The sequence below is a fragment of the Microcebus murinus genome, chromosome 12 (assembly GCF_040939455.1).
Source record: "Microcebus murinus isolate Inina chromosome 12, M.murinus_Inina_mat1.0, whole genome shotgun sequence".
In the NCBI taxonomy this organism is placed as follows: domain Eukaryota; kingdom Metazoa; phylum Chordata; class Mammalia; order Primates; family Cheirogaleidae; genus Microcebus; species Microcebus murinus.
The window spans coordinates 6,686,610-6,758,698 of record NC_134115.1 but is presented as its reverse complement, the minus strand read 5'-3'; the positions used below and the strand labels follow the sequence as shown (position 1 = coordinate 6,758,698).

Sequence of the window (72,089 nt, the reverse complement as noted above, 5' to 3'; positions counted from 1 at the left end):
CTTACTATTTGCAACCACATGGATGAACCTGAGGTTAACAGAAATAAATGAAATAAGCCAGACACCGAAAGACAAATAGTATATTACCTTACTTATATATGGAATCTAAAAAAGTAAAACTCATAAAACCAGAGTATAGAAGAGTCAGGGATTAGGGTGAGGGAAATGGGGAGATATGAGTTAAAGGGTATAAATTTTCAGTTAAGATGAATAAATTCTGGAGATCTAATTACATTAGATAGCATGATGTCTACAGTTAACAATAATATATATTTGATATTTTCTGAGAGTAGATATTAAGTATTCTCACTATAAAAATTAGGTAACTATGGAGGTAATGGACATTGATTAGCTTGATTTTGGCAATCATTTAATAATGTACATGTATATCAAAACATGGCATATACCTTAAATATATACAACTTTTGTTTGTCAATTATAGCTCAATAAAATGGAAAAAATGATTCTGAGATTTACATTAAAAATCAATTGCATTTCTATCAACTGGTAACAAACATGCTGTAACTGAAATTTAAAACACAATACAATTTAAACTATATAGTTACAATGCAACAAAACATGTAAAGGACCAGTGTGCTGATAATTATAAAATGATGATGAAATAAATTTTTAAAGAATTTTCATTTTCTAGTTACTAAACGTAGTAAAAGACCATCAATTCTCCCCAAATTGATCTACACAATTCATATCATATAAAAATCTCAGCTATGTTTTTTTGTACACATATAAGAGCTTATTTTAGAATATATGTGGAAAGGCAAAGGAAATAATTTTGAAAAACAAATAGAGATAGGAATGAATCAATGTTAAGACTTAGTATATAGTGACAGTAATTAAAGACAGTATGGTATTGGCAGAGAGAGATTAACACAGATCAATAGAAGAGAACAGAAAGCCCAGAAGTGACCCTAATATACATAAGTTTAATTAAGGTGTAAAAGTAATCCCATGGAGAAATAACGATCTTTTCAACAAATAGTGCTGTAGCAATTGGATGTTCATAGGTTAAAAAATAAACAAATCCTGACCTAAACCTTATATATTTCAAAAAAATGAACTCAAATGAATCATGGATACAAATGTAAAATGCAAAACTATAAAATATTGTAAAAAATAGGAGAAAATATTCAGGTCTAGGGCTAGGCAAAGATTTCTGAGATGTAACAGTAAAATATAATAAATAAAAGAAAAATACTAAATGGAACTTTATGAAAATTTAAAAGTTTGCTTTATGAAATACCCTGGTAAAGGAAGAAAAGACAAGCTACAGACTTGGAGAATATATATGCAAAGCATACACTCAACAAAGGATTCGTATCTACTATGTATTTAAAAGCCAACAAAACTCAACAGTAAAAAACAATACAACTATGAAATAAGCCAAAGACAAACAGATATTTCATCAAACAGGAGATAATGATGGCATAAAAGCACATGAAAAGATGTTCAATATTATTAACCTACAGAAATACAAGTTAAAACCCCAAGGAGATGGAACTACTAACCTATTAGAATGGCTAAAATAAAGAAGAGTTAGCAAGACGGCAGACTAGAAAGCTATAGGCTTTTATTCCCCCAGGGAAGATAAAAAGTAAAAACTGACTAAAGTCACTTTATAGAAGTTATAGAAACCAGTCAAAGCTCTATAGCAACTAAGTAAATACCCACTCAAGAAAAACCTGTGGGTTCAACATGGTAGAAAATTTTCTACCATTCAACATGGTAGAAAATTTCATGATATTTTTACTTAACCTTGCCACACCTCCTCCTAGAAATGGCATAGTTGGGAGAAAGTGACCCAATACCCAATTTTTTCCCTTCAGGCCAAAAGGGGCAAAGTAGAACATATTTATAATGTTCTAACTAGTCTGTGGACTACCCAAGCGACTAGTTTTTGTCTCAGCTGACATGAAGCTCAGACAGGGAACAACAGCATAGCTCAATTCACTGGGCTCTCTGGCTAGTGGAAATTATTGAAGGCAGTAGAAGACACAGCAGCACAAAAAAACCACATGGGGGATTTTATACCTTGAAATGCCTGAGGCAAGAATTATGGGTGGAAGAACACAATAGAATATGTAAGGCTCTAAGAAGCAGCTGTGGTAGGAATCTTTGGAAAGTTAAGATATTTAACAGCAGCTATATATATATATCAGGGAAATTAGAAAGGTTTAAAAGAAGAAAAAAAGGACACATATGGCCCAAGCAAGATGCATTCCCAGAGGAGAACTGAAAAGATGTTAGTATTCAGCCTAGGTGGATCTCTAGGCCCAGGACATGCCCTGCTAATTACTGAAGATCTTCCAAATTAGTCTGCAAAGACGGGAAGAGGTGGCTGTTTTCTCACATGCCCAATTTCCAACAAAAGATCACAAGGTATACAAAGAATCAAGACAACATGGAACATTCAAAGGAGTGAAATAAATCTCCAGAAACCATCCCTGAAGAACACAGGCAATCAGACTTACCATATATTTTAAAACCACTGTTTTAACTATGTTTAAATGAATAAAGGGGAAAAAAAACCCAGGCAAATAACTAAAAGAAATCAGGAAATTGATATATGAACAAATTAAGAATATCAACAAAGATATAAAAATTATTACACAGGAACCAAAGAAAAATTCTGGAGCTGAAAAATATAATAACTGAATTGAAAAATTCGCTAGAAGGATTTAATATCAGACTCCAACAGGCAGTAGAAAGAATCAGCAAAGCTGAAGACAGGTCACTTGAAATTATTGAACCTGAGGAGCAAAAAAAAAAAAAAGAATGAAGGTAAGTTAGCAGAAATTAAGGGACTTGTGGGACATCATTAAGTGAACCAAGATACACATTACAGGAGCCTCAAAGAGGAGAGAAAAGAATAGCAAAATTACTTAAATGAAAATGACTGGCCAAGTGTGGTAGCTCACACCCGTAATTCTAGGACTCTGGGAGGCCAAGGAGGGAGGATTACTTGAGTTCAGGAGTTCAAGACCAGCCTGAGCAAGAGTAAGACCTCATCTCTACTAAAACTAGAAAAGTTAGCCAGGCATGATGGCACACACCTGCAGGTACTTGGGAAGCTGAGGCAGCAGGGTCACTTGAGCCCAGGAATTTGAGGTTGCTGTAAGATAGGGTGACACCACGGCACTCTAGCCTAGGCAACAGAGCAAGACTCTGTCTCAAAAAAAAAAAAAAAAAAAAAAAAAAAAAGACTGAAAATCCCTTAAATTTGAGGAAAGACAAAGATCTAAAAATTCAAGAAGTTCAGTAAACTCCAAGTAGGATAAACCCAAAGAAACTCAGCTGAAGACACACTGTAATACAGCCACAAAAAACAATGGTGTTCTAGCACCTCTTGTATTATCCTGGATAGAGCTGGAGCTCAATCTACTAAGTGAAGTATCACAAGAATGGAAAAACAAGCACTGCGTGCACTCATCATCAAATTGGTATTAACTGATCAACACTTATGTGCACACACAGTAGTAACATTCATTGGGTATCAGGCAGGTGGGAGGGAGAAATGGGCATGGGTATATTCATACCTAATAGGTGCAATACGCACCATCTGGAGGATGGATATGCTTAAAACTCTGACTCAGATGGGGCAAAGGCAATATATGTAACCTAAACATTTGTACCCCTGTAACACGCTGAAATTTTTTTTAAAAAGCCAAAGAGAAAGAGAAAATCTGGAAAGCAGCAAGATAAAAGTGACTCATTAGATAATAGGGACCTCAAATAAGAGTATCAGTAGATTTCTCAACAGAAACCTTATAGGTCAGAAGGCAGTGAGATGATTTTTTTAACATGTTAAAAAACAACAACACTGTCAACCAAAAATTCTATAACTAATAAAATTGTCTTTCAAAAAACAAAAACAAAAACACATGATCATCTCAATTGATGCATAAAAAGCATCTGACAATAATCAACACCTTTTTATGATTAAAACACACACACCCAAGCTGGGAATAGAAGAAAATGACCACAATGTAATAAAGGCCATTTATGAAAAGTACATAGCTAACATCATACTCAAGGGAGAAAGATTCAAAATTTTTTCTTTAAAATCAGAAAGGCAAGGATATCTACTTTTGCCATTTCTATTTTACATAGTGCTGGAAATCCTAGCCAGAGCAATTAGGTAAGAAAAACAATAAAAGAATCTAAATTGGAAAGGAAGAAATAAAACTATTTGTGTTCACAGACTACATGTTTTTAAATGTAGAAAATACAAAATATTCCACCATACCCCACCAAATTTAAAACCAATAAATGAATTCAGCAAACTGGAGGAAACAAAATCAACACACTAGAATCAGTTGTGTTTCTGTACAATAACAATAAACAATCAAAAAAGGAAATTAAGAAAACAATTCTAATTACAATAGCATAAAAAAAATTTACAAGTAAAATTAACCAAGTAGGCAAAAAACTTGTACACTGAAGACTACAAAAGGCTGCTGAAAGAATTAAAAAAAACAGTAAATGGAATGACACCCTGTGTTCATGGATAGGAGAACTTAATATTCTTAAGATGTCATTACTTAGCAGGGATGGAATGCTATGGTCCGAATATATTCCCCAAAATTCAACTCTTGGAAATGTAATCCTCAATGCAACAGTGGGGCTCTTTGGGAGGTGTCTGGGGGGTCTTTTGGGAGGTATTTCTGTCATTAGCACTCTACTCTCATGAATGGACTGATGACCCTATTAAAGAAGTTGTGAGAGTGAGTTTGTTCTCTCTTGCCCTTTCCCCTTCCAGTAAGTAAGAAAGCAGAAAGAAGGTCCACATAAGATGCTGCCCAGACACCAGTACTATGAGAAATGAACTTCGATTCTTTATAAATTATCTAGCCTGTGGTATTTTATTATTTCAGCAGCACAAAACAGACTGAGACATCTGTTCTTACCACTATTCAACAATGCAATGAAGGTTCTAGCTAATGCAATAAGGCAAATTTTTAAAAGGAGGAGAAATTATGGGCAACTAGATTGAAAAGAAGAGGTAAAACTGTTATTATTCAAGATGACATGATCCAGTATGTAGTAAATTTTAAGGAATTCCCCCTAAATACTACCAGAACTAATAAATAAGTTCAACAAGGATATAGGATTCAAGATTAAAATACAAATATCAATTGTATTTGGCAACAATCTGAAAATCAAATTAAGAAAATAATTCTATTCATAATAGTATCAAAAAGAATAGAGAGCTGGGCACCTATAGTCCCAGCTACTTGGGAGACAGAGATAGGATGATCACTTGAGCCCAGGAGTTTGAGGCTATAGTGTGCTATGTGCACACCTGTGAACGGCCACTGCACTCCAGCCTCAGCAACATAGCAAGACCCCATCTCTTAAAAAAAAGAAAAAAAAAAGAATAGAACAGGAATAAATTTGACAAAAAAAGTTGTAAGACTTATACACTGAAAACTACAAAACATTGCTGAAACAAATATTTAAATAAATGGAGAGATCATTCCAGGTTCATGGATAGGAAGATTCAACATTACTAAGACGGGAATCTGGAATCTCTGTCAAAAACACCAGTAGATTTTTTACAGAAACATAAAGGCTGATTGTAAAATTTATACAGAAATGCATATAACACAAAATAGCAAAAACCACTTTGAAAAAGGACAAAGTTGGAGGACTTATATTACTCAATTACAAAACTTGATAAAGTCATAGTAATCAAGACAATGTGGTACTGACATAAAGATAGGTAAACAGATACATGAAACAGAACAGAGAGTCAAGAAATAAAGCCTCTCATTTAGTGAATTAATTTTCAGTTAAGGTACCAGGCCAATTCAATTGGAAATGAATAGTCTTCTCAACAAATAGTCCTGAAACAAATGAATATCCAGAAGCAAAAGATAAATTTAGACCTTTTCCTCATGTCATACACAAAAATTAACTCAAACTTGATTACAAATCCAAATGTAAGAGCTACAATAACACTTGTAGAAGAAAACACAGAAGGAAATCTTTATGACATTGCATAGGCAAAAAGTTCTTTTATATAACATTATAAGGCATGATCCATAATAGAAAAAATTATAAACTGGACTTCATCAAAATTAAGAACTTCTATAGTTCAAAAGGCATCATTAATAAAATTAAAAGCCACAAACTTGGAAAAGCTATTAATATTTGCAAAGCATATCTCTGATAAAGGACCTGTATACAGAACATATAAAGAATCCTAACAACTCAATTATAAAAAGACAAGCCAATGGGCCGGGCGTGGTGGCTCACGCCTGTAATCCTAGCACTTTGGGAGGCCGAGGCGGGCGGATTGCTCAAGGTCAGGAGTTCGAAACCAGCCTGAGCGAGACCCCGTCTCTACCAAAAATAGAAATAAATTAATTGACCAACTAAAAATATATATACAAAAAATTAGCCGGGCATGGTGGTGCATGCCTGTAGTCCCAGCTACTCGGGAGGCTGAGGCAGTAGGATCGCTGAGCCCCGGAGATTGAGGTTGCTGTGAGCCAGGCTGACGCCACGGCACTCACTCTAGCCTGGGCAACAAAGTGAGACTCTGTCTCAAAAAAAAAAAAAAAAAAAGACAAGCCAATGAAAAAATGGTCAAAAAGATGTGTGTAAACATTTCACTAAACAAGGTACAAGAATAGGTAACAATTCCATTAAAAAATGCTTAACATCATTAATCATTATGGGAATGCAAATTAAGCAAGATACCACTAGGCATCCACTAGAATGGCTATAATCAAGAAAACAGACAGGGCGGGCGCGGTGGCTCACGCCTGTAATCCTAGCTCTCTGGGAGGCTGAGGCGGGCGGATTGCTCGAGGTCAGGAGTTCGAAACCAACCTGAGCAAGAGCGAGACCCCGTCTCTACTATAAATAGAAAGAAATTAATTGGCCAACTAATATATATAGAAAAAATTAGCCGGGCATGGTGGCGCATGCCTGTAGTCCCAGCTACTTGGGAGGCTGAGGCAGAAGGATTGCTTGAGCCAGGAGTTTGAGGTTGCTGTGAGCTAGGCTGACGCCACGGCACTCACTCGAGACTCTGTCTCAAAAAAAAAAAAAAAGAAGAAGAAGACAGACAATATCTAGTGTTGGTGAGGATATAAAGAAACTAGGACCTTCATATACCTATGTTTGGAATGTAAAATGTTTTAACGACTTTGGAAAAGAGTTCTGACAGTTTCTTAAAAGGTTAAACTTAAATTTACCATGCAATAAGCAATTCTACTTTTAGGTATTTCTCCTAGAGAAATGAAAATTGATGTCCACAAAAAGAACTATATGCAAATGTTTATAGCAGCATTAATCATCAGAGCCAAATGTAGAAAATAATCCAAATGGCCATCAACTGGTTAAAGGACAAACAAAATTTGGTATCTACAAAACAGAATACTATTTATACACAAGCAATCTATATGTCACACTATGAATGAACCCTAAAAACATGCTAAGTGGTAGAGTGAAAAAAATAGTGGATTAGGGGTGTCCTCCTGGCTCTCTGCTCCCAGAGTGGGAAGTGTAGAAATTGGACAACATGCGAGTGAACTGCACTTCTACAGGACCAGCTTCACAAGCCTGCAGAGAATCACTGGGAAATGGAAAAACAGAAAAATCGCTGGTGAAAATCAAAGATAAATAGGATAATGTTCTGCAAAACCCAGGGAGTCAGAAATATTCAATAGAGAGGGAGCCAGGTGCAGATCAATTGCCCTTCCCCCACCCCCCACCCCAACCCCTGCCTTGAGCAGGGAGACGCTCCCTCCCCCACTAAACTCCACAGCCACGCAGGCAGGGAAGTACCTGCAGTTGGTGGGAAGTGATAGCGCTGGCAGGGCTGTGTGGAGACTGAAGAAGGCAGCATTTTGAATTCTCCTAAGTGCACTGCTGAGTCCGTTTCAGGTGGCGGAGGGTCTGAACCAAGCATCACTCCCATACTCGGTAAGAAAGAGTGCCGAGTGATCATCTCGCTGCAGGTTTCAGGACCAGGTAGGGGGGTATACCCTAAAGCAGTTGTCCTCAAACTATGGCCTGCGAGCCACATGCGGCCACTGACACCGCTGTCTGTCCTGCTTGGCAGCCAACTCACCCCGGGCCCACAGTGCGCATGTGTGGAATGTGCACCACACTCTCCAACTGCCCTCCAACGGTCTGAGGGACAGTGAACTAGCCCCCTGTTTAAAAAGTTTGAGGACCCCTGCCCTAAAGGAGGTTTTGCCCTTGGATATCGCTGAGATTTTGGCTGGTTCTGGGTAAACAGAGAGAGCACAGATCTCTGTTTCCTAAACTGTTGTGTCTCTGCGAGTTGGGGATGTAGTGAGCTCAGTGGCGGCTTGGAGACAGCCGCCAAACCCAGCCCTGCCTTTTGCCTTTCAGGTGCCTTCCTCGCTGGCACTGGGAGGGCAAGCAGCCGCCACTCCACAGCCTGAAACGCTGCAGAGGGTTGCTCTGGAAGCAGTCTCATCCTCCCCCCTCCTCTAGCCTGGCTGAACTGGTCGGGCTTCTGGAAGAGGTAAACAGGAGAAAAATCCATCCACTCCTCCAACACCACCGGGGTCTTCCCATTCCTGTGGCTTGACTAGGACTCTGAGTTTAAAGGAGCGGAAAGGGGAGAGTAGCAGTTTGCGCAGCTGCCTCGCCAGATTGAATTTGGGTAGTCTCCCGCTGCACACAACCGTCTGCACTCTGTGCCCAGGATGCAGAGCCCATCTTGGCAAGGCAGAGTTGCAAAGGAGGCTGCGTTTCCAGATATGACCTGGGGAGACATTATCACCCACAACCTCCTATGACTTGGGTCCGGGTGCTTCCTGCCAAAGGGTCTGACTTGGCCCCTGGGCGGAGTTGAGAAAAAGGCTGTTCAACCTGAAATCCTGTTACCCCCGCTTCACTTCCACTTCCCCACTGGCACTGGCCACTGAAAGGCAGCTCTAGAGCAGCTTATCAGGACAGCCTATCAAGCTGAGTCCTGTCTTTACCTTTTTACTGTGGCCCGATACCTGGTGCCTCCAGCGAAAGTGGAAGCCCCATTCCCGGGAATTGCAGAGGGTTGAGGGAATCTGCTGTCTGGGCTGAGATCTGCGGGGGTTGAAGAAAACCCTTGGCGGTGACCAGGCCACTGGGGTTTCATGCAGAAGGGACTGACCTTACCTCAGCAGGGATTGACCGGAGTGAAACATCTCTTTCTGGTCTGGGAATCTCAGTGGCCTCGCATAGGACTTCTCCAACAGCCCTGAGATGTAGGCCAAATACCAACTTGATAGACCCCTCCCTTGGAAGGGATGGGCAACCAGAGTATCCATGTCTTGGTTAGGTAGCCTAGCAAGTGCCTTTTACTCAGGCTGTTGGGTTATATTCTCCTAGGACAGGGCAAACTCTGCCCTTGGGGGAGGGGAAAAATAAGAAAAGACTTTTCCTAGTCTGGACTTGTGGCAGTCTCATCCATTGCCTCCCACCCCCCCAACCCACGAAATCAGACTCAGCCCTGGAAGGTCAGGAGACAGGAAAAAAGTCACTTTCTAGGTATGGATAGCTTGAATATGTGGGTTGTTGGAATTAAGCAAAAGGGGGCAGGGTGATGTCTACATAAAGCTGGTTGTTTTTTTTTTTAAGTTTTACTTGCACCTATATGCCAGGCACTATAGTAGGAGTGCAAATTGGCATTTCATGGAAGCATTTTAAATGTCCTCAGGAGAAACACTATATGAAAATAATCAGTCTGACATTGTTCAATAAACTAACATAGTTTTGTGTTAAAAAAGTGGTGTGCAGCTTCTGGGTGATGGACACACTTGAAGCTCTCACTCAGGTGAGGCAAGGGTAATATACTCAACCTAAACATTGGTAACCCCATAATATGCTGAAACAAAAAAGAAAAAATAATAAATAAATAAATTGAGAAGCAACTTTAAGTTTTTTTGAAAGGTATTACTTTAAGCTGTACATTAGGATACAAAAATCTTATGCATGCACAAGCCTCCAAATCATAAAGAAAACAACTGGCATTTTTACACAGTTTAAGACACAGGCCATATAAAGTCCAACAGGTCATTGTTTAAAGTAACCATGTGGTACGCAGTTTTTCCTGGAGGAAACTGTATATTTATAAGCTGGTTGGTATTGATTATCTGATAAATTCAGAACACAAGGGCTAGTAGCCTTTGGCACCCAGATTGTTACCAACTTACAGGCCTGTGGTTCAGGAAGGAAAATCTTGATCATAGTCCTTAGCATTTGCAACAATTGACTCCCCCCACCAGGAGCTCCTCTGGAAGTGTGACAAAAGATCTCTGAACAACATAATAACAGCTCCCCCCCTAACTACAGATAAAGGAGCCTCTGAAGTATTCTCTCTTAGGCTCACTGATGCATGAAGCTCCTCTCACCTCTCCTAAAGTAGTAACAGGTCTCCAGGAACACTTAGGAGTGGCAGGAAACTCACTAAAAGCTGAGATACCAGCATATCCTATTTGGAGGCTTAGAGGGCAATACTAAGGACTTGGATTACCTTGATAATTGATTCCTTTTCAAAAACCACAGATAACAAAAAAGAGAGTAAACTCAGAGCCTATGATAGTGCCTCCAACTTCAACCTAGGGGTGCATAGTGGACTCGCTCTCACAAGAGTGATCTAACACCTGAGTCTCTAAGCAAGTTTATTGGCCAAACCCAATAAACTCTGTAGATACAAGGTGAAGAAATGAGGTGAAAAATAACCCAAGAGACTTAAAACTCCTCTGAGACGTTACAGGATGATAACACATATCTCAAGCTTGCTAAAGTTCATTCCTTTGGAATCACAGAATTTAGCTCATAATCCAGTCCCAGCACCTCCGGTCCCTGACAAAGCATCCAGATGAGAAAGAACCAGCTAATGATCCCAGGAAACATGAAGGATCAGAGAGAAAAGTCACCTCCAAAAGAGAATACTCCACCTCCATCAACCGGCACCAACCTACATGATATGATTAAACTGATGGAGGAAGAATCCCAAATATGGATTGTCAGAAAACTCAACGGAATTGAAGAGAAAACAGAATCCAAACATAGAGAAACCACAAGAACAATTCAGGAAATGAATGAAAAATTCTCCAAAGAAATTGAAATAACACAGAAAAACCAATCAGAAATCCTGGCAATGAAGGAACAATCAAGGAACTTCATACTACAGTGGAAAGCCTCAAGAACAGGATGGATCATGCAGAGGAAAGAAACTCAGAGCTTGAAGATTATGTCTATGTGCTAAACAAATCAGAGAAAGAAAGGGAACACAGAAACAAGAGACAAGACCAAAGCTTACAAGAAATGTGGGATTATGTAAGAAAGCTGAATCTCAGACTGATGGGGATCCCGGAAGGGGGAATAAGAACATACACAAGGGCTGGAAAATTTATTTCACGGAATACTGGAGGAAAATATGCCGGACCTGGCCTGAAATCTTCTTATCCAGATACAAGAAGCACACAGAACTCCTGGGAGACTCAACGTGAAAAGGCAATGACCTCGTCACGTGGTTATTAGGCTGACCAAATTAAATGTGAAAGAAGCAATCCTACGTGCAGTGAGATGAAAACAACAAATAACCTACAAAAGAAAGCCTATCAGACTAAAACCAGATTTCTCAACTGAAACCTTACAAGCCAGGAAGGATTGGGCGCCTATCCTTAATCTTCTAAAACAGAATAGTGTCCAACCTAGAATTCTTTGTCCAGCAAAATAAAGTTCAACTATGAGGGAGAAATAAAGTCTTTCTCAGATAAGCAATCTCTGAAGGAATTTGCAAAGAACAGACCAGCCCCACAGGAAATACTCAGATCTGCCTTACACACCGAACAGGGCAATAGACACGCCTCAAAGTAAAATCTTTAAAGAGTTAAAGGCTACAACTTGAACTGCATGATGGTCCAAGGAGTAAGACAAAGCAACAGGACGTCACCCAACAATATGAATGGAAATCTTCCTCCAATTTCAATCCTCTCAATAAATGTAAATGGCTTAAACTGTCCTCTGAAGAGACATAGACTGGCAGAGTGGATAAAAATCCACAAGCCAAGTATCTGCTGTCCAAAGGAAATACACCTAACCCAAAAAGATGCCTTCCGGCTGAAGGTCAAGTGATGAAAAACTATCACCCAGGCAAACGGAAGTCAAAAGAAAGCAGGGGTAGCTATACTATTTGCAGATAACATAAGCTTTAAAATACCAAAAGTAAAAAAGGAACAAGATGGCCACTTTATAATGGTGAAAAGGAAGATCCAACAAGAAGATTTAACAATTCTGCATACTTATGCACCCAATGCAGGAGCACCCAATTCCATAAAGCAAACCTTGTCTGATCTAAATAGCATGTTAAACAATACTGCCATAGTAGCAGGGGACTTCAACACTCCACTGAACTGCATAGATCCTCCAAACAGAACATAAGCAAAGAAATGATGAGCTTAAACAGAGCTCTTGAACAAAAAGGTCTGACAGATCTCTACAGAACATTCCACCCAAATAAAGTTGAATTTACATTCTTTTCAGCAGCCCATGGATCCTTTTCTAAAATTGATGACATCCTAGGTCAAATCAGATCTCAACAAATTCAAGAAAATAGAAATTATACCATGTGTCTTCTCTGACCAGAGTGGTATAAAATTAGACTTCATTATCTATAGTAACACTCAATGCTTCACAAAGTCATGGGAACTAAACAATCTATTATTGAAGAATTACTGGGTCAAGGAGGAAATTCAGAGGGAAATCAAGAATTTCTTCGATCAGGCCGGGCGCGGTGGCTCACGCCTGTAATCCTAGCTCTCTGGGAGGCTGAGGCGGGAGGATTGCTCGAGGTCAGGAGTTCGAAACCAGCCTGAGCAAGAGCGAGACCCCGTCTCTACTATAAATGGAAAGAAATTAATTGGCCAACTAACATATATAGAAAAAATCAGCCGGGCATGGTGGCGCATGCCTGTAGTCCCAGCTACTTGGGAGGCGGAGGCAGGAGGATTGCTTGAGCCCAGGAGTTTGAGGTTGCTGTGAGCTAGGCTGACGCCACGGCACTCATTCTAGCCTGGGCAACAAATCGAGACTCTGTCTAAAAAAAAAAAAAAAAGAATTTCTTCGATCAAAATGACGACGTAGACACATGTTACCAAAATCTGTGAGATACAGCAAAAGCATACCTCAGATGAAAACTAATAGCAATAAACGCTCACATCCAAAAAACAGAAAGCTTAGATACTGACAACTTAATGAATACACACAAGGAATTGGATAAAGAAGAGCAAACCAATTCCAATCCTAGTAGAAGAAAAGAAATCACTAAGATCAAAGCAGAACTAAATGAAACTGAGAACAATAGAATTATATGGAAGATCAACAAAACCAGAAGCTGCTTTTTCAATAACATACACAAAACTGATAGCCCTCTTGGTAGATTGACAAGAACTCAAAGGGAAAGTACTCTAATAAACTCAATAAGAAATGAAACAGGAGAGGTCACAACAGACACCACAGAAACACAAAACATTATTTTTGACTACTATAAAAAACTATATGCCCCAAAGCTACATAATGAGGAGGAAATGGACAAATTCATGGAAACATACAACCTCCCTAAGTTCACCCAGGAGGTAACAGAATACCTGAATAGACCAATCTCGAGCTCAGAAACTGGAGCAGTAATTAATAACCTCCCCAGACATAAACGTCCCGGACCAGATGCTACACTTCAGAGTTTTACCAAACACACGAGGATGAACTCATACCTATACTACAGAAATTATTCCATACCATTGAGAAGTATGGTTCCCTTCCTAACTCATTCTACGAAGCCAATATCACTTTGATACCAAAGCCAGGAAAGAATTCAAAAGAAAAGAAAAGAAAAGAAAAAATTACAGACCAATATCTCTCCTAAATACAGATGCAAAAATCCTCAACAAAATTTTAGCAAATAGAATTCAGCAGCACATCAAAAAATAATTCACCATGACCAGGTGGCTTTACTCCAGGGATGCAAGCTGGTTCAACACACACAAGTCTATAAATGCAATTTGCCTCATAAATAAAAACTAGAACAAAAACCATATGATTCTCTCAATAGATGCAGAAAAAGCATTTGACAAAGTCCAACACACCTTTATGATAAAAACTCTTAACAAACTAGGCATAGGCGTCTCATACCTTAAAATTATCAAATCCATTTATGACAAGTCCATGGCCAATATCATACTGAATGGGGAAAAATTAAAACCATTCCCACTTTGAACCGGAACTAGACAAGGATGCCCACTATCTCCTCTTCTATTCAACATAGTGCTCAAAGTCCTAGCTATAGCAATCAGGCAAGAGAGGGGTATTAATGGCATCCAAGTGGGGGCAGATGAGATCAAACTCTAGCTCTTTGCAGATATGATATGATATTATACCCAGGAAACCCCAGAGATTCGTCCAAGAAACTCCTAGATTTGATTAATGAATTCAGTAAAGTTTCAAGTAACAAAATCTATATACACAAATCAGAGGCATTCATATATGCCAAGAACCATCAGGCCAAAACTCAAATCAAAAACTCAATAGCTAGGCCAGGCGTGGTGGCTCACACCTGTAATCCTAGAACTTTGAGAGGCTGAGGCGGGTGATTGCTCGAGGTCAGGAGTTCAAAACCAGCCTGAGCAAGAGTGAGACCCCTTCTCTACTATAAATAGAAAGAAATTAATTGGCCAACTAAAATATATAGAAAAAATTAGTCGGGCGTGGTGTCACATGCCTGTAGTCCCAGCTACTCGGGAGTCTGAGGCAGTAGGATCACTTGAGCCTAGGAGTTTGAGGTTGCTGTGAGCTAGGCTGACGCCACAGTACTCACTCTAGCTTGGGCAACAAAGTGAGACTGTGTCTCCAAAAAAAAAAAAAAAAACTCTAATAGCTTTTACTATAGCCACAAAGAAAATTAAATATATAAGAGTATATTTAATGAAAGATACGAAAGACTTATGACTTAAAAAAAAAAAAAGAAATTGTAGAAGATGTAAACAGATGGAAAAATCTACCTTGTTCATGGATTAGTAGAATAAATATTGTTAAAATGTCAATATTACCTAAAGTGATGTATAGAATTAATGCAATCCCCATCAAAGTACCACCATCATTCTCTGCAGAGCTAGAAAAAATAATTCTTCACTTTGTATGGAACCAGAAAATACCTCATATAACCAAAGCAATCTTAAGTAAAAAGAACAAACTGGGAGGCATCAGTCTTCCTGACTTCAAGCTGTACTATAAAGCAATAATAGTTAAATCAGCCTGGTACGGGCACAAGGACAGAAGCATCGATATTTGGAATAGGACTGGGATCCCAGAGATGAAACAATCTTCATACAGTAACCTAATCTTTGATAAAGCAGACAAAAATATACATTGGGGAAAGAATCTCTCTTCAATAAATAGTGCTGGGAAAACTGGATAGCTACATGCAGAAGAATGAATCAGGATCCCTACCTCTCACCTCTCACCAAAATCCACTCAAGATGGATAACAGGCTTAAACCTAAGGCATGAAACCTTAAGAATCCTAGAAGATGATGTTGGGAAAACCCTTTCAGACATCAGCCTAAGCGAAGAATTCTTGAAGAAGATCCCCAAAGCAATCACCGCAGCAACAAAACTAAACAAATGGGATCTGATCAAATTAAAAAATTCTTGCACTGCCAAGGAAACGATCATTAGAGCAAATAGACAACCTACAGAATGGGAGAAAATATTTGCTCTCTACATTTCCGATAAAGGTCTGATAACAAGAATCTATCTAGAACTCAAAATAATTAACAAGAAAAAAATCAAACAACCCCATCAAGAAATGGGCAATGGAACTGAACAGAAACTTTTCCAAAGAAGACAGATAATGGCCTGCAAACATATTAAAAAAAATACTCAACATCTCTAATCATTAGAGAAATGCAAATCAAAACCACAATCAGATACGACCTAACCCCAATGAGAATGGTCTGCATCAATAAATCCCAAAACAACAAATGCTGGCAAGGATGTGGAGAGAGAGGAACACTCTTACACTGCTGGTGGGACTGCAAATTAGTGCAACCTTTGTGGAAAAGAATTTGGAAATACCTCAAACAGCTAAAAATAGAAATACCATTCGATCCAGCAATAGTATTATTAGGCATCTACCCAATAGAGCATAAGACAGTCTTCACCCGAATGTTTATGGTAGCACAATTCACTATTGCAAGGATGTGGAAACAACCCACGTGCTCATCAATTCATGAGTGGATTATCAAAATTTGGTATATGTTTACAATGGAATATTACTCAATTCTAAGAAATGACAGTGAGCTAGCACCGCTTATACCATACTGGATTAAGCTTAAGCCTATTATCCAAAGTGAGCTGAGACAATATCAGGAAAATGGGCTTCACATGTACTCACCATCAAATTGGTACTGACTGATTAACACTATAGTGCTCAAATGGTGGTGGTGTTCACCAGGGATTCAGGGGTTGGGGTGGTAGACCCACATCTTAGGGATGGTGAGCATTGTGGAGGGGAAGGGCATGCCTCTAACCCTTGCTAGGGAGAGGCAAAGATATAAAACATAACCAAAATGTGAAAAAAACATTTATCGGGCATCGGGCAGGTGGGAGAGGGGAGTGGAAGTGGGTATATACATATATAACGAGTGCAATGCACACCACCTGGGGCATGAACACACTTGAAACTCTGACTCAAGGGAGGGGAGGCAAGAGCAATATATGTAACTTTAACAACATTTATACCCCCATAATATGCAGAAATTAAAAAAAAAACATGCTAAGTGAAAGAAGCCATATTCAAAAGACTACATAGTATTTTGCATTGCAGTTTTTGAGTAACAGCGATATTTTTTGCCACTATTCAGGTATCTTCTGTTCTGCCATTCACCACAGTCTGTCCACCTTATCCCTATCATGGGGTACGAAAGATATAAAAATAATCCTAAGATTACTTACGGAACCTTATTTGCTATCTTGGGAGGTAACAAATGGGCATGGTGGCTCACTCTTGTAATCCTAGCAATCTAGGAGGCCAAAGTAGGAGGATTGCTTGAGCTCAGGATTTCAAGACCAGACTGAGTATGACTCCATTTCTGGTAAAAATAGAAAAAAAAATAGCCAGGCATAGTGGTGCTCACCTGTAGCCCCAACTACTGAGGAGGCTAAGGCAGGAGGATCACTTGAGCCCAGGAGTTTGAGGATGCTGTGAGCTAGGCTGACACTATGGCACTCTACCCCAGGCAATATAGCAAGACTCTAATAAACAATAATAATGATAAACCAAATGTATTAGACCTCAAACCTTGAGAATCTTCAGATTTTCTCAACCACTTCCTTTCTCATTTTGGTCAGTGTCCCCTTTGCTGGGTCACTCCTCTTTCAGATTAAAACACCACATTTCAGGGTATAGTATGTGGCTTCCTAAGCAGCTGCCAATGGGCTAAGTGGTGCAACTCAAAAGTTTAGAGAACTTAACTCCCCATGGGGACCTATGACCAGTACGTTCTATAGTAATGAGAAACAAGATAAAAACATAGACAGGTGCTGGGAATATTTTAAGAAGCAAGAGCACATACAGTATACACAGGCTGTTGTCATTTTGCATGGTACCATATTAACACAAACTCACTCATATTGGAATACTGTTCTTGCTTTGCATGGTTCTCTACCACAGCCAAGGACACAGTTCTTATGTGCATGAATTTCTGTTAACAAGGTACCACACAAAGCAAGGACTACACACACACACACTGCTTTATTGAGAACCTGTTGTGTGAACTGTGCTCATATTTAGTACTCTGGTATGCACGCAGGTGTCTAAAGTGAGATTTTGCATTTAAGAAACGTAGTCTACATTACGTAAATAGGCTATATAGTTTGCTTTAAAAAATCTGTTTCTGTGTAAGTCTTTCATTGTAAATCATCAAACAAGCTCTCTACTATGGATAGTTAAGTTCTGCACTAGGGTAACTGTAGGTTCAAAATTTGCAGTTACCATTCAAGAGCACAAAAATCTAACTTAAAAATGTTGCCAAATATCTTAAGCCCCCATTTCTGCTGAATGAAATTTCATCCATTTAAGGTAACTGTCTTAATTTAAAACAATTTTAGGAGAGCTAGTCTATCAAATTCAGGAGGAATTAAATTTCCAAAGGGCTCAACTCCTATCAACACCAGAGAGGGTTATGTGGTCTCCGCATTGTCTGAGCTTGGTCCTTGCTGGCTGCCACTTCTAAGATGCAGGTTTCTGAAATGTGGTTGGCACCAGCCTCTACCTCATGCTGTGTTCAAGTTCAGGGTCCTCCCATGATGTCAAGAGACTCATTCTCTATTATCCTTATCTAAGTCAAAAGCCTTCTTCCTCTCTGATGGGCTCTTAGCACCGTTACCGTTCCCTCACACTTAGGGGCTTTCCCTGGACTTCTCTATGTGGGACCTGTGAGGGGAGCTTACCTGTGCAAGTAACATAATAGCTATTTGCTGTAGGGCAGTTCATTTTTCTCACATAATACAAAGTGTGGAAGAGGACAAATGCTGGCATTTGGTCAACAGCTCAATAATGTCAGAATTATAGGTCGGCATTATTGACCTATCTACCCCCCCAGTCACAAGATGGCTACAGTAGCTCTGATTACCACATTCAAACATAAGCAGCAAGGTGGAGCGAGCACTTTCTCCTTTAGAACTTTCCCCTTAAGAAACCTACCTTACCCTCCTCACCCTACTACCACTATCAGTTGGATCTGGTCACATGCCTATCCCTAAACCAAGAGCTAGGGCATCTTTCCTGGGATCAATGATCCATACCCCAACAGAATCAAAATTTTTTTATCAGGACATTTGGGTAGGTTAGTTAAGGGTGCCTGCCACAGCATTTCCCTGTCTTTAGCTAGAATATCCCTCAAACCTCTCACTACTACAGGGAAATGACTACACAAGGCTTCTCTAGCTTTGTGGTCTTCTCAGGTTATACCCTGAGGGGAAAAATGCAAATCCCCTATCCCCTGCTCCTGGACTCCCATCCACAGGGACCACTATCCCTCATTCACTTAAGTCCATTTCCTCCTGTTTTATTGCTTGCTGATAAAACTCTATTTCAGTGGGAAAATGGCTCTTCACTAATTTTCCTGTAGTCCACTATGTATAACATGACTCATTCTCAGCCTTCCAGGTTTAGCTCTTCAAGTTTATGCAAAATTCCAAAAACTCATTTTCTCTTAAGTACCTGCTTCGGTCATTAATTTTCAGTCAATTCTGGCACTCAAAGCTAAGTAAGCATCCCTTGGTCATTGCTATTTGTCCTTCCTTCCATGGGGCAATAAGCTAAACCTCTTAGCCTAATTCTAATAATGGAATAACTTCAAAGGCAAGGGAAAAACAAAAACTGCTTTATTGAAATCGCCAGCAAAGGGAAGCTATGCGTACCTGGGGACAGGGGGTATATGTGAACTCCATACTCTCCACTCAATTTTGCTGTGAACCTAAAAGTGCTCTAGAAATTAAAGCTCGTTAAGAAATGCTTTAACAGTACCAGTTCTATACCAGGTCCTATGCTACAGGCAAGATACATGGCAGAATTAAGTAAAATGGAAGGCCTCCCTCTCCAAACCAGCTTTCTCTTATCACCATAACAAATTTGACAGTCCCACAAAACCCTGGCTTTCTGAACCTTACCAGACTCCAATAACAATTTCTCAAGCCCAGGATTGGGAGGCACTAAGTTTACAATAGGAGCGGAACAGAGCTTGTCAGCCTTTATGCTGTTTTTTTTATTTCCCCCTAATGTCCACTGCTAAAGAGATAGTGGCTAGCATGACTTTCTTTCCTCCTTCCTAATGGAACTGTGATTTTACTTTACCCTGGCATCTTGAAACCTAAAACACCTTGGAACCTAAAGCAGTCTGATAGTTTCAACTGATGACATGTAAAGGAGTCACAAGGTCATGTTTCTGAGAAAATTCTTTACACAAGGTCATGTTTCTGAGAAAATTCTTTAAACAAGTTTAATGGAAAACTGCCTCCCTCTTGATGTCTTCGTGCCTGGAAAAAGGATGTGATGGCAGTCATACTGTGACAAAGAGGTGACACTGAGAATGGAAACCATGTGCTAGGGATGGCAGAAATAATACAACAATCTAAGCCATTGGTCATGAAGCTTTCACACCAGCACTGGGCTACCTCCATTATTTCTACCCTATTGTTCTTCTGTTATTAGCAGCTAATGCAGTTAGTCCTTTTGAAAGAATAGTTTTTAAGTCAAACTAAAGCTGTAACTTATGGGTTTTTCAAGCAAGCAGGATTTCAGAACCTCAAGGAGTTAGAATACAACAAATGCTTCCTTCAGGTCAGCCATTCAGCCGGCAAACACTGCTGAGGGCAACAATGTCCACTCTCAAGAGGGCTGGCCCCTAACTTCTCTCCTAGCTCTGCCCCCCAATAACCCAACAATGGAAATTAAAGGAAAAACAAAATGGGAAGCAAGAAACGTGGAAAATTAGCTCGATGTAGTATGGAAAAAAACTGAGAGCTAGCTGATATGACCTAAATATTTTAATAAAGATGGTTAGAGACACAAGGTACTTTTATATAAGCAAAACTAGAAATTCTGAGTTAAGGAATCGCCCCTAATCCTTCTATATATAGCATCATTCTCATTTCCTTCCTCTTTTCCCATCTATTTTTCACTTAAATCAATGTGCATGAAATCAGTGGTTTTGTCACAAGTGAGACCTCTGAAGATTTCTAAACCTTTGATTTTAAAGAACTGCACCATGTGAAGTGCCTTAAAAACCATACCCAACTACTCAACTCATAAGGGAAATTTAAAGCCCCACGTAGTCAGAAGAGTAGAACATGCCCAGCACCCACCTCCTTCTTACCACTAGAACCTTCTCTGAGGAAGAGATTGGACAGCAGAGGCGCAGGATGGGAAATTTCACTGAATTCTCTTTTAACCTTACCTTACAGCCTTTTTAAATCGTAAAAAAAGTAAAGTTTTCCCTGAGACACTAATGCACACATTCTAGACTTAGCACAATCTCTGTAATGGTAAATGTTTGAACCAGACTGGGAAAATGAGGGATAATCAGAACAGTTTTTGCAATGTAGTATCTGCCTGAGCAGATTCAAAGAACAATTACCCAAGCAAAGAAAGGTGTTTTGAACAAATCTGTGTACAAAATCACACAAGTGTTAACAAAAATAGAAGAGCTGGATATGCCTTGAGTTAGCTTTATTAATATACATCTGTGAATGACAGTACTATCAACAAATTACTGCTAATGAAAAATGAAATTAAGTAGTTTAACAGATCTCAAAATAAATCTAAATATTTGCAAATGAAAAATGCATCTAAATTTTGTAAGGATAGAGATGAGGGTTAAGAATGACTTAAAAAGCACAAGTTTTGATGTAGTATTTTTATTGAAAAGATGTTTAACAGATTATAGTAACTTCATTATTTTGACAACCATTTTCATTTTTTTAATTGATCTTCTATCCTCATACACATTAAAAGACCAATCACAGGATTACATACCATGATGCGCAACTCAATACAATGACCCATTCCCACACCAGGCAAAATTAAGAATTGTTTCAAATTTTAAGCCCAGAAGACAAAGAAATCCAGAAACGCAGCAAGATAAATATTTATAAATACAGTGCAGGAAACAGTATAATATTTTAATAATTTTGTTAAATGCTTTCTTTTAGGCACAATGTAGAGGCTACAGAGAGGAAAACAGTTGACAGCATATGTTGAACAAAAACAAAAAAAAACCCCTATGCTTTCCAAAACCTTCCAGTGACCCCAAACTGAGACACATAACCAACTGGGTATACTTCAGAAGTCTCAAATTCTTATCTAAAGTTGACTTTCGGTAATCCATGTTAGCACCTTGCTGCTGTTTATAAATCACTAATGCAAACACTGGTGTCTTTGGTATTCCTGCAGTGTTTTTTCATTCATGAGAAAGCCTGAAGAATTCTGCTCACACCAAAGCAAGGTAGCAAGAAAACAGGTTACCGTGGAATAATGAGGCCCTAAGAAAGGCAGCAGGTCGTATAGTTACCTCCGTGTGGGCAAAATCCCTGCCCTAAAACTATGCAACCTACTACCTCTTCCTAGGAACCCATTTTTTATTTTCTTGCCGGTCTTCTACTTGGCAGATGCACTCCAAATTAATCTGTTAAATTAGGCCATATTGAGTTTCATTTCAAATTCAAACCAATTGGAATTCTTTCATTGATGCTTTTGAAAAGTGACTAGGCATATGACCTTGGTAAAAGCCACATAGCTATCTGCTTAAAAATCAAACCTCACGTTACAAAGGAACAAGAAAACAACTTAATTATACCAGAGGATGAAAATCCTGAGCAGTCTAATACTTAGTCCACCAGATATCACTGGAGCCACTGATTTTTATTTAAAATGTATCAAATTTCACAATATCTCCAGCCTTTACTGATACAACTGGGAAACTTGGTGACACTGTATATAAATCCTGCTTGCTACCTATCAACCAGAGCAAATTAACTGCCTGTTCCCTTTGCATGTCATGTTTCCTAGTTATAGCTAACCCTTCCTGGGCCTCTGAGAGTTTATTACGTTTTTGACCCCTGAATTACAACAGAAGCAAATTCTGATCATGATTTGTCAGTATTGAAAATAAGTTTTTAGAGATTTCACTCTCTCCATATAGGCACTTTTAAAGTGTTTTTATAAAATGTACCAGTTCTCCACAATTCGAGCCACTTACTCTGTTTGACTAATGAGGCCCTTACATAATTAACAGAAGATATAAATTCATTTTCAACCATACTTTAGTTAATAATTAGATAAGTTTCCAATTGAGAGTGTTAATGATATCCACACTGAAGGCACGTGTGTCAGAAAACCACAAAAATACATGACTACTTGCTACATTTTCAGCAGTAAGTTATGCATACTGTCAATTTAACAAAGATTAAGCCAAAGACAATTTGCACATTCCCACTTTTCTCTGGCATACCAAAAGGCAATGAGTATCATTTCCCTAATGTTTATACACCCAGTTTAGAACAAAGACCAATAATCCACGCAGATGTCCATCTATATGACAGGGATGAAATAAAAAACATAAATTTGATCCAGGATAAATCACCTGGGTTAGGCACACTCAAGGGAGAGTTTCACGTTTCCTCTCATGTAAAGTTCTGCTGCCAATGGCAACTGCACTGTGATTATCTTAGATATTAAGCTTTAGCCTGGGCATGGTGGCTCATGCCTGTAATCCTAGCACTTTGGGAGGCTCATGAGGCAGGAGGATTGCTTGAGCCCAGGAGTTTGAGGTTGCAATGAGCTATGATTCACTGCGCCACTGCACTCCAGCCTGGGCAACAGAGTGAAATCCTGTCTCAAAAATAAATTAATTAAATAAAATTCAGAATAAATGGAAGTATTTGTAAAGAGGTGAACTCTCCCTCACCTCCACACTTTGCCTCTTTTCCTCGTCTCCCAAAATAAAATAGTTGAAACAGCAGAGAGCTTTCAGCCTTGCTTGATTGATAAGGCCCAAGGTAGCAGTACAATTTGGCCAACAGGGGCTGAAACATGGGCCTTCATGAATGTTAAAATTCAAATAGCCCTTTCTAGCATTTTCCTCTTATTTTCTTTACAGCAACAAATTATGGGCTTCCCCATCTGACAGTTTAAGGTGGTTCCCCCTTTGTAAACAAAGAACCACTTCAGGTTTGGGGGACAAAGCTGAGATCTTAACAACTTACTAGGGAGCAAGGATAGAACACAGAGCCAATCTTTCCTTTTCCAGGGTGGTGAGTAAAGCCTGTCTAAATCAACAGACCAATGAAACAGTGCTTACAATATTCTCCATGGCCACCCATACTCAAACTGGGAACGAATCATAATCAACCTGACTCTATTTTAGCTCAGACAGTGCCCTTCCAGTTTGTATAACCTTTACCAACCAGGACCTCAACCCAGACATGTGTACTGGGATGTAAAGCAGTGAACCTGTTCACAATTCCAAAGAGGTCTGCTCCCCTACTAAGATTTCCTGAAGGGTACTTACTTTCTCCACTCTAGATTTTTGCTTAATTTCAAATTTCTGAAATATACCGCATGTAAAAATTAAAAATATTTTATCACTGTGTCTGTCATACTATTAACAGAGAAAATTTACAACTGACAAACTGTAAATGCAAAGGAATGTGAAATTTAATTCTTCTGAGTTTTAATATCATCTAGATAAAAACAAACAAAACAATGCAGCAAGTCTACTCCTCAGGGAAGGCAATAGATTGTATAGTTATCTCCTGAACAGGGTAAAATCACTACCCCACAACTATACAATCTACTACCTCACTCTGACAGAGCACTCTGATCTTTTCTTCTGGAATGGAGAGCACAATCTCTTTTAAAAGAAAATTTCAACATACAATTATAAGCATCAATGAAAATATACACTTATTCTGAAATAGAGAAATGAGACAAGAAGCAAAAAGTATCCCTACCCCCATTTTGTCTACTTACTAAAATCTCCAAAATAATAAATCTCTTGCACACAGTAAACAAATGTTACACTACAGCCTTTCTAGACAAGTCAATCTTAAACACTGTACAAAATTAGTTAGTGACTTTCTATGAGGCCACCTGGATGCAGACTTTTCTATCACGTTAGGAAAGACAGTAGATTGTATAGTTATCTCCCAGTGGTGGGTGTGACCCTAAAACTATACAACCTACTACCTCATCCCACAGTGAAGAGTACATCCAGGGTGAATGTTGAAAAGGTACCACAGTTGAGCACCACAGAAGGCTTTCTCCTCAGTAATCCTGGTTCCCTGTGTGAGTAACGGGGAAAAAAAGTATTAGACCATTTTCATTCACTTAACTTGAACATAAAATTTAACTGAACATTTTTGCTACATGCATCATATATGCTGTGCTTTCTTTTCATTTCCTGCATTTCATTAATAGTACTTTAAATGCTTAATTATCTGAATCCACTTCTAAAACCACACATTTAACAAGATTGAGAAATCATCTTCTTACCATTACCTCATACTATTATCAGCTTTTGGTTTTCTTATAGTTACTCAAATGAAAATTCATGAAATCACATATCCTTCCTTAAAATAACAAAAAGATCATTACAAAGGAACATAATAGTCTCTAATGAAAACCAATGACTTTAAAACCCCAAAGTCCTATACATCACGTACAATACATGACTAAACACACCAGTACAAAGGGATGGTATTAAAAACATATATACATTGCGCGACTAATTTTTAAAGGAACCTACTCATCTATGCCATGCCACAAACACTAAGTGATATTAGGAGAAAATCACCTGGATTTAGTCAGGATCCTTTCTTTAACTAGAAAGGTGCTATGAGGATGGAAGGCAAAGCCCAAAATATTTAATAACCCAAATTAATCTAAACCTTATTAGTCTCTAATTTACAAACATCATCCTTAGGTAGCAACTGTAAGTATTAAGGTAGGCACTAAATTTAATGAAGAAATTTATTTTGTAGTTACTTAGTAACCAAAAATACTCATTTTTAAATAACAAAACATAATCAAAAACATATAGTTCAAGGTAATAGAATTTAAAGTCCAGAAATAAACCCATATATTGTGTTAACAGATTTTTAACCAGGGTGATGACACAATTCAATTGGAAATAACAGTTTTTTTCTACAAATAGTGCCAGGACAACTGGATATCCATATGCAAACGAATAAATTTGCATTCTTCTTTGTAAATTGGCATCCTTTGCAAAAGTAACTTAAGACAATTTAATGGAGGACAAAAGATATAAGATATTTTGCCAAAAATATAGCTTATGAGCACAAATGGCCAATTAAGTACATGAAAAGATGCCCACAACATTATTTGTTAGGGAAATGGAAACCAAAACTGCTTCACACTCACTAGGATGGCTAAGAATAAAAAAGATAACAGGCTGTGGATTGGCAAGGATGTGGAGAAAGCTGGAACCCTCACAGACTGTTGACAGGAATGTGAAATACTGCAGTTGCTTTGGAAAACAGTTAAGCAGTTCATCAACAAGTTAAACAGTCACTACACGTGGAATCAGAAATAGATACATTTGGTCTTTGTCCCCAGTTAGGGTTTAGGAACAGATAGCTCCTAAAATCCTCAGACTCTCCCAAGAGATGAATGTCTTTTTAATGCTAATGAGATGACTGGTGACTGGGGGCATCTGGATAGCTTGGGGGGGAGGATCACTAGGAAGACCATGGCATGATTAGAGGAGTATAACTTTCAGCCTCACCCCTTAACCTCCTGGGAGGGGCTATAGAATGAGCCAATCCTCAAAGGCCAACGATGTAATCAATCCTGCATAGGTAATAAAACCTCTATAAAATCCCCCCATGTCAGGGTTCAAAGAGTTTCAAGCTGAAAAACACATCCTTGTGCCAGGAAGGTGGTATGACTTCAACTCCAGAAGGACAGAAGCCCCTGTGCTGGGAACCTTTCCCGACCTCATCTTAAGTACCTCTTCATCTGGCTGTTATTTGTATCCTTTACAATGAACTGTCCATATAACAAGTAATTAAAGTATCTTCCTGTGTTCCGTGAGCCATTCTAGCAAATTATAGAGCCAGGACGAAGTTGTAGGAATGTCCTGAATTTATGGCTGGTTGAAGTTCAGGTGGCAACCTAGGACTCAAAGCAGGTATTTGAAGCGGGGGTAGTCTTAATGATTGAGCCCTTAACCTGCAAAGTTGGTGTCAGAACTGGTTGATGAATAAAAACCATTAACCATATGACAAAGCAATTACATTCCTAGGTATATATCCAAGAGAACTGAAATTAAAAACTAGTCCACAAATGTTCACAGCACTACTCGATTTGCAGTCAAGAAAAACTGAGGTTCAAATCCTGGCCCTATTCATTCCCTGTCACTGAAATCTTGTACATGTAATTTAGCCTTTCTAGCCCTTCAGCTTTCCTAGCTTTATCAATGCATCTGTAAGAAAAAGGAATTTACCACACATCCAACACATGAAAGCTCCACTTCATCATCTCTGGGTGAAAACTGGTGCTAAAAAGTTTAACTTATTTCAAATTAGAAGACATAGCACTGAATCACCAAACTGTACTATACCTCAGTCCATTTCAATTCTATAAGGCCAGATGATTCAAAGCATGAACTTGCAGGCAATTGTCCCTGAAAAGTCAAGCTAAAACCTTCCCCCAGAACCAGAACTGTACTTACTTTTTAAAGAATGACAACCAACAGCAAAACCACTACCTCCAACTCCAATCAATTTTCTCATTTAAAACATGTTTAAATCTTCAAACATTATAAAATATATTTTTCTAATCTTGGTGAATATAGCATGCTTGCTTTGCACTATTTTTCTCAATCCAGCAATGTAAGTAAGTGTCATATTGCTAGAAAGCAATCCAGTAATTTACATACCAAGGGCTATTAACATGAATAGCCCTCAATTTTTCAGAAAGTATATACAACAATAATCCAATAAACAACAGTTCACAAATCAATACTAACTTAATCCTGTATGTTATTTTATTATATACATAAACTGATTTTATATTCTAATGGCTCCCAGCCTGCAGTTTGGAAAACACTGATTAGAGCAAATGTCAACAAATCTAACAGCTGAGGGGAGGCAATGTTCAGTTAGGCAATCTTTCATAAACACAGATCATAATCCATACACTAGAATTTATGAATTACAAGAACCCATGGAAATGTTCATTTGAAATAAGGTTAAGAAAAAACCCAAACACATCCACTAATCCTAACTATACAATACCTGGATGCTGGGAAAGACAGTGGGGTATCTAGTTAGTATACATTCAGTTCTCGAAATTTTTCTGCCCATAGTTAAAGTGTGCTACAGAATCAGAGACCTGCTTCCCCATTTACTATGTCCTTAAACGTATCATGTAATCTCTGGGCCCTTGCTTACATTCTTAGATTCTACAAGTTGAAACTATCAGAATTTGATCTTTCAGATAATTCTTTTTAAAAACCTAATATAACTTTTACATCCACTCTCTATCCTTCATATATTGCCTCAATTTTTAATGGGAAGTAGATGGAACTAACTTCCCATTAAAAATCATGGCAATCTGAAGTCAAAGTCCAACTTAGACAAAATGTATCTTAGGCACTCATTTCATTCAGCTCAACATACCAGTATAGGAAAGGCTTTAAAACAATGACTTTGGGGTCAAGCAGCTATTTAGTGGCTGTATTCTTGGGATAGGTTTAGTTCTCTCATCTCCAATTAGAGAACTACAACATTCACACCTAATGGTGTTGCTGTAAGGACTGGGATATATGCAAAGCAATTTAATGATCCAGAAGTTAAGAATTCAGCAAACGGCAACTGAATTCTTAATAAACTAATTTGAGAAACTGTCCTAAGAGAGTAATTTTACCTTCCTGGATATACTTGTAAATACTTACCATCAATTAAAAACATGCTATGGGCCGGGCGCTGTGGCTCACGCCTGTAATCCTAGCTCTTGGGAGGCCGAGGCGGGTGGATTGCTCAAGGTCAGGAGTTCAAAACCAGCCTGAGCAAGAGCGAGACCCCGTCTCTACTATAAATAGAAAGAAATTAATTGGCCAACTGATATATATATAAAAAAAAATTAGCCGGGCATAGTGGCGCATGCCTGTAGTCCCAGCTACTCGGGAGGCTGAGGCAGAAGGATCACTGCAGCCCAGGAGTTTGAGGTTGCTGTGAGCTAGGCTGACGCCACGGCACTCACTCTAGCCTGGGCAACAAAGTGAGACTCTGTCTCAAAAAAAAAAAAAAAAAAAAAAAAAAAAAACATGCTATAAAGAGACAAATCACTTATTAATTATGGATAAATTTGTCTGTATCTGCATTTAGTTTCCATAACTAAGTCTGTTAACATTCACATTCCTAATTTTTTTTTGTAATTAATTTCTCAATTTGTTTTAAATTGACAAAAATATTTTTGTGGTGTTTTGAAATATATATACATTATGAAATGGCTATATCAAGTTTATTAACATATGCACTACATCACATACTTAATTTTTTTGTTGACAGCACTCAGGACACATTACTAACTTTAAAATGGTTTAAAATTTTTTAACATTTTAAAAAATATCTTCTAAATCCTTAAAATACACTAAACTTAGTTCAAAAGCAAACATTCTATGTTCTATATACTTAATACCTATTAAAAGAGGTTGAATTTTCTGAGCTAAAATGTTTTCCCCTAAGTTTGATTTCCTACCTTTTACATAAATTTACATACTCCTGTAACAAAGTAGCTCAGAAAGTTTTATTTTTAAAAACCTTTATTCACATCCCATCTTATGATTGCATAAATCTCATTTTGGGTAATATTACCTACTTGTAAAAATTTCATCCAGTTTCATGTGCTGACACAAATCAAAATCGGAACACTGGCTACATACTAAAGATTTCTTGCAATCTCAAATACTCAGTTAAATATCAAATTATCTGCTGCTGATGCTACCTGTATATTATAATATTCCTATTAAGCAAACTCTCCAATAGTATTTTGCTTCCTTTGTTAGCACCTGCAATAGACAAGATAATGAAGGTTTTACAATTAAAACCAATAACCAAGTTTCTCTAAATTAACCTAATTCTAATTTAAGATATCATTTCTTATCCTATCAAACATTTTAGTAACCCTGAGATTCATGTTAAATTTTAAATAGCTAAGTACTAGGTCAGGTTTCCCAAAAGGATCATGTCCTTTCATTCTCTCCTAGAGACACAGCAGCATTTAAGATGCTCTTATTGATTAGATCAACAAACTAAATTCTGGAAATTTTTAAAAGGCAACTAATGCTAAGTCAATCCCCAGTGTTCTTCTAAAATTTTCCAATGCAAATTGTTAATTTCTGGCCCAACTTCCCCGTTACCACAAGCATAGTCTATGCTACCTCTATATACTTAAGTAAATTCTGCTGCAAATCCTATAATGCATGCAAAAATACTTAGGGTGATGCAGAGCATCCAACTTGGGTGACTTGTTCTGCTTATTGATCATCCCACATACCACTACTGCACAACCCTTTAAAATCTTCTGCCCTCATATCCTCCATTATACTAATCTCTTCCTAGGCTGGGGGGGGGGAGGAATTGCTTCCAGGACACCCTCCAACCACAAACACACACCGCTCCCCATCCCAAAATCCAAAGAAACTCAAGTCCCTAACATAAAGTGGCATTACATATCTGCGTATAACCTACACACATCCTCCAATATAGTTTAAACCATCTCAATTATTTATAATACCTAATACAATGTAAGTGCTATGTAAGTAGTTGTTATACTGTACGTTTTGGTTATTATTTTGTTGTATTCTTTTTTGGGCACCCCCATCCCAGATATTTTCAGTCCAAGGTTGGTTGAATCCGAGGATGCAGAACCCTCAGATATGGAAGGCCGACTGTACTTAACAGAAGAAAAAAATGCTCTCAAATCATATTTATCATCTGTTATTTTAAAATAAATCACCTGAAATATCCCTAAGGAAGCAAAAGTAACTTAACAAAGGTATAGATGGCTGTCAGCTGCCTCAGCACACTTAAATCTTTTATCTCAAAAGAACCTAAAAAAAATCACCTGATGCAATTTCCTCACATTGGAGATAAAGCTACGGAGAGACAGAGAGCATTTTGGGCTGGTTATCTGAAACTACAAATATTTAGTTAAGACATGTAATTTTTTAGAGGCAGACAGAAAAACCCACTGGACTTACACTGTTCATTTGGTAACCACTAGCCACAAGTCACTACTGAGCACCTAAAATGTGACTAGCCCAAAGTGATATGTGCCATAACCGTAAAACACACTCTGAGCTGGGCGCGGTGGCTCTCGCCTGTAATCCTAGCACTCTGGGAGGCTGAGGCGGGTGGATTGCTCGAGGTCAGGAGTTCGAAACCAGCCTGAGCAAGAGTGAGACCCCGTCTCTACTATAAACAGAAAGAAATTAATTGGCCAACTAAAAAATATATATACAAAAAATTAGCCGGGCATGGTGGCGCATGCCTGTAGTCCCAGCTACTTGGGAGGCTGAGGCAGGAGGATTGCTTGAGCCCAGGAGTTTGAGGTTGCTGTGAGCTAGGCTGACGCCACGGCACTCACTCTAGCCTGGGAAAACAAAGTGAGACTCTGTCTCAAAAAAAACAAAACAAAACAAAAAAAAACAACACACTCTGAATTGCAAAGACTTAGTACCAAAAAAGAATTAATGGCTCTCATTCTATCTAGTTATTTAAGGAAGTCCACTCTTAAGTGATTATACAAACACCCACACAGGCAAAAAGCATGCAATGAATGATCAGGCCTCTTTTATTCAACTCCTGAAGTCACTGAGGCAATGCCGACAATTCATTACTGGGGGTTTGGATTCTTCTATTTTCATCTAGACATGGGAAAACCATTGGCAATTAATTAATACTCTGGAATGGAAAAGATACTTCACAGGCTAAACAAAAGCTTCTCAGGTTATTAAAAATATTAAGTGATTTAAAAGGCATCTGAATGGCAAAGCTATTTCCTAATTGGTGAAAACTAAAGTGAGGGGAATATGTTTCACCAAATATAAATAAACCAAGGCTGCTTTTAATATTCTTTGGAGAAGACCCGTACTATAAGTGAGAAAAACACTCTTTAGAAGAATTGTTTTTCAATATTTCTTGACACCGTCACAAAAAGATATTTTACAGAAATACATGCATTTATAACTGAACCAACACACTATTTCACGAAACACATTATTTTCTTTATTTTTTTAAAATTCTGGATCATCACTCACTAAAGTGATTTCATGACCCAATGACTCAAGACCTACAGTTTGAAACAATGGTTTAGTACTCTTAATACTAAGTAATTCCCACTGTGAGTAAAACTATTACTTACTACCTTAGCTACTAAAATAAACAGTACACAATATCTATCATGCTGTTCTCCAAATCAAGAAATGTTCAGTTAATGTTAACAGGAATAAAATGCCCTCAAGGAGTAAGCATGAGACGAACTTGTTTGATACTGATCTCTTCACTCTGTAAGTCTGAACTCAGCGATTTACAAACTTCTGCATTCTATAAACAGGTGTTTTGTTTCCCTCTACTTTTCAGACTTGCAAAATTCTTGAGTCTCTCAAATTCAACAGAGGTTCAATTTAGTGATGGACACCCATAGCCTCTTTCAACATATAGGAAAATACCCTTTATCATTGCAATATAACTATCCAAAAGCGTTAACTCCCCCCCCCACGTGAATTATAACTGAACCCAAGTGAGTCATATTTAACTCATGCTAGTCCTGACACCAGGGCCTCGTGAAGCGTATGTAATTCATGTCTCTTCACCTTGGGAGCTGCGAGAACTATTTTTCAAGTAGCATATAGCTCATGCACAAAAAACAATAAAAAAGAACAAATTTTCCATTAAATTAGAAAGAATGGTTTTGTTTTCAAAGTTTTTATTCTGTTTTCGTAATAAAACACCGTGGTCCCAGAGAAAAATGTTTTTTGCTAGTGTGGCAGTCAATGTGTTAAATTGCTAGTCATCACTGAAATTACAAGATGTCAAGACATTTGTCTATTCTCTAAAAGTTCTCAAGTGTCAAAATAATACTTTAATAACTATGTATAATAAACATCTTCACAAAACCCATTCAGAGTAACGTCCAAGTATTTACTTCCTTAACTACACATACTTGCTGAACGTATTGTATTGTAAATGAAACCGGACTGCCAAACAGCAGAAAAATCTGGACATAATTATTTTCTAAGCTACATATAAATTTAGAATTTGACAGGCAACTTTCTTATACTATTGCATGATTTTCAGGCCAAAAGAAATAAATGCACAGGAACGCCAAATGTTGTTTTACTTTAGGAAATGTCAAGAAAACAGTATTTATCAATAGAAGTTAAAAAAAGAAAACCAATTTCCTGATTTACTGCAAGATTTAACACTGTCTCCACTACCTTTTCCCGTTTGCCAACCGTCTCGTAAATAAGTCTATATATTAAAAAAATCATAGAGCTGAAAAAAACACACCATCATCTCTGACACAGAACCTACTGTAAGAAGTTGGAAGACGGAAGGGCACTGCTGGCCAAGGACATAAAGGTTACCACATTCCTCACACTACAGCCTCCTGTCACGGAAGTTTACTAGCTAGCCTTGGAAGCATTCAGTTCCAAGAGTTGGCAGCGTCAAGTCAAAAGGCCAGCATCGTTTCCGGTGACACTGAGTCGCAAATCTCCCAAGCCCAGTCTCCTGGGATACAATTTCCTCCCGCTCTCGAGTTCCCTTCCCCCTCGCCAAGGACGGCTGCTGCAGCGGACCTCCAGCCGCAGCAGCTGCTACAGGAAGAGAGGCTGCACTTGGCCGAGGGGAGCAGGGGTAGAGAGCCAGCCCTAGCTCTCCCGCCCTCCCCGCCCGCGCCCTCCTGCCCCCCCCACTTCCTACCTTCCCTCCTTCATCCCAACCCCCAAGGCCAAGGTCTCCCCGGCCCACAAACCTGCTAACGGAAGTGACGTCAGAAGGACCTGGCAGCGCCCGCAGCCAGTCACGCCACAGCGGGAGGCAGCACCAGCCAACAAGCGCACGCCAGAGGGCGGGACTTCCGCCCGCCCCAAGTTTGATTGAAGCAGGGGGAAGGGAAGAGTAAAGAATGTGAAGAATGACCCCCTCCCCCGCCCCGCCAGTGAGGGGCTGGGCGGGAAGCTGAGGGGGTTGGGGCCAGCCCCGCAGTGGCCACGCGGCACCCCTCCCCCGCGTCCTGAGTACCGGCGGTCTCGGCTGGCACTACGCCGGCCGCCTCAGGCCCACCCGTCCACCAGAGGGGGCCAGGCCGCCCCACGGGCCCCAGGCCATGCTAGTTGGGCAGGCGCGGGCCGGCCCACGGCTCTACCCTCCTGCCCGTCCGCCGCCACGGGTCTGAGGAAGAGAAAATGGCGACGGCCCCGCGCTCACTGTCGCGCCCGCCGTACCCACCTCAAGCTCATGGAGAAAGCCGCCGCCGCCTCGGGAATAGCGAGGCCCTCGCGCCGACCGCTGCCCGGCGCCAGCGCCCAGGGAGCAGCGCGCGATAACCCGGATGGGAGCGCGGGCGGGCGCCGCCGCAGCGGCCTGAGGGAAGGCAGCGCGGGCGTTGGGAGGCCGATGCGGGGGCGGGCGCCGCGGCCAGAGCGCGAGCTCATTGGTGGACCGTCTGATTGACGTGCGCCTAGCCCTTTCACCTTGGCTAAGCTAGGCTGGCCCGTCCCCCTTCGAGGGCGGTGGCTGGGCCCAACCCGCGCTGGGAGGCCCCCGCAGGAGAGGCGGGCCTGACCCGCCCACCCTGACGGTCTCCTTCTTTACTATTGCAGGGCCGGAAGAGTGGCGGGGGCGGTGTCCGGACCTCCAGACCCCGCCCTCTGCACGTGATGGGCAAGCCTTGTCACGTGGCCGCTGAGCGTGCTGCCCGCGGGGCGAGGCGGAGCGGCCTGGCTGACTCGCTCGGGCTCTTGGGGGCGATTTCCACGTGCGCGTCCCCGAAGGCCTGTGTGTAGTCCAGCGTGCAGCGCGCTCTAGGAGGCCTTGAGCCTGCCGGTCTTCTTTCGATGCCTCAGTTTGTTATTTTGTCAAATGAAAGAGTCATGTCTACCCAACATCTCACTTTTGTTCAAGTTGTATTATTTTTTGTCCCATATTTTGAAGATTTTTGTCTTGAAACGTTTTTCAAAGCAATCCTTAATTTTCCTATTTTAAAGTTGACCCAAAACAAAGTTCTTCCACCCACCTTATGACTTTTCTATACTAGGACTCCATAACACAAGGCACTGGTTAAGGTTCCGTTTATGGTCTCTGCCAGTTCTAAGATTCTGTGGTTGGCATCCGCAATATCTGGGCTCTAGCTCTGTTTTTACTAATTCACTATAGTTCTGTGTACGACGCTTTAAAACAAAAATTGGCTTCTCATCTGTAATAGAACTTTGGGAATTAGCACTTTACATTTTACACTGCACATTTTTGTTTATGATCTCTGGTGTTGCTACCTGCTATCTGCTATCCTTTTATCACTTGCATTAATGCAGGCTATAAATGCCAAAGAAGTTAAGAAGATGGGGACTTTATTTTATGGACTAAAGTGAAAAAGAAACTAGAGGAGAGAAAACTTGAGCTTGAGACTGCAGGATGAGTGGGACTTAGGGAAGGCTTCTGGGGCCAGAAAGGAGGATGTGTTCAGAAAGGAAAGAACAGGCCCCTGAACTACAGTGTAGTTCAGGAAAAGATTGGGCTTATGCTGTAGAGCAGTAGTCTCCAACCTTTTTGGCACCAGGGGCCAAAGTGGTTGGCAATCTAGCGTTCTGGATCATTCAAGCACATTACATTTATTGTGCAGTCAAACCTATCTTCTAATGATGATCAGTATAAGCCATCACTCCCCAGTGCTAGCATCACCACCTCAGCTCCAGGTCAGATCATCAGGCATAAGATTCTCTTAAGGACTGCAGCAACCTAGATCCCTCCCATGTGCAGCTTACAGTAGGGTTCTTGCTCCTATGAGAATCTAATGATCTCAAGTCCCCGCTGATCTGACTAGAGGTGGAGCCATGATGCCAGTGATCGAGAGCAGCTGTAAATACCGGTGAAGCTTCTCTAGCTGGACTGCCCCTCACTTCCTACTGTGCGGCCTGGTTCCAAACAGGCCATGGACCAGTACAGGTCCTCCACCTGGGGTTGAGGACCACAGTTGTAGAGGACATGGAACTCTTACTGCAAAGATTGTATTGTTCATGTATACCCCAAGTACCCAGCACAACCATAGGGTGGTATTAAATGAAATCTGGTAATGATGAGATAGGCTGAGATGGGAAGAAAGTATTAACAAAGAAATCAGGATATGATATTGTTAGGTATTAGAGTTTAGAGGTTCTATTAATATGAGCTTCAATTGTATAGTAGAGGCTGGTGGGTCAATGTGTTAAAGAAGAAATTTATAGCAAGAGGCCCTGTAGCACTATGAGCCTTTCTGACATTTTTTTCACATGTTCATTGGAAAGTTCTTGGTAAGTTTGGAAAAGTGCTTTTGACATCTATTACTATTTTCTTTCCCATGCTTCATTGTCTACCCTTCAAAGCCAACTAAATGACCCTAAAGTAGAATTCGTTGAAAAAATTAATAGATCTGACCATATAAATGAAACTGAATTTTTAAAAACTTTAAAGTTAAAAGACAAATGACAAGTTGGAAAAGTCATTTGTAAAAGCTATAAGAGACAAAACATTAATTAGACTGTCTGGTGGTGAAAAGCAAGGATCTGGAACCAGACAGCTGAGGTGAATCCCAGAGACATTCTGCCTCTTTCCAGCTATACAACTGCACAAACTTGGGGAAATTGAATTATCTTTTCTGTGCCTCAGGTTCTTCATCTATAAAATGAGGATTAGAACAATACTTACCTTATAGGCTGTTGAAAGGATTAAATGTAAACATCTCAAGTACTTAGTGCTTGGTACATATAAGCACTAAGTAATTGTTTGCTAATATGGTATCCTTAATACATAAAGTGGATTTTTTCAATCAATAGGAAAAGTGAACAATGCTATTAAAATATAGACAAAGGAAATGAACTGACAATTCACAAAAGAAAAAATGAAAATGGCCCATAAACATGAAAAGATGGTCATCCTCATTAGTAATCAAATAAATACAAATTTTAAAAAACACTGAAATCTTTCTCAACTCTTAGTTGATCAGTGACATTATAGAAGAAAACATTGGAAGCAGGAGTGTAAATGTATATGACTCTTTAAAAAATACATATCCTTTAATCCAGTAGTTAGCTGCTGCTAGGAATTTGTGCCTAGAAAAAACAGAACAAATGTACAAAGATTCCTCCACAGGCTGTTCATCATCTTGTCTATAGTAGCTCCAAATTACAACCATCTCCCAGTATACCATAGTTGATTGCATAAATATATTATGGTCCAAACATGCCATGAAAACCTATGATTGTGATGTGGATCTAGATTTATAATTGTGAGAAGATTATCAGAGTATACTGTTAAGTGAGAAATAAGGTTACAAAAAATGTGTATGTTATCCCATTAACCTTAAACGACAATTAGTTCTGGAATGACTCATGATCTTTATTGTCCTTGCACATGTCTGGACTCCTGACAGTATGTATTCCTTTCATAATCAGGAAAAATATAAAAATAAAATCTATGCCACATGTTAGTTGTTCCTCAATATTCATTGTCTTCTTTTTCTATAGTAAACAGAAAGCCTGTTTTTAGGTGATGGCAGAACTATTAATAAATCTCCCCTGAATGTAACTATGTGCCTGAGTTCTGGCTGGGGAACTGTGAGCCAAAGGATGGGAAGAGGTTCTGGGTTCTTCACATCTAGGGAAGGGCTTGCCCCTTTCCCCCCTTTCCAGTCTCCAGCTGCCTGGGTGGAACAGGGCTGTGATGGAGAACCACTGTGCCCACCAGCTGAGAGCAGCTACATAGAGCAAACCCAAGTCCCCTGGTGGCATCACAGGGAACTTGCCACACAACGTTGGACTTTAAGTGAGAGAGACATAACTTCCATCTCATTTAAGCTCCTGAAATTTCAGGGTACTTCCACTAGAAGCTAGCCTGATAAGGCAGGCATGCATGTGGGCATGGTATGGAAAGAGCACACAACCTTTGGAGTACAACAAACAAGGGAGAAGAATGTGGAGCAACTCTGTTTCCTATGTTTTCATGTTTCATACATCCCAGCAGGACTCCGATTGTCCTCATTTGGGTACTGTCCCCTTGTAGGACTGACCAGTCTGGGACACCCTTGGGAAATTGAAATATGTCTGCATTTCAATTAGATCATACATAGGAAAGTGATTTGAGACTGCTGAGTGCTAAACAGAACCCGGTTGTCATTAACAGTCTTTTGGCAAAGGGTAAGAAGAACATCATTTGACTCATTGCCTAGGACCAAACAGAACGACCTGAGTGTGGTGGAAACCAGCCCATGGAATACCATAGTTGTTTCCATTCTTTAGGTTCAAGTCCAAGTGCATCCTCATGGCCTGGCCTCAGCCTCTCTCCACTCCCCACTCTTGGTTGGTGGTGCAGCTCCTACTGCTGCTCAGGTTACCTGGCAGGCTTGTCCCATCTTTATCTGGCCTGCCCTAGGCATTCAGATGGTGTTTGAATTGCCCCTGTTCAGAGAGGAGTTTCCTTGCCACCAATCTAAGTCCTCACCTCAAATCACTATTTCACCACTATGTTTTTGTAACATCTACAACATTTTAACACTCTCTGAATCCATCTTGCTTGTTTTATTGATGTTCTCCCTCCACGAGGGCAGGGAATTTGTCTGGCACATTTTCACTACTGTGAGTATCTCCATATCCTAGAATGGGCACACACAACAGGCACTCAAGAAATATCTCTTGATGTGTGGAGTTAAAAGTGAAGAGACTGGGGTAGTTTTCAGTGGAGGCTGAGACCGAAGGATACAAACAGGAGAAGCCGTCAGGAGAGCTCAGGTTGTGAGGGTCAGGACCTGCAGAAAGTATGAATAAGCCAAGGGCGAGGCAGCTGGCTGGGCCCAGGAGGAGAATTGAATGGAGTTGCTGAGTCTTGAGTAGGCCAGCAAACTCCTGCTGCTGAGGTTCTCGCTGTAGCCAAGCCCCAAACCATAACCAGAGGTCCTGTGTCCCAGAGGCCTTGTTGTCTCATGAATCCAACTCCACCTCTCTACATGCAGCCTTAGAACAGAACCCTCCCTTCACTCTCCTTAAACTAGGCAAACAAGTCTGTTTTCTTTGCAATGAAAATAACTGAGGTAAAGCAAACACACTCCTGGAAACTTTGTCTGACCTTCACCCTCCCTCAGCCCCCTTCCCCAGGTGTGGTGCTCTGTCTTTGTGCAGCTGTTCCCCTCTGACCCTACACTTGTCCCATGGTGCGGAAATGATTAGTTTGCCTCTTGGTCTCCCTACTATTCATAGGTCAGATTACCTGCCCTTATTCCTGGGTGTGATGGTTAGTTTCATGTACCAACTTGCCTGGGCCACAGGGTGCCCAGATATTTGGTTAAACATGAGTTATAGATGTGTCTGTGAGGATGCATGGAAGAGATTAGCATTTGAACTGATGGACAAAGGAAAGCAGATGGCCCTCCTCAGTGTGAGTGGGAGGGCAGTATCCAATCCATCGAAGGCCTGAATAGAGCAAAGAGGTGGAGGAGGGTTGAATTCATTCCACCTGAATGTTTTTTTTTTTTTTTTTTTTTTTTTTGAGACAGAGTCTCACTTTGTTGCCCAGGCTAGAGTGAGTGCCGTGGCGTCAGCCTGGCTCACAGCAACCTCAATCTCCGGGGCTCAGCGATCCTCCTGCCTCAGCCTCCCGAGTAGCTGGGACTACAGGCATGCGCCACCATGCCCGGCTACTTTTTTTTTGTATATATATTTTTAGTTGGTCAATTAATTTATTCCTATTTTTGGTAGAGACGGGGTCTCGCTCAGGCTGGTTTCGAACTCCTGACCTTGAGCAATCCGCCCGCCTCAGCCTCCCAAAGTGCTAGGATTACAGGCGTGAGCCACCGCGCCCGGCTTCCACCTGAATGTTTGACCTAGGACATTGTCTTCTCCTGCCCTCCTCTCTTCTGGTTCTCAGGCCTTCAGACTCAGGCTGAAATCTCTTGCCATCTCTCTGGGTCTCTAGCCTTCAAGCTACACCACCAGATTTCCTAGGTCTGCAGACTGTGGGACTTCTCAGCCTCCACAATGATGTGAGCCAATTCCTCATTATAAATTTCTTTGTATCTGCATATATCTCCTCTAGGTTCTGTTTCTCTGGAGAACCCTAACCAATACATTGGGTGTCCTGTAACAGTCAGCCCAGATCTTTCCCAGGGTAGAGCATGGCAGATGTGTTGACCACAGGGGTGATGTCTGGGCAATGCCTTCCAAGACCTCACCCACTCTGACTACCCTTCACTCCAGGAGCCCAGAAGTGCTGCCTCCTGAGGAGTCACAGCAGAAAGAAGGAAAACCTACAGCTGGAGGCTCCAGGCAAAGCAAACATCCCCTGGGAGCATCCCTGAAGAGAAGTGAACATTTTATTATATTTTCTACCTTCAACCAGAGGTTTGCAAACTGGTGATGGCCTGGTGGGGGGTCACATCAGGCTCACAGAAGTGCTTTGTTACACCTACAAAATGTTTTAAATCTATTTTTAACTAACTGACAGCTTTCAAAAGGATCAAGACATTTAACATAAAAAATCTGGATTTATTGTTTTTCTCAAAAAAATCAGAATGACTGGCTACACTCAGCCTACATTCCAACATGACAATATTTTATGTGCAGTGTGGACTCTGCTATTCGTCACAGTTCCCACTGAGCCTGCTTCATTTTTATTACAACAAGCCTGGCCCCTGAAGTCATCTAAGTTTGTGTCTTCTGGCTGGAAGCACAGTCTTTTTTCTTGGGATGCTGCTCCTGCCCCACCTTCGTGGTGGGGTTTTGGTCTCAGCTGCTAGTCACACTCCCTTAGCCACACAGATGAGTGGGTGACCCAGGCTGGTCAGTCCTACAAGGAGACAGTACCTAAATGAGGCCAATCGGAGTCCTGCTGGGATGTATGAAACATGAACTGGGAGAAGAAAGTCCTGTTAGCCTCAGCCCCCAAGCTGTAATGACAGGTAAGAAGAGGTTGCACTGCAAGAAAGAAGCAAAGCAGGCCAGGCGTGGTGGCTCACGCCTGTAATCTTAGCACTCGGGGGTCCAAGGCAGGCTGATTGCTCGAGGTCAGGAGTTCGAAATCAGCCTGAGCAAGAGCGAGACCCCGTCTCTACTAAAAATAGAAAGAAATTAATTGGCCAACTAATATATATAGAAAAAATTAGCCGGGCATGGTGGCGCATGCCTGTAGTCCCAGCTACTGGGGAGGCTAAGGCAGTAGGATTGCTTGAGCCCAGGAGATTGAGGTTGCTGTGAGCTAGGATGATGCCACGGCACTCACTCTAGCCTGGGCAACAAAGCGAGACTCTGTCTCAAAAAAAAAAAAAAAAGAAGCAAAGCAAGAAACAGAGACCAAAGACAGAGAGAGGAGTTGTGACGGCTGCTGAGTCTCTGTATCCAGGCATCCCCAAGGCTACCCCACCCTTCCCCTGCCGAGTGTCAGAAGATGTACATTTCTGTCTTTTCCCAATGGGGGTTGGATGGAATTTCTATCATTTGCAACCAGAGTTGTGAATAATAATGAGGTGGTTAGAAGGAGGATGGACTTCAAATTAACATTCAGAATCCACATTTCCACCATGTGCTAACTCAGAGATTTTGGACAATTAGTTGATCCCTTCCGCCTCAGTTTCTTTATTTGTAGAATGGGTACTATTGCTTACCTCCTCAGGTGGAATGGAGTTCTCACAATGCAAGGCATGTAAAGCATTAAATTCAATGTTTGTGCATAATAGGCACTCACAAAGTATTTTATAAACACTGAATTTTATGATAGATGTTTAATAAAAACTGGTGGACTGGAACTCAGAAGAGTGAGCTCATTCCTGAAGAATTGTAGCAGTGTTCTTTAAGGTTATATTCCCAAATCAATACTGCCTTCAGAGGCTTTGAGATTGCCTGGAAGAAGCCAGGCCTCAACCCGGTAGAGTTGGATTTATATTATGGTTCACTGTTTAAATAACTGTGTGATTTTGGGTCAGTTATTTAAGTTCTTTGATCATGAGTTTCCTCCTATAAAGTGGAGACAGTAATTCTCAGTTATTTCAATTATTTTGAGAATTAAATTAATTCATTAACATAAAGAGTGCCTAGAAGTATATAGTAAGCATTCAATATATTGTAGTTATTATTATTGTGAAGAAAAATGAACAAAAGCCACAGGCAAGAGCTAGCCAAAAGTTTCATTTCTGAGGAATGGTTGCTATTATAATTTCTAGTATTTGAATTTCAATTGAGCTAAAACTGCATGTAAGTCATCAGAGCACAATGCTGTTCTGTTTAGTTGTGCCAAGAACTCACCTCCTGCACCAACTCCAGTCCAGCCAAGCCCAGCATCTCCCACTAGTCAAATCCTTCCTATGTTAGCCTCCAGCAACAAGCCTTTTAAGCAGATTTCCATTAAAAAATGAAAAAAAGAGAAAGCTTTGGATGATTAATTAGCAGCAGAATAATTCGAATCAAGAGAGATCATGATGTGCAAAGAATCTTTTTTTCTTTTTAAGAAGTGAAGTCTAACAACTTTCAAACGGCAGCCAAAATGATCAAGGTTTTTGACATTTTTAGGCCAAAATATGACTTTATATTGTTGACTCTCTAGACCCATGCCCACTTCGCTGTACAGAGGACACACCGGAGGAAGAAGTGGAAGAGGAATAAGATGGGTCCCCAGGAAGCTTTGCCTCTTTGTTCGGTCTTGGCAACAAGCCTAAGCCTGACTTGCACAAAATCTCCTGGTGTGTTTGTCACAACAGCCTGCCTTGTGTGGCCCCACCAGCCAGCCAGGCCTTACACAGCCCCGTGTGGTGGCCAGGGCCAGGGCTGATTAAGGCAGGATCAAGCTGGTGATATCTATTCCTTTAGTGAGCTCTTGAAAATAGTGCCCGATGGAAATGTCTTTTGTAGGGACCTAGCACCACAATGCTCTGCACGAGCCTCTCCATCTCCAGTCTGAGTTTTTTGTCCTCATGGAGAAACTACACTGCACTCCCGTGCTGCTGCAGGAGTGTCGCATCTGCTGGCAGAGCTGGTGGGGGGCTGTGAGGTCCCGGGCCACCTGCAGCAGCCTTTCCAACTTGGACGCATGCTCAAGCTCCAGCTCCTGCTTCAGGGAGGCCATGCAGCCACGGATGCCACGGAGCAGGCAGTTTCCGATGGTGTCAGTCATGGTCCGCTTGCCGATGGCACCACTGGACAAATCCCCCATGAGCCTTTCCATGTCCTGTGGAGGAAGCATAAACATACCCTTAGAAAAGCCTTGAAGGGAGGCATTTAGATCTGTAAGCTCGTGCTTTGCTTCAGCCTAGTCTTTCATTCTGAGGCAAGAAGGCCTCAGGCCTGGCAGACACTGCTGGTTGCCTGCCTACTACCCATATTTCATCTCTTTCCTATCCAGAGAACTCTGATCCTTTGGGGGCAGCAATGTGGGCAGCTAAAAATACTACACTCATTTCCTGCTTCCCTTGCAGTTGGGGTGGTCAGGCATGCAATAGAAGCAGAAGTATTAGCCGGCCGAATGGCACATCCCAGCTACTTGGCAGACTGAGGCAGGAGGATCACTTGAGCCCAGGAGTTGGAGAGTTCGAGGCTGCACTGAGCTTAGTGAGCTATGATTGCACCACTGTACTCCAGCCTGGGCAACAGAGCAAGATCCTACAAAAAAAAAAAAGAAAGAAAGAAAGAAAAGAAAAGAAAAAGGAAAAAGGAAAAAAAGTAGAAGCTGTGTGTAAAGTTTCCTCTGAGACAAGTGTTGAGCCTTACCCTTCCCTGATCCCTGTCAAGACCATGGACACGATGACCACATGGGACAACCATCCCCGAGCCCATGTGCTGACAAGGGCACACACAGCATGGCAGAGAGAAAAGGGCAGGAGTATCGTGGAGCCCCCAAGCCAGTGAGCTTAGACCAGGGGTCCTCAAACTTTTTAAACAAGGGGCCAGTTCACTGTTCCTCAGACCATTGGAGGGCCGGACTATAGTTTTAAAAAAACTATGAACAAATTCCTATGCACACTGCACATAACTTATTTTGAAGTAAAAAAACAAACAGGCAAAAACACCCTCATGGGTTCCCCCTTTTTTGCTTGTTTTTTAACAAGGCAGGAAACTGAGACCCAGGGCTACAGAGCTGGTAAGAGCCAAGATTCTCCCCAGGGTCTGCCTGACTTCACGTTCCCCTGCATTATGCTGCCCCAATAGGGAAGACATGATCACTCAGTGATGCCGTGGCTGGGTGTTAGGGATGAACTAGAGGCCACCAGGTCAAAAAGACTAGGCAGGGCATTGTCAGCCATGGGCAGTCTAGAATGGGAGATGTTGACTTTTTCTACAAATAATACAATGCTTGTGTTTGAGATTTCATTTTCTTCAAAACTATTCAAGTAATGTCCTCCATGTGGTAGAAAGTCTAAGCCAGGCGTCCTCAAAGTTTGAGGACGCCTGGCTTAGACTTTCTACCTCCAGGTATTTCATTAAGGCAAAAATTAGAACCACTAATTCTTTAAAGCTAGTGCTCGTGGTCTTCTGGTAGAGCCAAATGCAGATCCTTTTTGAAAGAATAGCCACATGGAGGACATTACTCTTAGCTCTTCCTTAGTATCCCCGGCTTGTCCATTCTAGATGCATCACACTATCTTGCAAACATACTAGGATTTCCTTTGATGAGAATTGGGATCACAGTTCAAAATAGTACAGTATAAAAATATTCTAATACTATGCACACCTTTGAAATAATGTGACCTTTTCTCAAATGCAAATGTATCAAGAATCACCATTTCGAAAACCACCTTTTTACTCTAACCAATTTAGTTGATAAATGGGTATTTCTCTATCCTGTATTTATGGGCGTTGACCAGCTAGTATGTGTTTCAGTGTCTCGTTTGAGCCACTAATCTCCATTAGTCTTCTTGAGGGCAACAAAAACACACAAACGTAATAAATATACAACAAATTATTGCAATACTGATAAATGCTCAGAGAAGGGATAAAGGAAGAAACAGCAGGATCAGAAAACAGTGGCAGAGGGCCGAGGGCTCTTTATTTTGGGTGTTCTGGGAATGCATCTCTGAGGAAAGGCCTGATTGCCAAACAATGGTGATATCTAAGGGGAAGATTTTCCAGGCAGACGGGCCAGGAGGACGCGGGACCATTGGGCAGGTGTGGGGTGCTGTCAGGAGGCGCTGAGGCTGGGCCTGAGCAGGGCACAGTGGGGGCGAGGAGGCGGAGGGGCGAGGGCAGATGGTGCAGGCTCTGGAGGCCAGCGACTGGATCTACAGCATAGCGGACCTCCCAGGCCTGGCCAACTGGGATTTTGAACAAGGGAATGGCCCGATCTGCGATGTTCACCCCACTCGGTCGTGAAGAGGAGCAGGGTGGGCACGAAGAGCCCAGGCGGGCGCGCGAAGGGGCCAGGCCAAAGCTGACAAGGTGTGAGCAGGCGAGCGGGGGAGAGGGCGTCTGAGCCGGCGTCCACGGGAGTGGGTGGACGCAGCTGGCGAGGGGGCTGTGTCTGGAGCTGAGGAGAAAATGAGGAGCAGGTGGGGCTGGGAGTCGGGAATGTGGAACTCCACTGTGTTTGAGGTGCTGAGGACGCGCCACCGGGGCTCAAGCAGGGAGCTGTGTGTGCGGCTGGGGCGGGAGCGGGAGCCCGAGGCGGGCGGAAGGCAGGGCCAGGCCGGAGCGGGAGCGGGCCACGGGAACGCGGCGGGCGGAAGGCAGGGCCCGCGGGAGCGGGAGCGGGAGCGGGCCGCGGGCACGCGGCGGGCGGAAGGCAGGGCCCGCGGGAGCGGGAGCGGGCCACGGGAACGCGGCGGGCGGAAGGCAGGGCCGCGCGGGAGCGGGAGCGGGCCGCGGGCACGCGGCGGGCGGAAGGCAGGGCCGCGCGGGAGCGGGACTGGGCCGCGGGCACGCGGCGGGCGGAAGGCAGGGCCCGCGGGAGCGGGAGCGGGACTGGGCCACGGGAACGCGCGGGCGGAAGGCAGGGCCCGTGGGAGCGGGAGCGGGCCACGGGAACGCGCGGGCGGAAGAAAGGGCCCGCGGGAGCGGGAGCGGGCCACGGGAACGCGCGGGCGGAAGGCAGGGCCCGTGGGAGCGGGAGCGGGCCACGGGAACGCGCGGGCGGAAGGCAGGGCCCGCGGGAGCGGGAGCGGGCCACGGGAACGCGCGGGCGGAAGGCAGGGCCCGTGGGAGCGGGAGCGGGCCACGGGAACGCGCGGGCGGAAGGCAGGGCCGGGCGGGAAGACTTCCGGGCGCGCAGACAGACAGACGGCCGGGCTGGCCTGTGGGCCCTGCCAGATTGCCTACTCTGGCGCGAGGAGGAAGGCCGAGAAGCGGCCAGGTCGGCCGTAGAAGGTGCGAAGGACAGGAAGAGTCGGGCTCCTGGAGGCCAGGTGGCCACTTTAATCCATTCAAGCCCAGGAGGTCGGTCTGGACACTGACCGCCACCCACGGTCTGGAAACGGGTCTCCCGAGACGTCGGCACGTTTGGGCAAGAAAGAAAGAAGTTAGTACAGAGAAGACCAGTGACCTTATTGTATCCTTCACCCGCTTGGGTCATTTCAGATTTTAAATATTTCTTTGTATTTCTTTTGTGTTTTCAATACTAGCTTGATTGTTTTTTAGCTTCCAAGAAACTTTACAGTTCCGTACTATGTAGGAAATATTACAGTGCTACAAGTTGTGGATTATTTTACGCTTGTAAAACCATGTATTTTCTGATAAGTAAAGGCTAAGTGATCTTCTTCCCTCCCTCTCCACCTTCCTCTCCTCCTCCCTCGTTCTCTCTCTCTCTCTCCCTGTCCCCCTCCCTCCCTCCCACCACCGCACCTGGCTAGAAAATGATCCATTTGCTGATAAATGTTTTAGGGCTTTATATAGAGAACAGAGCCACAAATACAAAAATTTTAACATAGACTACAAAACCTTAGTCATTAGCTTGAATGAGTCATTTAAATTTCTGTTTTTGTGATAAAGAATGGATGGCACAGTAAAATTATTTTTGAATAGATCAACTCCCATGGAGAAGTTCACAAAAGAACACACACTTGTTTATTTCTCCCAGTCTTGGGGAGTAAATGTGGTTTTCTTTCATACACCTCAGTGTATAAGGAGGGTGAGATTAATATGGTGTCCAAAGCAGAGCCCTCCAGTTCAGAGTGTAGCAGTGGGGCATTTCTCCAAACTATTAGTTTTTGCTCTTCACTACCATTGAACTTCAGCTTAAAATTTTCTTATTCCTTCAATAAAACCAAGCTACTAATAGTTGAGAAATATCTACTGATCAAACCAAAGCATTTGTAAGCAACAGGAGGAATAAAATTAATTGAGTTGGAACTCTGTCTTGCTCACTGTTGTATACCCAGTCATCATCACAGAGTCTAGCACTAGACAGGCACGCAAGAAAGATAAATGAATGAATGAATGAGGAAAATATATATACTTTGTTTTCTCATAATACCATGCTTGTTAGAGATCAATAAGCCAAATTTTTCAATTTCCTTTAAGATTTTAAAATAACTTTATTGAGTATAATTGATGTACAAAACAGTGTACAGTTTGATAAATTTTGCAACTTATTTAATGTTTTGAAACCATCACCACAATCAAGACAATGAACCTATCTATCCCTCACAAAAGTTTCTCTTCTCTCTTCATAACTTCCTCCTTTCCACCATCTCATGCTTCCCCTCCCCAAGCAATCACTGACCTTCTTTCTCTGATTGTGTGTTTGCATTTTCTAGAATTTTACATAAAGGGATCCTGCTGTTTTTTGTCTTGTTCTTTCACTCAGCAATTGTCAGTTGTCTTGAGTTTGTGTCTACTATTTAGAAAAGTTTACTTTGAACATTTGTGTACAAATCTTTGTATGCATATCTGTTTCCTATTCTGAAATGTTTTAAAACCTAGGAGTAGAATGATGGATTTAACTTTTTTTAAAAACTGCTAAACTGTTTGCACCATTTACCTTACCAACAGCAGTGTATGAGCTCCAGTTCTTCCACATCCTTGCCAACACTTGGTACAGGTTAGCCTTTCTAATAAGTGTGGAGTGGTAGCTCATTGTGGCTTTCTTTGCATTTCCCTAATGACAGTCTTTTCATATGCTTATTTGCCATCTGTGTAGTTTTCTTTGGTGAAGAGTCTGTACAATACTTTGCCCATTCTTTTGAGTTGTTTTCTTATTGTTGAGTTTTGAGAGTTCTTTGTATATTCATCTTTTATATGTGCTTTGCAAATATTTTCTCCTATATTTTCTTATTTAAGTTTTATAGTTTTAGGCATTATGTATAGGTCTGTGATCTAGTTAGAGTTAATTTGTACAATATAGTGAGAAATGGATGCAGGTTCATTTCCCTCCCTCCCTCCCTCTCTCCCTCCTTCCCTCCCTCTCTCCCTCCTTCCTGCCTTCCTTCCTTCCTTCCTTTCTTTCTTTTCTTTCACCTATGAATATTCAATTGTTCCAGCACTATTTGCTGAAAAGTTTATTCTTTCTCCCCTGCAGTGCCTTTTGCAGCTTTTTCAAATCTCAGCTGTCCGTAGGTGTGTGGATTTATTTCTAGGTTCTTTATTCTGTTCCACTGTTCTACTTGTCTATTTTTATGTCATTATCATTTTGTTATTTTTTATTGTTGTTTTTTGTTTTGAGATAGAGTCTCACTCTATTGCTGGAGTGCAGTGCTGGAGGCTGGAGTGCAGTGGCCTCATCATAGCTCACTGCAGCCTCAAACTTCTGAGCTCAAGCGATCCTCCTACCTTTGCCTTCTGAGTAGCTGGGACTGCATACAGGTGTGTGCCACCACACTGGCTAGTTTTCATGGGATCTTGCTGTTGCTCAGGCCGATGTCAAACTCCTGGCCTCAAGTAATCCTCCTTCCCTAGCCTCCCATTATCATTTTGTTTTGATTGACATAACTTTATAGTAATTCTTGAAATCATGTTGTTAGCCTTCAACTTTGTTTTTCTTTTTCAAAGTTGTTTTTCCTATTCTAGAATCTTTGCCTTTCCATCTGAGATTTAGAATCACCTTGTCAATTTCAAAAATGTTTGCTGGGTTGTTATTTACAATTGTAATAAATCTGTAAAACAATCTGAGGAAAACTGACATCTCAACAATGTTAAGTTTTCCTATGTATGAACAATTTTACCTCGGTTTATTTAGTTCCTGTTTAATTTCACTCAACAATATTTAATCGTTTTCAGGATACAAATATTACACGCTTTTTATATGACTTATCCATAAAGCATTTCATATTTTTGATGCTATTATAATTTCTTTTTTTTAGAAATGGGGTCTTACGCTGTTACCTAGGCAAGTGGCAGTGGCACAATCATAGCTCACTACAACCTCTAAATCCTTCTGCGTCAACCTCCAAAGTAGCTGGGACTTGCTACAACACTGCACGTCATCATGCCTGGCTAATTTTTCTTATATTTTGTAGCGATGGGGTCTCACTATGTTGCCCAGGCTGGCCTCGAACTTGTGGGCTCAAGCAGTCTTCCTGCATTGGCCTCCCAGAGTGCCAAGATTACAAGTGTGAGCTACTGTGTCTGGCCTATAATGATATTTTTAATTTTTAATTGTTTGTTGATAATATTCAACAAACAAATACAAATTGATTTTTGTATCTTCATTGCATATCCTTCAACATTGCTAAACTCACTTATTAGTTCTAGTAACTTGTTGGTTCCATCAGATTTTTTCACAGAGATGATGATATTATCTATGTATAAAGACACATTTACTTCTTCTTTTCCTATTTGGATACTTTTATTTCTAGATGCTTTTATTTCTTTTTCTTGCCTAATTGCACTGGTTAGACCTCTAGTATAATGTTGAATAGCAGTGATAAGAACAGACATTTCTGTCCTGTTTCTCATTTTAGAAGGAAAACATTCAGGGTTTCAAGATTAAGTATGGTGTTATTTGTAGGTTTTCATGCTTTATATGGGTTTTATTGTGTTCTATTCTGTATTGTAATAGGAAATATATATTTAGTCTTAGTCCTCAGTTTCTGGCATATAGTGCCTAAAAACTTGGAATTTCTTGAGTGACAGGAGTTGTAGGAGCATGTTTTGTTACTCATAATAAGTTCCTTCCAACCATACCTGAGTTTATGCTAATGAAGTGACTCTTGGTGGGTCATAGATAGCTTCAGGATGAGGGCTTGTCACCAGAAAGAATAAACTATGATTAGTGGGTTGGAACTTTCAGCCCCATCACCCAACTTCTAGGGAGAGGAAAGGCTAGAAATTGAGTCAATCGCTAGTGGCCAAGGATTTGATCAATTATGCCTGTGTAATGAAGTCTTCATGAAAACCACTAAATAATGGAGTTTGGGGAGCTTCTGGTTTGGCAAACACATTGATAAGCTGGGAAGGTGGCTACAATGGACTGAATGTTTATGTCCCCTCAAAATTCATATGTCGAAACCTAGCCCCTAAGGTGATGGTATTAGAAGGTCAGACAGCAGAGCTGTCATTATTAGGATTAGTGTCCATATAAAAGAGACTTCGGAGAGCTAGCTTGACCCTTCTACCATGTGAGGAGGCACTAAGAGGAAGTGGGCCCTCACCAGACACCAAATCTGTCAGAGCCTTAATCTTAGACTTCCCAGCCTCCAGAACTGTGAGAAATAAATTTATGTTGTTAATAAGCTACCCAGTTTATGATATTTTGTTATCGTAGCCCAAAGAGTCTAAGGCAGAAAATTGGCACTGAGAATCAGGTACTATTGTAACAAATACCTAAAAATGTGTAAGTGGCTTTGGAACTGGTTAATGAGTATAGGCGGAGAGTTTTGAGGTTCATGATAGAAAAAGCATACATTGCTGTGAAAGGACCATGAAAGGCAATTCTAGTGAGGGCTTAGAAAGAAAAGAGGAGAGCTATCGAGAAAGCCTTAACCTTCTTAGAGAATAGGTAAATGGACATGAACATAATGTTGGTAGAAATATGAATGTTTAAAGGTCATTCTGCTGAGGTCTCAGGTAGAACTAAGGAACATGTTATTGGAAGCTGGAGGAAAGGTGACCCTTGTTATAAAGTGGCAAAAAACTTGGCTGAATTGTGTTTGTGTCCTACTGTTTTGTGGAAGGTAGAACTTGTGAGTGATGAAACTGAATATTTAGCTGAAGCTATATCTAAAGAAAGTGTTAAGGATGTGGCCTGGTTTCTCTTGACTGCTTATAGTAAAATTTGAGAAGAGAGAAAAGATGACTTAAAGATGGAATTGTTAATCAAAAGGGAGGCAGAGCTTAAAGATTAGGAAAATTCTCTGTCTATCCATATTGTAAAAAATGAGAAAGTATGTTCAGGTGAGAAGACCCTGGGTGTGGCCAAATGACCATCTGAGAAGGAGATCAGTCAGTCACCTAACAGAAGCCAGGAGCTTTGTCCAAGACAATGAAAGAATAACCCTGAGGGCAATTCAGAAACCATCACGCTGCCACTCCATCAGGATGCCACTAGAGAGGGCAGAGTCACCACAGAGAGTCCTCATTAGAGCAGTGGAGCTGTGGAGATGGGGCTGCCCCCATGACCCTAGACTGGTAGTGCCAGTGGTTCACACTTCTAGCCTGGGGAAGCCACAGGTGTACCACCCAGGCACAGAGCTGCCATGGGGGTAGGGCTGCCACCCTGTTGTGTCCAGAAGGCAGGACTTACCCCAGTGAAGCTGGAGGGCTGAGCAAAGAGCCAAAGGAGATTGATTATTATGGATCTCTAAGATTTAATGCTGTTTGCCTTGTGTTTCAGACTTACTCAGGACCTGTTACCCCTTTCTTCTGTCGTCTTTCTCACCCTTGTATTTTAAAATCACTTAACATGTTTGATTTCACAGATTCACAGCTAGAGAGCAGTTTCTCTCAGATGAATCAAACCTTGAATCTCACACATAACAGATTTAGGTAATATTTAGATGAGACTCTAGACTTTTGAATTGATACTGAAATGAATTAAGATTTGGGGGGCTATTGGAATGAAATGAATGTATTTTATTTGTGAAAAGGACATGAATTTTAGGGGCCATTGATGAAATGCAATGGACTATATGTTCCCTTAAAATTTGTATGTTGAACCCTCGCCTCCAAGGTGATCATACTAGGAGGGGAAACCTTTGACAGATAGTTCATAAGGATGGACACCTCATTATTGGGTAGTGCTCTTATAAAAAAGATCCCCAGAAAGCTAACTTGCCCCTTCCACCATGCTGAGGACACATCAGGAAGGCACTCTCTTTGAGGCAGTGGACTCTTACTAGACACTGAAGGTGCCAGTGCCTTGATCTTAGACTCAGAACCTCCAGAACTGTGAAAAATAAGTTTCTGTTGTTGGAAAGCTTCCTTGTTTGTGGTATGTTGTTATAGCAACCCTAAATGACTAAGACAATGGCATATCTGGAGAAGGCATGGAAGATTGTGCCACATTTTATTTATTTTTTTGAGACAGAGTCTCACTCTTTAGCCCCAGCTAGAGTACAGTGGCCTCATCATAGCTTGTTGCAACCTCAAACTTCTGGTTTCAAGCAATCCTCTTGCCTCAGCCTCCCAAGCAGCTGGGACCATAGACACCTGCCACCAAATCTGGCTAATTTTTCTATTTTTTTGTAGAGACAGTGTCTTGCTCTTGCTCAGGTTGGCCTCAAGCTCTAATTCAGGCTAATCTCAAAATCCCAAGTGCTAGGATTGTAGGCATAAGCCACCCCCCTCCATACCTTGCCGTGTGCATTTCTTCCTTTTGGCTGTTTCTGAGTTTTATCCTTTATAATAAGCCAGTGAATGCAAGTAAAATGTTTTCCTGTGTTCTGTGAGCTATTCTAGTGAATTATTGAACCTGAGGAGGGTGTGGTGGAAACCCTCCTCCTGAGTTTATAGCTGGTCAGTCAGAAGTATAGTTGGCAACCTGGTACTTGTGACTGGCATCTGAAATTGAGACAGTCTTGTGGGACAGCTCTTTAGCCAGAGGTGGGGAACATGTGGCCTTAAGGCCACACATGGCTTTCTAGGTCCTTAAGTGTGGCCTTTTGACTAAATCCAAATTTTATAGGACAAATCTTTTTATTTTTATTAATACATTTTGTTTGTCTTTTGTCTTTTTATTTTATTTTATTTTATTTATTTTATTTTTTTTTTTTTGAGACAGAGTCTCGCTTTGTTATCCAGGCTAGAGTGAGTGCCGTGGCGTCAGCCTAGCTCACAGCAACCTCAAACTCCTGGGCTCAAGCAATCCTCCTGCCTCAGCCTCCCACGTAGCTGGGACTACAGGCATGTGCCACCATGCCCGGCTAGTTTTTATATATATATATCAGTTGGCCAATTAATTTCTTTCTATTTATAGTAGAGACGGGGTCTCGCTCTTGCTCAGGCTGGTTTTGAACTCCTGACCTTGAGCAATCCGCCCGCCTCGGCCTCCCAAGAGCTAGGATTACAGGCGTGAGCCACAGCGCCCGGCCTTTTTATTTTATTTTTAAAATGAACATATTGGCCAGGCGTGGTGGCTCATGCCTATAATCCTAGCACTCTGGGAGGCCGAAATGGGCAGATTGCTCGAGGTCAGGAGTTCGAAACCAACCTGAGCAAGAACAAGATCCTATCTCTACCATAAATAGAAAGAAATTAATTGGCCAACTAATATATATAGAAAAAAATTAACCGGGCATGGTGGTGCATGCCTGTAGTCCCAGCTACTCGGGGCGCTGAAGCAGCGATTCCTTGAGCCCAGGAGTTTGAGGTTGCTGTGAGCTAGGCTGATGGCACGGCACTCACTCTAGCCTGGGCAACAAAGCGAGACTCTGTCTCAAAAAAATAAAAAAATAAAATGAATATATTTAAAATACTCAAGAATTAAATAGGTTTCAATGAAATAATCCTCTGAGAATGACCAGCACAATTGTAACATTAGAAAGCCACAATGGCTAAATTGACAGCTGCTATGCTCATGATTTAGTTCTAACTTCCCTTGCCTGACTGGTGCCACTACTGCGTGAGGCTGGTTGGAGAGAGTTTATATGGGTCAAGTACGCCCATCTGTTAACAGTTTTTGACAAGGGTGCACTGTGTTTCTGCTTGAAGTGGAATTTGTAAACAGTTGCACAGCTTGATGGTATTTTTTAAAAATATAATTCTGTCTGCTTAACAGCCTATGATGTCAAAGAAGATCAACAGAACTCTGAAGGAAGAAAACATTTTTTAATGAGGATTGGGAATTACAAAATTATCTTGTTTCTGCTAAAGATAAGATGATTTGCTTGCTTTATGATGCTGCAATATCAGCATTAAAAAAGTCAATGTTCATTAGCATGATAACACTCCTAAGGACCACAAATATTTTAAATTAGAGGGAGAAGTATAAAAGGTTGTATTGCAGAAACTAAAAGATGAAAAGCATCAGCAAAGACAATTCCGTCAAGCAGCAATAAGACCTGGAAATAATGCCACTGAAGCAACTTACAAAATAGCTTATATACTCAGGAATAAAGGGAAGCCACTCAATGATATATAAATTGTGAAGGAATGCATTGTCAAAATTGTAGGATGCTTAGATCCCCAATAAAGTTTCAAAGTACAAACAACTGCCTCTTTCAAGGAGAATCGTAACTGATCAGCAGCATGAATTAGCCTTCAGCTTAACAGAACAACTTCATGCAACATTTCAAAAGGAAAATATATATTATTCAATCACTTTTAATGAATCAACTGATACTACGTACTTCATTATGGTCATAATAAAAGATTTTCTTTGCTAGGAGGAGTTACTTTGGACACTCTTGAAAACAGAACACAGAGAATAGATATCTTCAACAACTTTCAAGATAAATGTCATGAAGTTGGACTGAATTTTGTAAATTTAGTGTATGTAAGATGGTGCACCTTCCATGACAGGAAAACATGCAGGTTTGTTGGACAGATTTAAAAAAAAAATATTAACAGATAGAGATGCTGTCATTTCTTTTCATTGTATCTTGCACCAGAACACTCTGTGCTAAACATACTATTTTAAGTGATACTTTGCAACAAGGTGTAAGTATTGTTAACTATATTCCTGTAAATGAAACATGGCATTTCAGTTTCGTAGCATGCTAAAGTTGAACAATGAGGTATCCAGTGTGAATTTGCTCTATCATTTTAAAGTGTGTTGGCTGTTGCATGGACAGGTGTTAGCCAATTTTTTTTTCTCTGTGAGGATAGTTAAATTTTATGAAGAACAGAATCAACAATGTGAATTATTGAGAGAAGATTACTATAGCAATGCAGTCTTTCTGTGTGATATCATGGCAAATCAAAACAACTTGAATTTTTTTTTGCAAGGTAAAACTAAGTCTATATATGATATTTGTCAAAAAATCTAAGCATTTCAGAAAAAGCTATCTTTTTCCAAAACACTTCTTCTTCAAAAGGAAATTTCAGATGAACATTTTCCCCAGTTAGCAAAGGTCGTTGATGAGCAGGATGATATATGTGAATCATTTGAAGAATACACAGATGTTATAGACCTATTAATTGGAGAATACAGTGAAAGGTTCACTGACTTTGAGAATCATGACATCACACTCAAATTAGCATTTCAGCCTCACCTAGTTGATATCACCAAGGCACCTAAGAACTACAGATGGAATTGACTGAGCTCTCAGTAGATGACATTTCAAAGTCATTGTTTGATGCTAAGAAAGATACAATTGAAATGTGGAAAAATATAGTAGAATACTCATGCCTTTGGCAACATGCCCTAAAAATGCTTTCTTGCTTTTCAACCACTTATTACTGTGAATCTACATTCTCCTACCTAACCCAAATCAGGATGCCCTTAAAGTCACAAATGACTGATACCCATCTCGAGGACCAACTGAAACTGCAGATCTCCATGCTGCAACCATATATTCAAATGCTTTCAAACAAAATGCAGACACAACCAAGTCACTAAAATGTTAGTTAATTTTAAAATTGATAAATAGTCTTCATTTTTGAAATTATTAAGTACAAAGTAGTTAGATTTTTACAGAATAACGTATATTTTTAAGTATATCTAATTGAAGTTTCTTGAATGTGGCCTTATGTGATTACAGCTACATTGATGTAGCCCTCCAACATGAAAAGTTTCCCCACTCCTGCCTTATCTATGGGGTCTGTGCTCTAACTCTAGATAGTGTCAAAATTGAATTGAACTGTTGGTTTTGGAGAATCAAAGAATTTGAGATATTCCTAAATGTCGGAGTTTTTCCAAAAAAACTTTTGTATCTATTGAGATGACCATATGATTTTTCTTTTTTAGTTTATTAGGGTCAGATTAAACTGATTGTTTTCTGAATGTTAAACCAACCCTATATTCCTGGGATAAATTGCTCTTGGTCATGCTATATTAGCCTTCTTGTATATTTTTGGAGTTGATTTGCAAACATTTTAAAAGATTTCTTGCATCAATGTTCCTAAGGGATATTGGTTATAATTTTCTTTGTCTGGTTTTTGTTTCAGAGTAATGCTGATCTTATAGAATGAGTTGGGAAGTAATACTATAATCTTCACTTTCTGGGAGTTTGTATATATTTGATACTGTTTTTTCCTTAAATGTTTGATAGAATTCACCAGTGAAGCTACCTGGTCCTGGTGTTTCATTGTGGGAAATTTTTTAACTAAAAATTTAATTTCTTTAATTCTGGTACTATAATATTTTTTTTCTTGGAAGAACTTTGATAGTTTGCTTCTTCATAGAATTTAAATTGCCAAATTGCTGGCATAAAGTTGTTTACAATAGTGTCTTACTATCTGTTATGTCTTCTTGATTAATTGACCCCTTTATCAAGGTGAAATGACCTTCTTTAATCCTGGTAAATCTTACTGGGTCTGAAACCTACTTTGTGTGATGTTACTAGGGCCACTTTACCTTTCTTTTGATTTATGTTAGTATGGCTTGTCTTTATCTATTCTTTTATGTTTAACCTATTTGTGTACTTATATTTAAAGTGCATTTATGATAGGCAGCATGTAGTTAGGTCTTGATTTTTTTATTCATTCTGATGAATACTCTTTTAATTGGAGTGTTTAAATCATTTTTATTTAGTGTAGTTGTTGATATGACTAGGTTTAAGTTTTATCATCCTGTTATTTGTTTCTATTTGTCCAATATGTTTTTTGTTTCTTTTTTCTAACTTTTTAAGCATTAATCAAGTATTTTTTATGATTCAATTTTATTTCCTTTGCTGGCTTACTAGCTTTAGGGCTTCCAGTATACATTTTTAACATAGCCCAGTCTACCATGTGGTAGTACACCACTTTACGCAGTTTAAAACCTTCCCTTTTGCATCTCTTGGCCTTTATGCTACTGTTGCCATTCATTTATATACATTGTATGTTTCACATATGTTATAAACCCTACACTATAACTTTTAAGCAATTACTTTTTAGAGAGGTTTAAATAATAGTTTGAAAGTCACATAGTTATGTTTGTGGCTTCCATTTCTGGTGCTTTTCGTTCTGTTGTGTAGATCCAGATTTTCCTTCTGCCAGAGAGACTTCCTCTAACGTTTTTATAGTTCAAGTCTGTTAGTGACAAATACTCTCAGCTTTTGTTTGTCTGAAAATGTCTTTATTTCATTGTCATTTTTGAAAGATATTTTCACAGGATGTAGAATTGTATATTGGCTTTTTCCCTAATTCATACGTTTGGAATTTTTACTCCATTGTCTTCTTGTTTGGATTGTTGCTAAGGAGAAATCTGATGTTATCTTTATCTTGTTCCTTTGTATCTAAGATGCCTTCCCCCCCCACCTGTGGCTGCTTTTTTTTCTTTTCTTTCTGTTTTTCTTTGTAGGTACTTAAAAAAAAATTTTTTTTTAAGAAAATATGAGAGTACAAACATTTTGGTTGCATTTTATATCTTTGCCTCTTCCTAGCAAGGGTTAGAGAGACATGCCCTTCCCCTCCACAATGCTCACCACATCCCTCAGATGTGGGTCTACCCCTCTCCCCCAAACTCCTGAATCCTTGGTGAACACCACCACCATCTGAGCACCATAGTGTTAATCAGTCAGTACCAATTTGATGGCGAGTACATGTGGAGCCCATTGTTCTGATCTTCTGTCAGCTTACTTTAGATAATGGGCTTAAGCTTAATCCAAGATAATATAAGTGGTGCTAGCTCACTGTGGTTTCTTTAGAATTGAGTAATATTCCATTGTAAACATATACCAAATTTTAATAATCCACTCATGAATTGACGGGCACGTGGGTTGTTTCCACATGCTTGCAATGATGAATTGTGCTGCCATAAACATTTGGGTGAAGATGTCTTTATAATAGAATGTCTTATGTTCTATTGGGTAGATGCCTAATAATACTATTGCTGGATTGAATGGTATTTCTGTTTTTAGCTGTTTGAAGTATCTCGAAATTCTTTTCCACAAAAGTTGCACTAATTTGCGGTCCCACCAGCAGTGTAAGAGTGTTCCTGTCTCTCCACATCCTCACTAGCATTTGTTGTTTTGGGATTTTTTGATAGAGGCCATTATCACTAGGGTTAGGTGATATCTCATGGTGGTTTTTTTTTTTTTTTTTTTTTTTTTTGAGACAGAGTCTCGCTTTGTTGTCCAGGCTAGAGTGAGTGCCGTGGCGTCAGCCTAGCTCACAGCAACCTCAGACTCCTGGGCTTGAGTGATCCTTCTGCCTCAGCCTCCCGAGTAGCTGGGACTACAGGCATGCGCCACCATGCCCGGCTAATTTTTTCTATATATATCAGTTGGCCAATTAATTTCTTTCTATTTATAGTAGAGACGGGGTCTCGCTCTTGCTCAGGCTGGTTTTGAACTCCTGACCTTGAGCAATCCGCCCGCCTCGGCCTCCCAAGAGCTAGGATTACAGGCGTGAGCCACAGCGCCCGGCCTCTCATTGTGGTTTTGATTTGCATTTCTCTAATGATTAGAGATGTTGAGCATTTTTTTATGTATGTAGGCCATTATCTGTCTTTGGAAAAGTTTCTGTTCAGTTCCATTGCCCATTTCTTGATGGGGTTGTTTGATTTTTTTTCTTGTTAATTCTTTTGAGTTCTAGGTAGACACTTGTTATAGACCTTTATTGGAAGTGTAGAGAGCAAATATTTTCTCCCATTCTGTAGGTTGTCTATTTGCTCTAATGATAGCTTCCTTGGCTGTGCAGAAACTTTTTTATTTGATCATATCCCATTTGTTTATTTTTGTTGCTGCAGTGATTGCTTTGGGGGTCTTCTTCAAGAATTCTTTGCTTAGACTGATGTCTGAAAGGGTTTTCCCAACATCTTCTTCTAGCATTCTTAACGTTTCATGCCTTAGGTTTAAGTCTGTTATCCATCTTGAGTGGATTTTGGTGAGAGGTGAGAGGTAGGGATCCTGATTCATTCTTCTGCATATAGCTATCCAGTTTTCCCAGCACCATGTATTGAAGAGAGATTCTTTTCCCATTGTATATTTATGTCTGCTTTATCAAAGATTAGGTTACCATATGCACATGGTTTCATCTCTGGAATCTCAGTTCTATTCCAAAGATTGATGCCTCTGTTCTTGTGCTAATACCAAGTTTATTTAATTATTATTGCTTTATAGTACAGCTTGAAGTCAAGAAGACTGATGCCTCCCAGTTTGTTCTTTTTACTTGCTTTGGTTATACAAAGTTTTTCTGGTTCCATACAAAGTGAAGAATTATTTTTTCTAGATCTGTAAAGAATGATGATGGTACTTTGATGGAGATTGCATTTATTCTGTAGATCACTTTGGGTATAATTGACATTTGAATGATATTGATTCTACCAATCCATGAACAAAGTAGATTTTTCCATCTGTTTACATCTTCTACAATTTTTTTTTCTAGCGTTTCATAGTTTTCCTTGTATAAGTATTTCATATTTTTTGTTAAATACATTCCTACATATTTAATTTCATTTGTGGCTATAGTAAAAGGTATATGTGTTTTTGATTTGACTTTTGGCTTGATGGTTATTGGTGTATATGAATGCCTCTGATTTGTGTATATTGATTTTGTAACCTGAAACTTTACTGAATTCATTAATCAAATCTAGGAGTCTCTTGGACGAATCTCTGGGGTTTCCTAGGTATAATATCATATCATATCTGCAAAGAGCTAGAGTTTGATCTCATCTGCCCCCACTTGGATGCCATTAATACCCCTCTCTTGCCTGATTGCTATAGCTAGGACTTTGAGCACTATGTTGAATAGGAGATAGTGGGCATCCTTGTCTAGTTCCGGTTCAAAGTGGGAATGGTTTTAATTTTTCCCCATACAGTATGATATTGGCCATGGATTTGTCATAAATGGATTTGATAATTTTAAGGTATGAGACGCCTATGCCTAGTTTGTTAAGAGTTTTTATCATAAAGGTGTGTTGGACTTTGTCAAATGCTTTTTCTGCATCTATTGAAAGAATCATATGGTTTTTGTTCTAGTTTTTATTTATGAGGCAAATTGCATTTATAGACTTGTGCGTGTTGAACCAGCTTGCATCCCTGGAGTAAAGCCACCTGGTCATGGTGAATTATTTTTTGATGTGCTGCTGAATTCTATTTGCTAAAATTTTGTTGAGGATTTTTGCATCTGTATTTAAGAGAGATATTGGTCTGTAATTTTTTCTTTTCTTTTCTTTTCTTTTCTTTTGAATCCTTTCCTGGCTTTGGTATCAAGGTGATATTGGCTTCGTAGAATGAGTTAGGAAGGGAACCATACTTCTCAATGGTATGGAATAATTTCTGTAGTATAGGTATGAGTTCATCCTCGTGTGTTTGGTAAAACTCTGAAGTGTAGCCATCTGGTCCGGGACGTTTATGTCTGGGGAGGTTATTAATTACTGCTCCAGTTTCTGAGCTCGAGATTGGTCTATTCAGGTATTCTGTTACCTCCTGGGTGAACTTAGGGAGGTTGTATGTTTCCATGAATTTGTCCATTTCCTCCTCATTATGTAGCTTTGGGGCATATAGTTTTTTATAGTAGTCAAAAATAATGTTTTGTGTTTCTGTGGTGTCTGTTGTGACCTCTCCTGTTTCATTTCTTATTGAGTTTATTAGAGTACTTTCCCTTTGAGTTCTTGTCAATCTACCAAGAGGGCTATCAGTTTTGTGTATGTTATTGAAAAAGCAGCTTCTGGTTTTGTTGATCTTCCATATAATTCTATTGTTCTCAGTTTCATTTAGTTCTGCTTTGATCTTAGTGATTTCTTTTCTTCTACTAGGATTGGAATTGGTTTGCTCTTCTTTATCCAATTCCTTGTGTGTATTCATTAAGTTGTCAGTATCTAAGCTTTCTGTTTTTTGGATGTGAGCGTTTATTGCTATTAGTTTTCATCTGAGGTATGCTTTTGCTGTATCTCACAGATTTTGGTAACATGTGTCTACGTCGTCATTTTGATCGAAGAAATTCTTGATTTCCCTCTGAATTTCCTCCTTGACCCAATAATTCTTCAATAACAGATTGTTTAGTTCCCATGACTTTGTGAAGCATTGAGTGTTACTATAGATATTGAAGTCTAATTTTATACCACTCTGGTCAGAGAAGACACATGGTATAATTTCTATTTTCTTGAATTTGTTGAGATCTGATTTGACCTAGGATGTCATCAATTTTAGAGAAGGATCCATGGGCTGCTGAAAAGAATGTAAATTCAACTTTATTTGGGTGGAATGTTCTGTAGAGATCTGTCAGACCTTTTTGTTCAAGAGCTCTGTTTAAGCTCATCATTTCTTTGCTTATGTTCTGTTTGGAGGATCTATGCAGTTCATTCAGTGGAGTGTTGAAGTCCCCTGCTACTATGGCAGTATTGTTTAACATGCTATTTAGATCAGACAAGGTTTGCTTTATGAAATTGGGTGCTCCTGCATTGGGTGCATAAGTATGCAGAATTGTTAAATCTTCTTGTTGGATCTTCCTTTTCACCATTATAAAGTGGCCATCTTGTTCCTTTTTTACTTTTGGTATTTTAAAGCTTATGTTATCTGCAAATAGTATAGCTACCCCTGCTTTCTTTTGACTTCCATTTGCCTGAGTGATAGTTTTTCATCACTTGACCTTCAGCCGGAAGGCATCTTTTTGGGTTAGGTGTATTTCCTTTGGACAGCAGATACTTGGCTTGTGGATTTTTATCCACTCTGCCAGTCTATGTCTCTTCAGAGGACAGTTTAAGCCATTTACATTTATTGAGAGGATTGAAATTGGAGGAAGATTTCCATTCATATTGTTGGGTGACGTCCTGTTGCTTTGTCTTACTCCTTGGACCATCATGCAGTTCAAGTTGTAGCCTTTAACTCTTTAAAGATTTTACTTTGAGGCGTGTCTATTGCCCTGTTCGGTGTGTAAGGCAGATCTGAGTATTTCCTGTGGGGCTGGTCTGTTCTTTGCAAATTCCTTCAGAGATTGCTTATCTGAGAAAGACTTTATTTCTCCCTCATAGTTGAACTTTATTTTGCTGGACAAAGAATTCTAGGTTGGACACTATTCTGTTTTAGAAGATTAAGGATAGGCGCCCAATCCTTCCTGGCTTGTAAGGTTTCAGTTGAGAAATCTGGTTTTAGTCTGATAGGCTTTCTTTTGTAGGTTATTTGTTGTTTTCATCTCACTGCACGTAGGATTGCTTCTTTCGCATTTAATTTGGTCAGCCCCGGCCGGGCGCGGTGGCTCACACCTGTAATCCTAGCTCTCTGGGAGGCCGAGGCGGGCGGATTGCTCGGGGTCGGGAGTTCAAAACCAGCCTGAGCAAGAGCGAGACCCCGTCTCTACTATAAATAGAAAGAAACTAATTGGCCAACTAATATATATAGAAAAAATTAGCCGGGCATGGTGGTGCATGCCTGTAGTCCCAGCTACTTGGGAGGCTGAGACAGAAGGATCGCTTGAGCCCAGGAGTCTGAGGTTGCTGTGAGCTAGGCTGACGCCACGGCACTCACTCTAGCCTAGGCAACAAAGTGAGACTCTGTCTCAAAAAAAAAAAAAAAAAATTAAAAAAAAAATAAATAATTTGGTCAGCCTAATAACCACGTGACGAGGTGATTGCCTTTTCACGTTGAGTCTCCCAGGAGTTCTGTGTGCTTCTTGTATCTGGATAAGAAGATTTCAGGGCAGGTCCGGCATATTTTCCTCCAGTATTCCGTGAAATAAATTTTCCAGCCCTTGTGTATGTTCTTATTCCCCCTTCCGGGATCCCCATCAGTCTGAGGTTCAGCTTTCTTACATAATCCCACATTTCTTGTAAGCTTTGGTCTTGTCTCTTGTTTCTGTGTTCCCTTTCTTTCTCTGATTTGTTTAGCACATAGACATAATCTTCAAGCTCTGAGTTTCTTTCCTCTGCATGATCCATCCTGTTCTTGAGGCTTTCCACTGTAGTATGAAGTTCCTTGATTGTTTCCTTCATTGCCAGGATTTCTGATTGGTTTTTCTGTGTTATTTCAATTTCTTTGGAGAATTTTTCATTCATTTCCTGAATTGTTCTTGTGGTTTCTCTATGTTTGGATTCTGTTTTCTCTTCAATTCTGTTGAGTTTTCTGACAATCCATATTCGGGATTCTTCCTCCATCAGTTTAATCATATCATGTAGGTTGGTGTCGGTTGATGGAGGTGGAGTATTCTCTTTTGGAGGTGACTTTTCTCTCTGATCCTTCATGATTCCTGGGATCATTAGCTGGTTCTTTCTCATCTGGATGCTTTGTCAGGGACCGGAGGTGCTGGGACTGGATTATGAGCTAAATTCTGTGATTCCAAAGGAATAATCTTTGCATAACTGGGTATATGTGCTCTAGTCCTGTATCGTCTTAGAGGAGTTTGAGCCTGTTGATTTATCTTTGATCTGAGTGCTTCAAATTTGCCTCTAGAGTTTAGTGGGTTTGAGCTCCTTGCTTAGCCCACAGGGGTTAGATCAGGCATCCTCAAACTCCGGCTTGCCATGGACATTTGTCCAGCTGGCCGGTGTGTTTGCTGTTCGTTGCTGCCTGTCCTGCTTAGCAGCCAACTCATCCTGGGTCCACAGTGCCCATGTGTGGATTATGTGCCACATTTTCCAATGGCCCTCCAACAATCTGAGTGACAGTTTACTGGCCCCCTGTTTAAAAAGTTTGAGGACCCCTGGGTTAGATCAATCATGTGAGTGCTAGTCAACTATCAACCACTAGGTTGAGGTGGGAGGCACTATGTTAGGCTCTGAGATTAGTCTCTCTTTTGTTACCTGTGGTTTGTTAGGAGGAGTCAGTTACCAAGGTATTCCATGTCTTTGTATTGCATTGTAAGCCTCCTAATAGGATATACAGGTTTCTCAGTCTTTAAGGAATCTTCTGCCATTCTCAAGGGTTCTTAGAGTCCTGTTACTACTTTAGGTTGGGTGAGAGGAACATCAGGTCTCAGCGAGCCTAAGAGAGAATACTTCAGAGGGTTTCTTGATCTGTATCAAGGGGGGATATGTTAGTAACATACGTTAATATGTTATTCAGAGATCTTTCTCATCACACTTGAGGAGGAGCTCCTGGTGGGGTGAGTCAATTGGTACAAATGCTAAGGACTATGGTCAAGATTTTCCTTCCTGAACCCTAGGCCCTTAAGTGGCAACAATTTGGGTTCCAAGGGCAAGCCCTTTTGTTCTGAACTTATCGGATGATTAAAACCAACCAGCTGTATGTAGACATCACTCTGCCCCCTTTTGCTTAATTCCAAGGTCCCACATATTCAAACTAGTCATACAGGTAAAGTGATTTTTCTCCTTCTCCCAACCTTCCCGGGCTGAGTCTGATTTGGTGGGCTAAAGGGGAGGCAATGGATGAGACTGCCGCAAATCCCAGACTGGGAAACGTCTTTTCTTGTTTTTCCCCTCCCCCATGGGCAAAGTGTGCCCTATCAGAGGGGAAGATAACTCACCGGCCTGAGGGAAAGGCACTTCCTAGGGCTACCTGATGTCTTAGTCCAAGAAGTGGTTACTCGTGTTCCCCTACCCCTCCAGGGACGGGATTTATCAAGTTGGTATGTGGCCTAAATCTCAGGGCTGTTGGGCAAGCCCTGCCCAAGGCCACGGAGGCTGCTTTTAAGATTTTCTCTTCCCACTGCTTCACTTGACCAGCCCCCAAAAAGAAAATTTCTCTTTATTATTACGTTTCAGCAATTTCACTATGATGTTCTTTGGCCTAGTTTTCACCTTGCTTTTTGTTCTTGAGGTATGCCATAATTATGGGTGTGAATTTATAGTTTCATCAATTTTGGAAAAAATTTGGCCATTAGTTCTTTAAATAAGAACTGCTCCTTCTCCACTCTATCATACCCTTCAGGGGCTCCCTGTACTCATATATTGGGTCATTTGAAGTTGTTCCACGACTCACTAATGCTCTTTTTCAAAAGTTCTTTTTCTTTGTTTCATCATGTAAAATATCTATTATTATATAATGAAATTCACAAATCTTTTCTTTGACAATGTCTAATCTGCTGTTAATCCCATCTAGGATATTTTTCATGATATTGTAGTTTTCATCTCTAGAAATTCAATTTAAATATTTTTATATCTTCTGTATCTCTACCGTTTTGAAATATAGAATACAATTATAACTTTTGGTTTTTTTTGTTTTTTTTTTTTTTTTTTTGAGACAGAGTCTCACTTTGTTGCCCAGGCTAGAGTGAGTGCCCTGGCGTCAGCCTGGCTCACAGCAACCTCAAACTCCTAGGCTCAAGCGATCCTTCTGCCTCAGCCTCCCGAGTAGCTGGGACTACAGGCATGCGCCACCATGCCTGGCTAATTTTTTCTATATATATTAGTTGGCCAATTAATTTCTTTCTACTTATAGTAGAGACGGGGTCTTGCTCTTGCTCAGGTTGGTTTCGAACTCCTGAGCTCAAAGGATCCGCCCGCCTCAGCCTCCCAGAGAGCTTATTACTTTTGGTTTCTTTGTTAACTCTAACATCTGTCTCAGTTCTGAGTTTAGGTTGATTTTGTGACTATTGTCCTCATAATTGATCATATTTTTCTATTTTTTTGCCTGCCTGGTAATCTTTGATCGGATGCCAGACATTGTGAATTTGACTTTGTTGTGTGGTGGATATTTTTGTATTCCTATAAATCTTAAATTTTGTTCTGGGATGCAGTTGAGTTACTTGGAAATAGTTTTATCCTTTCAGGTATTGCTTTTATTATTTGTTAGGTGGATCCAAAGTGGTGGTCATTCTAAGGCTAATTATTCCCCACTATTGAGGCAAGATCTTCGAAGTACTCTTCCCCATGATTTACGAGTTCTTCCAGTCTTGTTAGTGGGAATAGGCATTGTTCCCTGTCCTGTCTGAGCTTCAGATATTGTTGCACCAATCTCTTATATGGTTCCTTCCCTGACCTTGGGGAGTTTCTTTATAAACATTTGCTGATCAGTACACTGCTGTATATTCAAGGGAGACTCTCTGCAAGTCTCTGAGTTCTCTCTCTATGCAGCCCTCTCCTCTTTGGACTGTAGCCTGTGTACTCTAACTGCTTTGTTCTCCCCAGACTCTCAGCTTTATCTTCTGAACTCAGGGAATCTGCCACGTTTTGCTTGGGTTCCTTTTTTCTGTGCCATGGCCTGGACACTCTCTCAAGGTGGCAAGGTGGAGCAATTGTACACTTACCTTGTTTGTTTTCTTTCTCTCAGGAATTATTGTTTTTCATGGAATGAGGTCTTGTGTCTTTAAAATTATTGTTTCATATGTTTTATGTTTATTTTATCATTGTTGTTTCAGAAGTGAGAGTAAATCCAGTCCCCTATTACTCCATCTTGGCCACAAGAGAAAGTAATAAACCTAACATTAACAAACATTGTTTGGTATTAAGAAGATCTGTGAAGGTCAACTGTGGTAGACACAGAGGTATTCTGCCCTAACTTCAAGGAAGTACTTGTGCTGCTGCTATGAGTACCATTAGCCTCCAGCTGTCAGGGTGTTTAGGGTTGCCCTCAGCTGTGCCTTTCCTAGAGCAGCCCCCATTACTAAGTGAGGTGGATTCATAATAGCCTGGCCACTCCAGCCCGGCATGGGGCACTCTGATGGGCAGTGTTGGCTCCAGGGTCCCCACCAGCAGGGGCTGCTGCTTGTTGGCCTGTATGGTAGTTCAGCTTACTCTCTGCTTCATCCTACTTTTTCCTTTTACAGGTGTTGATTTATATAACTTGCACGCCAAAATCTGTCTCAGCTTCCGCTTCTAGAGAACCCAACTTGTGGTACCAACTCATAGGTGGCTGGTATTGTCCAGATATTAGTGTTGTACTCCAGGTATCAGTCCCCAGGGGCCTCTGCCTCACCATTTTTCTGAAATCACTTCTCTATAAGAACTGATAGCTCACCACTAGAATTTGTTTCTAAATAACTATCTAGTTTTCAGCATATGTGTGTGAGACTTAAACATTTTTGTTCTTCTCACGAAATGTATCCATAGATTTTAAAATCTATATTGCAGGGGGAATAAAGTCATGAAATGAGGAAAATAAGCTATAGGAGCTAGGATATGTCTTATTTATCTTAGAGGGTGAATGATGTGGCCAATAACTTGCCATTTTTGGAAACCCGGAAAGCAATCAGAACTCACCCATTTCTGAGGAAAGTGTACTTCAAAACTGGACATGTTTCAGGACAAAGTTAAGGAGAACCTATCTAGGATAATGCAATGTGTGATTTCTCCCTTGGCTTCAAACACTGCCTGTGTCATCCTAGTGCCCTGAAGAGGAAATTACTGAAGCCAGAATGAAATATTGACCTCCTATTTATATGAGGAATGGCAGGAACCATATGAGCCGAGCCTTCATTGCTTGAGCTGTGCTCTCAGGTATCTGTAGCACCGGGCAAATGTCCTCAGCAAAGCTAGCTTTCCTCTCTGTGTAGGCATCAGCAATCTTGGCCACCTGGGGACTTGTGGTCCCCAAAGAGCTTGCACATTCCACATATTGGCTCTTCATTGCATAGGCGCATCTGAGTGAGAAAAGAAAAGTCAGTGCAACTTATTTCCCTTCCTGTCCAACCTTATGCACCCAGGCTGATGACATTCTGAACGTATTCTTAAGCAGGTATTAAAAGTCCGTTGCACAGGACACCTTGGTGTATGGAGGACAGAGGTGATGGTGGCACTAGGGTACTCTGGTGGTAATCTAGTAAATGCGTATTGTTATTTCATAGAATCCTCATAATAATTCTTTGCTGTATACAGTATTATGCCTGTTTTATGGGCAAGGAAACTCAGAAAGCTCCAAGATACTAAGTAACTTGCCAGAAAGAGCCAGCACCGGGATTAAAAGACAAGGTCTTTCTGACTTCAAGGTCAAAGCTTTTTCCATATGGCCATGCCACCTGCCCCATAGTTCTGTTGGAATGACCAAATACAGTAATGCACATAAAATGCCTGTTGTGGTACCTGGCACTTAGAAGACATTAAATACATGGTTGCCATTGATTATAGTACAGGGACCTCCACAAATGAAGTTAAGTCCCGTGACAGGGCCCAAAATAAGCGGGGCACATTTTTAGAAGGAAAGGATCAAGGAGAAGTCCTTGATCTGTTCCCTTGAGCCCTTGATTCCTTGCCTGTTCCTTCTGAGTGTTTGTCCCTTCCTCTGCCTCCCCTTCCCCACAGAGCTGATGAGCAGCCTCAAATGAGCACTCTCCTCTTGGAAGGAAAGGCAGCTGCTGAGAATGAGGCACAACCATTGAGAATTTGATAAACTGAACCAGCTCTCAAAGGCACAATCCAGAGAGGAATACCTAACTGCGTCCTATTCTCGTGCACCCTCTCAGGCGCTTGCCCTTGTTGGCCCCAAGCGATGCGTCCAACCTCGTTGGCAGGAGAAGCAGAAGCTGCAAGGAAGAGAGCAGAGGCTCACACAGCTGCGGGCGCCGGTGGCTGGCTGAGAGTAGAGGATCAACCGGAGACCCTCTTTCAGAGCCACGTCTGGGCTTCAGGAGTTGGCTGCAGAGCTTCAAGTTACAGTGAAATTATGAAGCCTCATGAATACTTTCCTCCAGAGTGTCACCATATCATTCTTGATTTCCTCCAGAGAAATCACCAACTTAGTTTATACCTGCAAATTAACACAGCAGCCTAACTGAGGGCCCTAAACGTGGTGGTTGATGCCATCTGATCTGTAAAACATGGAAAACTCTGCCTTCCCCTGCCCCTCCAGGGTAGTTAGGGGAATCACATGAGCTAAAGGTTGTGAATGTGCTTTGTCAGTACTGAGTAATTAAAGCTGAAGAGGTGTCATATCTGACACAGGAATCTGTCCTGAAGTCAGTGCCAAAGGGGAAAATTATGTCAAAATTCCGTTTGAAGATCCCTTAGTGAGGGAATATGGAATACATTGTAGAGCACACACGGTTCTGTGCAAGTTACACAGGTGTGTGTGTGTGTGTGTGTGTGTGTGTAGAGAATGGCACAGAAGACAGTCGAGGGTTCACGTGGCGCACCGTGTGAAATGCCATGTGGAATGTTTAAACACCAACTCACACTCAGCTCTCTAAACTGTCTCCTCTTCATAGGCAATGTAGGAACCAACAGAAGGAATGACAGATTTGCCGGTCTCATCGTATCCCACTCTTTCTCTCTGGATGAGCCAGGGTGGCTGTTCTCATAAATCTAAGTATGACTCTATCTATCAGGGCCCTTCTACCTGTGGCCCCTAAATCCTGCTGTGGGTTGTGTGGCTTAATACCAGACACACACACACACACACACACATCCCTGGGCACCATCATTAAGAATGAAGAATAAGGTCAACACTGATGTGTGAATTTATTTGGAAAGTAATCCTCTACTCATGAATAAATATCTGGTTTCAACTATGAAAGGCTGCTGAGTAATTTGACAGATTGCACAGCTAGGCAAAAATAAAATAAAATAATTTAATACCAGAGTCATGATTTCTCTATGCTGTTCACACATTTGAGCAAGCTGGTTTTGTTCCTTGGTGTGAAGTGTCTCAAGTACCTCCTTAAACTTTCCTAGTCTGTTTTCAGACAGAAGTTCCTCTGTAATCCATTTGTTCCCCTCCTCTTCAAATAAATGACCTAAAACAGAGACAGCATAGTTTGTGGCAAATTCCCCTGGCCAACTATCATTCGTATTGAGGGAGAGTTGAGACACTTCCCTTCCTGAGCACACAAACACCGACCAGGAGGAGCAGAGAACTCATGTCCCACCCTCGGGAAGGCTTGACAAGACCTTCAAAAGGAAATGACAGAGATCTCTCAATCCCTGCAAAATTATACCTCCATGCTATGCTGGTGTAGGCCTGTTGTCAACATCTGTCATGAAAGTCACTACAAACTCCATCAGGTGAAACAGGAACCTGCATTCTTTCACTCTGGATTTTGCTTAGTACCTGTTGTCTTTCCCAGAGACTTAGCCCATTGGGGAAGGCAGATGCTTACAGTTGATGATGGTATAGTCGAAGGTGCCAGGGGAGCTCAGAGAAGGAAGGGCTAAGTCTCTGGGGAGTGACAGAAGAGATGGGGGCTGGAGTCTCTAGAAGATGACACCTGAATTGGCATTGAAGATCCAGTTGTATTAACCATGTCTTTTATTTATATTTTGATGCTTTGACATCTGGGGCCTTGCTGACTCTGGAAGGACTGCTCCTCCCAGAGTTAGCCAACTTTTAGAGGTGGTAAAGACTGTGTCTTTCAAATGCGAACCAATCAAGCCAGATACCACACACCCAACCACCTCCCAGTTCAGACCACTACCCACCTGCCTTCATCACCCCAGGGCCAGGTACCAGACAACTAGGTACAGCCCCTAAGCCCCAGAGCCCACTGAAATGATTCAAACTAGCCCATCCTAAGCCTGCTTACCTTGCCTCACCCATTCCTTCCTGAAGAAACCATAATAAAGGCTCCTGATCATCATTTTCCTCCCCCCAGCCCACCCACCTCCTGATCAACCCTGGTGCTTCCTGCTTCCTCCTGTGCTCCCACCCCCACCGCACGCCCTCTCTCGGGAACTGTAACCAGCTTCCTTTCCAACGGCAATCATTTCCTGATCTATTGGCCTCAACAGAAGCATTGCAGGAAAGTGATTTCTTTTCTACCCTGATCAAAATTAACCTGGTCACTTGGGAATAAGAAAAAGCTTGGCTTGAGAGGTGGAGGCCTTGGGTTTGAATCCCAGCGTAGTACTCACTACAAAGTGCCACTGTTGTGTAATTCTCCAGGATTCAGTGGAATTCCATGCAAGATGACTTGGTCAGCACCTGGGATCTGAGCCTTTTTTTCTTTTCAAAGAAAATTAAGGAATGTTGAATGTGTCCCAGAGGCCTACCTTCAGAGCTGCACATGTCTGTTTCTCTGCTCTCCTCTCTCAAATCTCTACTCAATCAAGCGAAGCTTGTTCCCACCTTCCTAAGCCACAGGTGCAGCTGGTGCAGCCAGCACTGTCCCTCGACCCACTGCTCTGTGTCTGCCATGGTGGGGGCACACCCAGCTACATCTGCTCAGCACTATCTTCCTCTTGGGACCGCACCTACATGACCCACCCATCCACAAATCCAAGCTCAACAACAGACCTCAGGGGAACTCCCTGTGCCCTCTGCAGGCTCCTCAAGGTTCTCCGAGTCTGAGGGGCGTCTGTGCCTGTATGGGGGAGGAGAAAAGTTGAGAGCAGGGCAGCCTCGCCTGACAAAGGGAAGAGTCAGAGGGTTCTGTTATCTCTAGTTGCTGGAAGGAGAAAGAGAGGTTTACGTGCATGACTTAAAATCACTGCAGAGAAACTCAAGGTCGCCATGAATGGGCTGAGAGAGGGAAGATGGGGAGGGACCTGAGAATGAGATGTTCCTCCGGCAGACAGGACCGAGCGCCAATTAACGCAAAAACTGATGGGTAAAGAAGTCAGCAAAGCGAGCGCATTATCCAGCGCTGTCGGGGTGGCTACAGGGAGGAGACACGCAGAAAAAATTCCAAGACACTGCCCCTGGAGGGGGGGCGGAGCAGGAGCAGAGAGCACTGCTTTTCATTGCAAACCCTTTTTTGCAGTTTACCCTTTTAACCTGGTGTATGGATTTCTTTCATGGGCTTTTAAAATAAATTCACAGATAAGTGAAAATTTCAGGTTGTGAAATAAAATTATTCACCCAAGCATCTGGTGTCTTTTGAACTGCTGCCACTCCACCCTGCCATCTCGTCACTGGCACCCCCTCTGCCAGCTCTCCTCGCCCTGCCATCGCCCTCAAGATCCTCCTCCTGCAGCCTACTCATTCTGTGCTTGGTCCCTTCCAAAGCGCCTGGAGAAACACCAATCATGGTTCCTACTTTCCAGCTGGGAAAAGAAATGCTATGCAAGTCTTGACAC

General features: G+C 41.0%; 2 long non-coding RNA genes across 2 annotated transcripts; one reads left to right on the top strand and one right to left on the bottom strand.

Annotated features, from left to right (window-relative positions):
- Window positions 1-20,238: 20,238 nt before the first annotated feature.
- On the bottom strand, window positions 20,239-34,462 carry LOC142874259 (uncharacterized). Its single transcript, XR_012922061.1, has 2 exons — window positions 34,083-34,462; window positions 20,239-24,884 (listed from the first exon to the last, which is right to left on the bottom strand). It is a non-coding gene; the product is annotated as an uncharacterized LOC142874259 (long non-coding RNA).
- An 11,270-nt stretch (window positions 34,463-45,732) lies between these two features.
- Window positions 45,733-69,821, top strand: LOC109731144 (uncharacterized). Its single transcript, XR_012922060.1, has 2 exons — window positions 45,733-46,310; window positions 68,543-69,821. It is a non-coding gene; the product is annotated as an uncharacterized LOC109731144 (long non-coding RNA).
- The last annotated feature ends 2,268 nt before the right edge of the window (window positions 69,822-72,089 follow it).